Source organism: Hermetia illucens, chromosome 6, assembly GCF_905115235.1.
Source record: "Hermetia illucens chromosome 6, iHerIll2.2.curated.20191125, whole genome shotgun sequence".
In the NCBI taxonomy this organism is placed as follows: Eukaryota; Metazoa; Arthropoda; class Insecta; order Diptera; family Stratiomyidae; genus Hermetia; species Hermetia illucens.
In genome coordinates this window covers 17110774-17182862 of record NC_051854.1, presented here as the reverse complement: position 1 = coordinate 17182862, position 72089 = coordinate 17110774, and positions in this window count along the sequence as shown.

Genomic DNA, 72089 nt, shown 5'->3' with positions numbered 1-72089 from the left:
GTGAACGGAATATTAAGGGGCTTACGAATTTGGTAGGTGGCCGAGTATTAGGCAAGCAGAACAACTGCTATTGAAGTTGAACCAGTATTAGATGCATTTTAGTGTTCAGCTACCACTAAATTGAACGATATTTTCATGACTTGACTCCCCTTGGACCTTTTTTGCATTGGGGCACCCGCGCTTCTACTTCTTTCTGCATTCCTTCTCATTTCTTCTTGAACAACTCTTTCTGTACTTTTACAATTGCGGAGGAGATTGTAAGCCAGTTTTCTTCGACCTCAGTACCTCCGCAACTATATAAACTGGGCTCACGGTCCAGTACATCGCTTGGTTCACATCCCTGCTCCTCTGCGAACCATGGACAGTGAAATATCGCATAATCTGAATCTTACAGTATGCCATGGAATCTAGGGTAATTCGGTGAATCGTCGAATCAAAAGTGATGCGTATACTGCCTGTACCTTTCCCGCGAGGAACTAGGTAATAGGTAGTTGGTCTTCCTATGTTTCCACCCAAGCCACAATCTAATGTTGGAAATGAGCCTGAACTTCCATCGACCCTTCGTAGTCTCATCCTATCTGCGTTGCTAGATGTGTGTTATGTGTGCTCCGCCATACGTCTTGCATTGCGGAGCACATTCATTTCTTTCGCCATCTGATGTAGTTTTAAAAGCGCTGCAAACTTTCGAAGCCATCAGTCCATAGACTGAATTCACTTGCTTCCGTCTCCGTAAGTTTGCCAGCATCTGCGCTCTCGAAGGTGACGTATAAAGTAAGATAGATCTCACCATTCCGGCTAAAAGCAGCCTCCAACAGTGTCCCAATCCGCTCCGTTCGGCTACATTTTGTAAGTCCAACCGCTATGCATTTTAATATGCATATCCTAACTGCTCCCGCAACCTCAATTTAGCTTAAATTATCACTCCCAGGTACATGATAACTGACTTACAGACCACCATATGCCCACCGACTTTCATCCTCACAATTTTTTCTTTTTCGGTGGATCGTTATTAAGACCACTTGCGTTTTTTCATCCGCCAGAACCAACCCAGCTCTTCCAGCAGCAGCTTTCTCTATTTCCGTTAGCTACAACCGGCGCATTTGTAAATCCAGCCGTCGTGACCTCATCTTTAAAGGGAAAAGCAAGCACCCCATTATACACGACATTTCACAGTAGGAGTCCTGTAGTACGCCTGCTGTAACGATGTACTGTTTGAGGTCGTCATCCATACGTCGTGAGACTTAATTTTCGATCAGACTCGCCAAATATCCGGAAACACCTATGTCTGCAACAGCCATTTAATTCAATTCCAGTTGACGGAGTTGAATCTATTTTTGGCATCCAATACCTGTACCGCACAGTAGCTACCAGAGGCCAGCGTGCCCTTTGCTAGATTCACCGCCAACTACATTCACCGATGAATGCGGGGGAAAACATGCAGGCGCTTCAGCAAACCATTGCTGCTTTAGACGATGGGCAGCAGTCTGCTGTAGATCATTGCGTCGAATAGGCAGATCGGGCAATATGATGATGGATTTCCAGGTGGCTGGTCTAGTTTTCACTCCCAGACAAACTTGTCTTCTTCTGGGCGTAGTAGCATCGCATGCCGCTGACACCCAGCGGGTGATTTGAGTAACTTTCTCTAGCCGTTTTATATGTATATATATATGTCACGATTGGGCGCCGCGAAAAACGTGTCCTCCTCATGAGCTTTCGCCATTCACCCGCGCAAACCACCCCGCCATTCTGCGAGACCTTTTCGTACTTGATTCGGCCTTGATTTCCATGCAGACCACCAAGAGTCACTGTGAACACAGTCCTCACTATAGACCTCAGGCCCCCTATATGAAGTCCCGTCTTTCACGAGTACCACCTCTAACTTCGTGAATGCTTCAAGTAAAACATGTACTCCCGCGTTCTTCGTCCAGCTGCCCCATTCAAAAGTCCACGCATTAAAATCACCTGATATGATTCTCAGGAAACTTTCTCTTGCATGCAAAACCAAAGTGTTCAGCATTTACCTTCATTCTAATGAAGCCTTCCTCCGGTTGCTCCATTGTTTCCTGGCAGGTTTGCTCTCCGCATGCCCATAGCGCTACTTGGCACATTTGATCCTGATTTATATCAACTTCATCTGCCACTTGTGTTGTTCGCTCTCCTGCATTTTGCATACCTTACTACTGTCTGCAATGTGCCTATGGTCCGCGATCTCATTCACTTTGCGCGATTTGCAATTTGGGTCTGCTCCACGGTCCTTGCTGATGTGGCCCTCCGCTCCGCTCGCCTTCGCATGTAACCGAAACCAAGGCATTTAAAACACCGTTTGAGCGACACCTGCTCCCTGAGACGCATCCATATTAGCTAGCCTATTCTTACTCTCCCTGCTACCAACAGTTTCAGTGCTGCCTCCATTGGTAGACTGATTATGGTGGTTTGCGCGCACCATAGGCTTTTCGTTGTCTCTTTACCGTTGGCTGGTGATGTCCAATAACCCGCCAATTCCACCTTTCGATCACATTGCGTTTGGGTAACAGGTCTCTGCGTCGAACAAGTATAGTATCAAACCAGCATACTCCGATGATACGTCACAGACAGGTGTTGACGAAAGCTTTTGAGCCCGTCGAGTGACACTATCCCTGTGCTACATATGTATAGCAAAAAAGATAGAACACAGACACAGAACAGTTTGAACTTGGTCTTGGTGTTGTGAGAAATACATTTCCAGATTTTAGGCAGCGTATCTATTGCTGTTAATGCGTCGAACAGCATCCAGTTCGGTGCCTCCGCCGGCAGAAGCTATGTCTCCTGATCGAGGCCTTCAATACTCCGCCCATTAATACAGATACGGAGAGTGCGATCACCCGTTAGACTGAGAACCTTGGTTTTGTTACTGTTTATCTTGGGCGCAATTCTACTTGCCTCTCTTTCCAAACCTAGAGTCATTTGGCCAGGGTCCATGACCTGATGAGAAAGTAAACAGATATTATCAGCGTGCCAAGGTATTTGAGAAAAGATGTCTTCGTCCATTGAACTCCTCCACATCCTCCAAATAAGGGAACATGAAGAGCATCACCGAAAACAAAAAGAAATAATGTAAGTAACAAAAGGCAATTCTAGTGTACTCCGCTTTGGACCTCAAATTTTGAAATTTTACTTCGATAACATTCCTGTGTAGAGCACGAAAGATACACTCCCTGTTAATTATATGGAAAACTTTGTCGAAATCGATGAAAAGCAGGTGAAGCGAAGATCTAATCCCCGCGCACTTTTCCAAAATCGTACGTATTGATGTGGTCAATGTAGAAAGATACAGATCCGAAATCACCCTGCCCCCCGTCAATGCAGCTTTCAGCATGTTCTTTAATGCGTTTCAGGATAATTTTAGGGCGTGCGTAGATACTCCTTCAATTATCATGCTTAAAATGTCTTTCTTTGGAGTCTTAACGACCATCTCGTCCTTTCATCTCTGGGAAAGGCCTCGGATTCTCAGGATTTGCATAAGAGTGAAAGTAGCAGATATGCAGTAAATGCAGGTGAGGTGATAAGTAACTGCGAGGAGACTGTTAAGCCCAGCAGTTTTATTCCATTTGTGTGCATTTATGGCCGAGATGATTTCCCTTCTGGTTGGAGGAACAGTCCGTATCCCCATGTTGCCTTGACTAGCCATGTGGTCCACAAGAAGCGGAACTTCACCGGTTATGATGCGGTTAAGAACCGTGGTGAAGTGTTCCTTCAATTTCTTCAGCGGCTTGTCATTCGGGATGAGGGGTCGACCCTTAACGACTTTCGCAGAACCATCGAAGGAACACATGCAAACTCTTTCGTGATTGGCTATACTTTTCTGAAATCATTGCGCTGCGCAGCATTTTTCGCTTCCCTGACCAACGCAATAAGAAATCCCCTTTGTCACGCTACGTTGAACTTCTCTGAACTTCGCACGGTATCAAAGTTCGAGCTCGCAGCACCTACCATTACCCGCAGCGGTCAATGGGGCCCTCGATGCCTTGCAATCATCAATCCGCTTCCATGATTCCGCAGTCGCTCAAATCATATACTGCTCCTTCGAGGCGTGGCTGGCCACCTATGTGACATCGGCCGCCCAATGCTCGTTGGTATTCTCAGGCGGATTACGTCCGTCCGATTAGCAAGGTAGCTCTTTCAATCTCGAGCGACAGGTGGATAGGTTGAAGCTCCTCAATCCTCCGAGAAGTGGCGGACGCATTGCAACAGACAGATAGCGACTATCAAATGGTAATCCCTTTCGAGGCCGATGTCAGCGCCTTTTTTGTTACATACATGCAGACGACATCTTCTGCATCTACCGCTGATTGCAAAGTGGTCGATCTAATTACTCTTACGATGTCCGTCAGTTGAAACCCAACTAACCTTATGGCAGGCTCTGTGCTCGAACAATGTGTTACCAATGACAAGGCGGTGGAAGCTGCAGAAATCCGCAGACCTGTCATCATTATCGTTACGGTCGCCAAGACCGTGCTTCTTTCGCACATGTCCGATTACCTACCCTAATCACAATGTTACCTTTAGGAAGACTCCCTTGAACTGCGGGTAATTGCTCGTAGAAAACATCCTTCTCCGCTGTATCGGAAGTTTCAGTTGGTGCATAGCATTGAACAATTCTGAAGTTGCTTAACCTAAACCGGAGCGCCCCTTGCTGTAGCTATCAGAAATACTCCGACCCCGGATTCGCATCTGCTACCACTTGGTTTGACAGAGTACAAAGGCACATTACTGTTAGTATGAAGAGGAATACTCTTCAGAGTCCCTCGATCTTGCTTCGCTTAAGCCCAGAATGTCCAGCTTATATCGTTAGAATTCTCGCTAGAGTTGGAAAAAGCGAGCATTCTTACAGCTTGTTCATAAGCAGTAGTCAGAGCAAATTCCAAGTAACGGAGGTTCCAACTGAGAGACCAGCTGAATTGATGAAATTAAAGTGCTTCTCTCTTGTGGAATTCTCATCGTAACCTAATAAGAGTACAAGACCCGCTTGACCCTACATACACTGCGTCTGTGGGGGACATAAAGAACCATAGTTTAAGTACATAGAGACAACTAGAACGCTTCTCGTCTTACCATTAACGTCATAGTGTAAGACGACTGCAACTAGATTTGATCGGCTTTGAGGATCTCTCATCGGAGAAGATCCTTGCCCCCTTTATTTATCTAATATCACATATTTCGTTAAACCTTCGCTTTCTTCTGTAGTGTCTTCCACTTTGCTGTTCGGACGTACTCGAGGAGAGCAATCACGCCCGAATCGGTATCATACTATCACCCTCCCCCACCCCCTTGACCAACTCATCTTGATTATTGCTGAAGGATAGGGCTCTATAGATAAGTCCTGATGAACTTTTTTCTATGATAGTTTTCATGCGTGCATAATCGGTCTCTTGTTAAAAGAAGGGTTAGCTCGGCGACAGATCAACATTAAATGCATTAAGCCGATGATGTCTCCTCCATGCATTGCCTACACCTTTCGCCATTTTCTTTGCGCAGATGACTCTGTACATTCTTAACTTTCTAAAATGGAATTTAACTGCAGCCATTGATTTTCCACTTGACTGGCTACTGATCAACATTAAAATACATTCTAAATTTCTAGGGCTTCCTCGTCAACTCTTCGTTATCGTTTCACCTTCAACATCCATCCATGCACATTGTCGTGTCTCACCTCGAAATTCCTCCTCAAGACGCAAGATCTGATTTCAAACGTTCAAAGAATGTCATCCAATCATCTGCCTGTCCATTAAAACTACCTCCACGTACATCATCGTCAAGAAGGTCGAGAAAAAATTTCAAAAAACCGAAAAAAAAGATCTCATGAAACCAAAGTGGACACAATATTGCGATGGGCAAGGTTGCCGGCTAACCTGACGCACAAACTTCCATCAGATGTCCAATTTGATGTGGTTCTTACCATGGGATAATGCTATGCCAAACAGGATTTCTAGATGTTAATCTTGTGTGCGCGATTACGAGCAGATAGTTAGGCTACTTCAGTTTCAGTCATTAAGTGACAAATAATATGATCAATTTTCAGAATCTTAACGCACGATCGGACATTTACCGGGCACACGTAAAATAAATTTCGTGTTGGTTTCTTTAACAAGCAACTCTTGGCTTAAATCTGGTGTTGAACACATTCGGATGTCATTGTACCTTAGGAATAAATAGATGCGAGATTAGTTGGGATTCATTTAAATTTGAATTTTTAGGAAATTTATTTGGTTTCCCTCTCGCTTGCAGTTTCCACCCGGAGATATATCACTGCAAATTAATTTAATCACGACAAGGCTGGCGTTTGAAAGCTATTCAGGTTTTATCCCAATCTAAATCAAATTTGATACTTTCAAAAAGAGAAAAAGATGAATTTGATCAACACACATCATACGTGATGGCTTGAATGGCGTGTCGTTCTCGTGGTTATAAAGAGAATGCTCAACAGTGTTTCGTGACAACTTATCCAACTAAGACCCAGTACTGTCACTTTCAAAACAACTTCATTAAGAGGTATTGCTTCCAAAAACAAATGTAACGAAAACAGAGCATTGAAAGGTTGGAAGAATTCGTTTGGTTTCATTTACCTAAGGACAAGTCAGGGCTGAAATTTTATTGGTAGCCATGATGAAAGTGACTTGATGACGGCCCATTTCGAAATAGATGCAGTATCACCTCAAGCTACGAAAAGCTGCAAACTAGTTTCGTGATATCAGCGAACAGGAAAAGGTTGCTATTCGCGTCATCTAAGTATCTAAAGGAAGATGACATTTCACGTTGTTTGCAAAAGAGATAAGAAGATAGCAAGGGGGAGATATCACCAGTGGTAGTAGTAAGGAACATATGTATATAGAACTCCAGTCTGGACTTCATTAAAATGTCATCTAAGGGTTCGTTTCTATTGTCGCAGTAATGCTTCGGTCTTAGGAGAACTAAAAATTTTTTTGGAGTCCCTTTATACACACTTTACTTGAAATGCCCTGCTTGCCAATACGACCTAAAGATATGTTTCATTACAAAATCTGAATTACATGTCAAAAAGGCCTCCTTCCATTCCCGCAATAGGGAGCGGTCTCTCTGAGTATCAGCTTTTGCAACTTCCGCTGCTCGAAGAATTCTTCTTCTCTAAGACTAAGTGTTGTCCTGATTACCACTTTCAGTGCAGGACAGGACAGGACAGGAACTTTATCAGGTGCTGCAGGAAGTTCATATCTTCTAGGAAGAGAGTGTTCACAATATTCTGCAGCAATTTAGGACAAGTAATCAATGAGTCAAATCCAGGTAATAATCACAGGCGAACGCAATGCAATGTTTCCTACAGTGTACTGAAGTCCTAAGTGACAGTTATGGTATTGAATGAAGTGGTCTGACACGCTTAAGGCCCTGATCCAATTGGATTTGGAATTCTTGCCCCCAAAATATGTTGACTACCCCAGTTCACAAGCACGACATTCAAGCGGGAGTATGTTTTCAGTAGTGCTGGTCTTCCTACGTTGGTTTCACTGCTTCGCTACTCTTTTGCACATACTTTGAAGTCACCGGCTATTACTTTCGGATAGTAGGGGCATGTATCGAAGGTAAGTTTCTGCAGCAATGACGTGAATTTTTCTAATGTTAGGCTTGTTGCTGCATGGTAACTGTAGGTATACCTCTTATGTTGACACGTGTGAATCCACGCTCTGAATACTTTCTGGCATTTTCTATAGCTCGAATTGCGCAGCTCCATATCGCTGCCTTATTGTTTTTGTCTGCTGTCCACACTCTACTATGCAACTAAATCTCCATCCGCCCCTCTGTCTGTCTATCACTGGCATTTTCTTAGATACTGCGACTCCTATTGATTCGGAATATGGTTAAATAGTGGGACAACCAAACATGCAGTGAGTGAAATCGTTCCATGATTAGTTTAAGGAAAGATCCCCATAAATGCAAAAGGGGGCCGTAATTTTTTTTTATCTTTATTTTAGTAAACATTTCCTCGTAAGTCGGGACCCTCGATAATTAACTGGATACACGGTATGACACAATTGTCGCACTGTGGTGGGTGCCAACATCATAAATGAAAAGCAGACCCAGGGGTGACTATTTATACGTCAACACCACTGTACACAATTGTGTAGTTACGGATGACATGCTAGTATATTTTTCGCCGAGAAGCACTAGTACTTTATTGAACGCTACTCGCTGGTGAATGCTGAGTTCCTACAAGGGGAGGTTTACACCCTGCCTGAGGCATAGCACCTCGATTACATATATATGTCATGCCTGTTGATTTCTGGCGATCTTCTTCAGGTCCCCTCACGAATATCCGTGAAGTTCGCGCAATTCTTCTGCTGTTCTATGCATTACATGGCATAATCCCCGATGAAACTGTTACCCATTCTTAATATAGGGTACATCCACTGACACTTCCTGTTTTTATTTAGGTATATCTATGGGAATTTGACCCGTACTCCGAAGACGTTTATTATTTGCTATTATCTCAGACCGGATAGCTGAGTGGTTAGAGCACAAGGCTTTCGTACGGAAGGTCGCGGTTCATATCTCACTGGTGACAGTGGAATTTGTATCGTGATTTGACATCAGATACCAGTCGACTCAGCTATGAATACCTGAGTACCTGAGTGAGATCAAGCGGGCGAGCGCAGTACTGACCACATTGCTACCTACGGGCTATCCTTCAGTGTACCGTTACGGTCTTGAATGAAGTCCTCTAACACACTCCAAGGCCCTGATCCAATTGGATTGTTGCGCCAACGGTTATTATTATTTCCGAGTTATCACAATGTCGCCAGGTGCCGGATTTTACCTAATACTAGCAGTAAGTGCCAAGCATTTAGGCTCGGTCGATCCTACCTACTTACAAACTAAAGGGGCACGTATGCAGAATGGTGTACTTCTGCATGGTTTGAACCAGACCGTGCGACAGTCCCTGGACATCAAGGGAAGCCGTGAGGGATTTACGTACAATACCTACAGCTGACAATATTATGGGAACTAAAACCACCCGCTCGAGATGCCGAATTTCTTTGATTTCCGGAACAGTCGCTCATAATTCTTCATCTCCACATGTTTCCGTTCGATGTTGCTATTATGGGGATAGCAACATCAATTATACAGGCGGAGCGGCCCCTCTTGTCAACTAACAGTACGTGAGGCTTGTTATGTGCAGTATGGCGATCAGGCAGAACTTGCCGGTCCCAAAACATGCTCTAAGCAGAACTATCAAGTACTGCTTGCGGCTCATATCGGTAAACTGGACATGTTCCCGTGATGAACTCATGCTTGTATGCAAGGTTTTGATGGATACCCTTATGATGTATTGCATCGGTGCCATAACAGTATAGCCAGAAATGAGATGGTCCAACGTCTCTAACGCCGAACCACACATTCTGCACTGGCCGTTCTCCACCCGTTCTTTCAAGACGAGCTTTTTATAAGCTCGGGTGGCCACCACGCCATCCTGAATGGCACGCATGAACCCCTCCGTCTCAGCAAAGAGCTCCTCAGCACATAGCCAACTGTTCGACAAATGGCTGCCAAAGGCTATTCACGTGTTTACCGTGCATTGCCTTCGACTTCCTTTCATCGATCCGCAATTGGTCCGACTTCACCCCACTGAGAGGATCCTTCAAATTGAATGGAGTTAGCCCACAGTCTGCCTTACAAACAACCGCATGCAAGGAACTCGCCTGCTCTTTGCTGTAAAAATAAGCTCACAGTGACTCGACTTGACGATGATATTGTGCCGCCACGTCAACCACGATGTTACCTCCGATGTCACGAAGCAGGTCCATCCGCTCCACGGCAGACTTTGGATGATGCATTCGGAATTTTGACATAGTTGTCCATATCCGCCGCTACACGTTTTCCATACCGGTCTTTGTCCACAGCAATATTCCAAATGCGTAAGTCAGTGAAGGGGTAGCGAATACATTCAACGTGCTTATTTTATTCTTCCCCGAGAGATACGATTTCAGCACCAGCTTTACACGTCGCAGGAATTCGGACAGCAGAGCATCCTTCAGATCACCAACTCGAGCATGGGTTCCTTACAGAATTCCTAGGTACTTGTAGAAGTCTGTATCGGTCATAGCTTCGATGTGGAGGTCACCAATGCTATGTCCGGCATGCGGCTCGTGATGACCTTTTGCGGATGGCTTGGATTCGATACTTATCTAATCCAAACTCCATCCGAATATCACAGCTGAACAACTCTGTTATTCGCAACAGACTTCTAAGATGGTCTTCAGTAGCAGCATGCAGCTTGATGTCATCTAAGTACATCAAGTGTGTCAGTTCGCACTTAACACGTAGGCCATACTTTATTGGAAAACCATGCCCTCTAACATCATTCAGTAGCCATGAAAGGGGGTTCAGTGCCATACAAAACCAAATTGGACTCAACGAATCCCCCTGGAAGATGCCCCTCCGTATACGAATGGGCTCTAAGATATTAGCACCCCCAGATGTACGCACTGATAAATTTGTATGCCAGCCTTCAGTGACTGTTGCCAAAAACTTTATTAGTTTCGGATCAATGCGATACAGATGTAGGATATCGATTAATCAGGTATGCGGAACGCTATCAAAAGCCTTGACATATCCGATATAGCAGCTAAAGAGGTTTATTTGGCCTCTAGTTGCTTGTCCTACAACCACCGAGTCGATAATGAGTTGCTCTTTGCAACCCCTTGACCCATTTCGCCAGCCCTTCTGCTCCTCGGACAGAATGTTCTTGGTCTCAATTTGCGCATTGACCCTTCCACTAATAATGGACGTTATCAACTTGTAGAGGGTTGGTAAGCAAGTAATCAGTTTTCTGTCTGTGGGGTCCTGCACCATGTCCTTTTTAAAGATAAGGTAGGAAATCCCCGCAGTGAGGAAAGGTGTAAATTACTCCGGCCGACTCATAACCTCATTTATACTGCGTGCCAACCGTCTGTGTACGCTGGTAAATTTCTTATACCAGAAATTATGCACCCAATCCAGACCCGGGCCCTTCAGTTCTTCGAGCTGTTAATGGCTCGTCGAACTTCCTCTTCGGTAACATCCCCAAAATTCATGCCAGGCGTTTTGGCATGGTGGGTGCCTTCGGCATACTCAGCATGCTGGGCGGGAAACCTCCAAAGTCCACTTCAACACCCTTTCGCTTATGTCACCGAAAACTGTACAGTCTGTACGCTCTGTTGAAATTCGTTGAGGGATCTGAAAAAGCTCCGCTGGTTCCTCGCGTATGGTACATTGTGGACACGTCTACAACGACTTTCGCCATACCGTCGTAAACGACTGCATATCACAGAAAGTTTATGCTTTAGTGTGTCCAGAATTTCAACTACGGGTGTCTCATTGGGTATGGCATAGTTTCTGTAAACCCTCTGCACTTTATTCCTCACCCGTCTGCTGGCATTGCCAGTGCTGATCTGAATCAGCCTAGCAATATCCTACCTTAGTGAGACCCGCCGACGTTCCAAACGAATTTTCCGTGGTGGAAACCACTTAAACCAATAACACGAAAGCGAATCTTCTGACCGTGCAATCTGACAACCGCAACTGCCCCATAAGTGATTGTAGTTGCAGCAGCGACATATTACCACACAGTCGAAATGCAATCTCATCATTGATTTGAGATAGAATTCCCAGAGTGGCTGGAGATGCGTAAATCCTGGAAATAACTTGTCTATGCTAAGGATCCATTTCCGATAATTCTATATACGCTCTTCGGAACTCGTCCCGAACTTCAGCGGAAATCTCACCTGGACAGTGAAGAAGAGTGCTTTGGCGAGTACTGAAACTATTGCCTGCAGTGCGACGTGGTGTTGCTGATGCCCCCGCCTCTGCTCCCATCGACTCTTGATCACCAGTTTCCCCGATGACCCCAATTCGAACACGCTCCCTGATGATGGCCGGGATTGTGTCGCTGCGAGTTATAAAGCGGTACTGGTCGGCGACTCGATGAATCTCTGGTGCAACGAGGGGCGGTAAGATGTTGCAGCCGCCCTCGCCGTTATTTCGTATGATTTCGGATGATGAAGAAGTTCCTTTCTTCAGTCCACTTCATCGGCTGCCTACGCGAACCTGCTGAAATGGTCAGATTGTGGCGAAACAGCTGCAGTAGCCGGAGCAGTGCGCCTGGTCCTCGTGGCGCCTAGACGTCGAACCGCCCCTCGACTAGCTATTTCGACGCCGTGCTGTTCATTACAGAAGCCCGAACCAGTCACCAAGTCAGACGACTCCCGCCGGTTATCCGTACCGGACCTCAAATTTCTTCTTCTTCTCATTTTTGGTGGTGCATTTTATCCCTAGCTGTCAGGTATAGGGATAGCTTCCTCAGTGAGTAATCTGCATGACTGCAAAGTTCCTGCACTTACCTACTCCCTGAGACGCGGCGATGGCGTACAGTCATTCGGACTGAAGCTATCCTCGGATTCGAATCATTTGGTGAAAAATACTTAGTGGGAATATCTCGGAATCTTCACCAAAAGCAGTGAGATCTGGTTGTTTTAAATAGGCCCCCCATTTTCCCTTGGAAAGGTTGCTAAAGAAAACCGATTCAAACTACCGTCCAACCCACAATAATCAACTAGCATTGATTCTTTATCAGTGGTGTAACAACCGGTGTCCGGTCTAAGCCTACCTTAGTGAGGAGCTCCAAACATCCCGGTTTTGCCCCACGAATTTTATATCCCTAGCAGCCAGTCTGATTACCAAATCCTAAAATGATCCGGTACAGTAGTTCTTGTACCATTTGATTTACTGAAAATAATTAACATTAATCTGTTTTTAATCTCCTCCTAAACAATTCGTATCTACTGCTGTCAGCGACAAGCTCACCGAAAATTTCTCCACAGTTTGGACCACTTTAAAAGTCCGCCAGCTCTGCTAAGAAAAACTAGAAAGAGGTACCTTTCAGTCTTATGGTAGGTGTGTTATTTGATTACACTTTCACAACTGAAATCTTCAAAATGTCGTATCTTCTATTGATTAAATTCAATTCAACAACATTGAGAATTTTGCCAAGTCAATTAAAATAACAAATGTTTACAGTCCAGATACATATTGCTTTTCGGCAGGCGGGGAAAGAACAATTAATTTATAATGCTGAATTTATGTATGGTTTTATGTTCATTTTGTACCACTAAATACCCAAAAAAAAACTAATTGATAATTGTATTTTTCAACACCATAAATTTGAAGTTTATTGCAACTTTTTCGCTCCGTCGAGCTTTATAGGCATTTAGATAAAATGATAAATGAATTAGAAGACGTCCATGGTCGTGCATTAGATGTTCATATAATTTTGGTCAATTATCATATTATTGAATTCGCTGCATTTAACCAAGTTGCTTAACTAGAAAGAATACTAGATCCTTTTTATTAATATTTTTCAATTATACTAAATTACTATAATCTAGTCGCAAAGTCCACTATCTCGTCCTAGAAAAACTTCTACGTTCACTTGACTTGTTGCATAATTTTAATTGAATTTCATAAACATTCAAAAACTACAACCTCATTCCTGGCTAGACAGTCTAGTTTTTAGTTCTCCGAAATTCCAAATTAGCCAGCTTACAACCGTGTATATAACTTGCGACTATTGTATCTTTATGTATCCTCTGTATCTATACATAGATGCCTTCCATTGTTGGATTGTAGGCTGTCAAATTTTTATTAATGATTGGAAACCAAATTAATGGAAAAAGAATTATCTCTGCAGCTTTTATAATTAAAGTGCTAGCTCTGCCATACCAGCCAAAGAGGTTTCTTATTATATTGGGGGGCATTATGAAGTTGCATCATGCTGAAAACATCAAGTGATTTCATAGATATACTCGTATGGATTCAGGAGTAAGGGTATGTTTTGAGCGAAAGTTAACCTTAGAATGCGGGCACAGATTGTTAGTTTATTGGCTTTAGATACCCAATGTGATGTAGGGTATTCATGGAATTATTCCTAAAATGTAGATATACTTAAAGTGCGTTGTGACAATGCGGGTTTTGTCGGGAATATGTAGTGCTACTATATGCTAAATGTGGTACCTGCAATTTACACTTACAGTTCTATAATAAATGATTGAAAAGTGAATGTGAACGAACATAGTAGGCTTCAGTGAGCCGAAAATGTAAACGTTGAAGGAATCATGCAGCCTTATCCTCTCCATACCTCTGCATTCACTACCATCTTTAATGTATCGTCTCATGCGCGACTACCGCAGAATACTTTTTAAGGAGTATTTCACAATTGAAGTTCCAACCAGAGCGAACTGGAAATCTGGTAAACCAACGAGAGAGTGCGGCAATACTGTTTAAACAGGTGGAGTCTAAATTTGCTCAAAAATACTCATTAAATTAATCATAAACCTCTCGTCATCCAAGCAAGTTTGTCTGTTGTTGAATGCTGGCAACTGGCAGCACTTCAAACGTACCTAGGATTCTCCATCTTTCTATCTGATAAGTTGCCTCTATCCTGGAGGAAACTACAAATCATCTATTTTTGCAAAAATTTGAGTGCTAGCTCAGGACAGAGAAAGAAAGTCTCTTCCCAATTGGTATGGTCCACCATCAAGTATATGGTTGACTTAATACAAGTCCATGTGCTTCTAAATGTCTATTCTGCGAAAAATGATTCAGAAGTAATTCCCCAATTGCCTGATAGACTCTGCTTGAGCTCAAATCTGGAAGATTTGACTGATCCTGAGCATGAATCAATAATAGGACCAGCAAACCTTCCAATGCGTTACGAGTTTTCATTTTATGACAATTCAAAAAAATAACCCAAGGAGAGAAAAGACACTGGGCATAGATCCGCATGGAGGTCCTTCTGAGATTAACCCCTTTCCATCTGCACATACAGATGCAGGCAAGGAGGGCAATATTCAGTATGGTCAGGAGTATCAGTGAGGCGGGGAGCTGCCTAAACCGAAGGAAGATAGATATTCTTTCTAGACGGTATCCCGAATTACTGATACCAAGGGTGACATGTTATCCCTTGGTATCAGTAATTCGGGATACCGCGAGGTTTCACTTCGATAAGAAGTTTGAAACACTTTGGAGTAACAAGGTAAGCTGGAGGAGCATGGCTGGGACATACGGCTTATACCAGCAACTGATTACTTGGTGCACTGACGAATCCCTCACAACAGAAAGACCGGTGTCATTGGTCCAAGGAAAATGTACTTTGAGCCAATGGGCAGGTACACTAGCATATTCCAGGCGGAAATATATGCCATAGACAAATTGCCTGCTTTAATCTCCAAAGAAACTACAGGGGGCAGAACATAGTTATTCTCACCGATAGCCTAGCAGCGATCAAGGCGCTTAGGTCCAACCAGGTGAACTCTAAACTGGTATGGGAATGTCTTGAGAGACTGAATGGACTCGGCTCGTCCATCAAGGTCTGGATACTTTGGATTCCAGGCCATGCTGGGTTGGAAGGCAACGAGACAGCGGACGAACTAGCCAAGAAGGGAGCACGACGGCTTTAGACGAGCCAGAACTTTTCTGTGAAATCGGAAACGGTTTCATGGCTATGACTCTAAAAAATGAAGAGGAACGGTTGGGGGAACTATATTGGGCGGGCCTATCAGGAATGGAGTAGTCCAGGGTGCTTATTGGGGGATACGAACCCAAGCGCACAAAGGACTATTTAAACCTAAACAAGAAGAACTTCCGAATCATAGTAGGAATTCTCACTGGTAACTGGCGGCTAAACTATCACCTAGGAAAGCTAGGGATATGTACGAACACTACCTCCAGGTTCTGTGTGTGATGAAACTTCTATACATGTCCTGGGACAGTGTTCGGCAATTGAGCAAAGTAGGTCGAGGTATCTGGGAGAACATTTAATATCAGATGCAAAGTTGAAAGATCTGGAAGTAGGGAACATAATAAAGTTCCTGAATTTTATAGGCTGGTTTGAGATACTATGATCAATAGGTACACTATACCCAGTAAAAGGGGCACAATAGTTCTTTAAGAACGCGGTGCGACTTTCCCTTAACAAAATAATAATAATTGATCCGCATATATAGAAATCACATAACAAGATGTCAATAAATATAATTTGTAAGCTTTAGCTCGCAAGGCAGCGTGGAGAACATCACCGATTAGGAGAAGGAATAGTATTGACGACAGTAATCAGCACGTGACATTTTTCTGATAATAGCTATCAGCTTACCCACAATGTCCCTGCTGTGCAAAGCATTCCACATACACTTTTTATTGATGCTGTCGAAAGCCTTCTCAATGAGGATGTAAATCCGGTGTAACGGAGATCTGAACTCAACACACTGATCTCTTTTCCTTTCTTGCCCTTCCTTCTAAACATCTCAAATTCCCAGAATTTACAGATAATTGGAAGTAGCTACTTGGCAGCAACTACAGAGGATGCGAGTAACAGTCCTATAAAGGCTCCTTCCACCTGAGTGGCCTTGCAGGGCTTGACTCAGAGGAGACGTGACCAGAAAATAATCCAAATATACGAAACAGAAGTTGAGGTTTCGCAGCACAGAGTGGATAAATCTTTAAAAAGTTTGCGCCGCGTTGCACATCCTAAAAGTCACCCTAGTAAACTCGAAGAGTCCGAAACGTGAGCATATTGCCGTTTTCGGAATGTCTTCGGGAACCACAGGGATTTGATGGTATGCCTTGACGAGAAAATACGACAGTTTGTAATAGAGTGCACAAAGTCGTAGATGAGTGGTATGGAATAACAGTCTAGAATGGTTTGAGCATTCAGTCGTCTGTAGTCGCCACAAGGTCTACATTCAGTATTGGATATAGGGAAGAAGAAGAACTCTCTGAAGGTCGGCAAATGCTCTGCTTAAGAAATTCTTCGAACTCTTTCCGCGCATCTGCAACATCTTCGAAAACAATGGAAAGAGTGCTGGATGAGTACGATGAGATTTTTCCTGCTGACCTAAGTGAAGTTGTGGGATCAATGATGAACCTATTGTGGATATCCACTAGCAAACGCCTAAGATGGGTATATTGATGTCCGCGATTATGAAGCGCGAAGAAACCGTTCGTCGAAGCCCTAAACTAAAGCCTTCTTGCCCTATAGCCATACCTGCGGATCCACGAAGAATTTGTTGCCGCGAGTTTCATTGATTGTGGTATTAAATTGGTATGCCGGGATATGGGAAAAACCGAGGCTTCAGCGCTTGTATCGACTAGGTAGTTGCGCCAGCTCAAGGTGTCGTAGATTGTGAGGCGACGTGGTGCTGCATTTCGAGTAGGCAGAACTCCAAGCAAGTCTGATTTATTTGGTGAAAAATTGCAGGGGCTGGTACACTTTATAGTTTTTTTCAGCGAACCTACTTAGCATGCCCCGGTACTTGCCAAAGATACCAACGACCTACTAACCGATCACCAATTTCGTGAGGCGGGTCTAGACCTTGATCTGGTCCTACTCCCCGAGCGCAAAGTATCGATGCTTCCGCTAACGTATAGACGGTGGCTGGTAATGCTACCACCATCTGCTGCAGCTGAGCCACCTACCTACCTACATTGTCGCGAGACACTTCACCAACCATGGGTCGTACATGGACCTCATGGATTTTGCCCACGATGACGGCTAACGTATCCAGAGACCCCGAATCCGTACAAGTCAGGATGCCCTGTGTGCTCTCTGGAAGCCTTTGCAGCCACATGGATCCAACTCCTTCATCACACCCAGCGTTGGCTCTGTCAATAAGCGGTTAAATTTAGCCGCCTCACTTACTAGCAGGGGTTTTACCAGCTGCTCTTTCAACCGCCTGTAAGAACAGTTCTCGAGGATGTCGAAGACAAGCCAAACTGCTTATTTGACGCGTAATTAAAACGGACGCCGGTCAAAGTGAATTGGGTTTCGAGTTGGAGAAACCATGCTGCCGGGTTCCTACGCCAAAGCGACAGCACTCCCAAATCTTTCAGAGACCCCAGAAGGATCGACTGCAGGAGGTTTGATCAAGTTGTCAAGAACAAACTCTCCGGTCCGCAAATTGGTAAGATTGGCAAGACAGGCGAACTGAATTCAAAGGTCGGGGTTCTCAAAAAGGCATTCGAAACCGCCTTTAAAGTATTGTGCCTTGCAAATACAGCAAGAAGACACTGCCACCGTAGTGGAATGAAAACCTGTCCAGTCTCAGGAAGTGGACCAGGCAAAAATATTGGCAGCCATACAAGGACTGCTTGAAGAAATACAAGCCGATCATCAAAAATGCCAAGAGGGTGTCCTGGTTGGACTATTGCGGAAATTTTGCAACCACCAGTGAATCTGCAAGGCTCAGTAAGATTCTCTCCAAGGAACTTGGGAACCCATGGAAACTTTGGAGCTGCTATTTTAGATGCGCACGAATGGTTTTCATACCGAAAGCGATGATCTTGGAGGTAGCTATTTCACCAGAGTTGTGAGCAGAGGCACGCCCCAGGGGAAGGCATCTCCCCGATGCCTTGCTTGATAGTGATGATCGAAATTTTGAGGATACTGGACAAGAGCGGGGTGAAGGTGATCGCATATGCCAACGACTTGGTGATATTGGTATCAGGAATATTTCCCTCCATTATGGGTGACATCATGCGACATCATGTGACATCAGCGTTGGGAAAAGTGTGCCTGTGGGCCGCAAGATGCGCACTCGGTATAAATCCGACCACCAACGGAACTGATTCTATCCACCGCCAAGAAAAGTGTAAGATAGTTTCTGATCCCGGAGTTGAATGAACGAAGATGGATTCTTTCCTTCAATGTAAAGTATCTAGATGTAATCCTGGATCCAAAGCTAAATTGAACATTGAACAGTCCTTGCGGGTTAAGAAGGCCTCTATAGCCTTCTATGCCTGCAAGGGAACCTTTGTAAACAAATTGGATCTCCGGCCGAGGATAGTTCTCTGGATATACAGAGCGTACGAAGCAGAATAGAATTCAAAGAACCGCGTGTCCAGCTGTTACTGAGGCTCGGCAGTCCTGCCTGGCAGATGCTCTCAATGTATTGCTAAACCTCCTTTCCTTAGACCTCCACATTAAATATTGTAACTTGCAGTGCTGTCAGACTACATGAGTTCGGATGCTCGAAAACAAAGCCCTATGACCATAGTAACATCCTCGCCGGCAGGTCTGGGCATTCCCCATGCCATACGCAAACCGAACTCCATGAGAAACTTTGCTGCGGACTTTCCAACCATAGCAGAATAGGAGACCGGCGGCGCGTTGCAAGGCTGTGACACAGAATTCTTCACCGACGGATCAAAGATGGTCTACGGAGTCGGTGGAGGAGTTTTCTCGAATACACATAGTGTATCTCAGGTTTCGCTAGTGTATTCCAAATGGAAGCCTGTAGATGGCTAGAGTATGATCCGAGACCCAAACGTACCATAACCACTCTGACCGACAGGCAGCCCTTGCACTGAGTGTCGACATCTTCCAGGCTTGTGGGGCAATGTAAAAACACGCTGAACAGCCGGGGGAATGTTCAAGGTCGTCCCTCTTCTGGGGCTTCTGACGGGCTGCCCAGGTGGGGCTCTGCTCCTGCCAGTCCTTCGGCAGGTACAGTCGGTGTCCTGCTGGTGACTATCAAGGGCGGGATCTACTCGCACTATTTAGCAGCGGCGGACCTCAGTTGGCGAAAGCTCACTACCTGTGCCATGTCAAGGAGGATTTTGCCCGCCTATAATAAAACCCAATCACGAGAGCTCCTGTACCAGACGCGTGCAAATGCATGCAAGATTACGGTGGTTTGCACGGGGCACTGGACCATAGAGGACCATCCCGCTAGGTTCGGCATACCCTACAATTCGCATTGCCGAAGCTGCAGCGAAAAGGGGAAACCGTCAGGCACTTCCTTTGCGTTTGCCCAGCTCTAGCTAGAACTAGACTACGGACACTAGGTAAAATATTCTTTGAGGTCCTCAGAGAGATCCCTAGCTGCAGGGTAGGGAGAGCTGCTTTCCTTCGTGAATGCTACGGGTTGGCTCTGAAGATCTAAGTGGACTTGATTCTGCCTCCTTGCTCTTATAACAGCAAGCATGGTCTTAGGAGTTTGTGGCATCAAAACAACGGACCATGGCGTTAATTGGGCTCCTCGGAGCGGCCACTAATGCCTACCTAACTACCCCATCGGCTATTCTGCAAAAGTTACCTTTTCCGGTCTTTTTAAGAACAATGTAAAGAATTTAAAAGTAAAATATTTAGCGTCTCAGGGTTAAAGAAATTACATCCACTATACTTCCCAAATCTACTTGTGTACGTACAAACTATAATAATGCGCGATGTTCACTCATGATTGATGGGAGGTCCATTATAAATCCTACGAATTACGTAGTTCGAGTTAAGAATTCTTGAAAGAGTCTCGAATTTCATTATAGACTTGAAGTACGTGAACGATCTTCCGGAACTCTTACTTTTGTTCAACGAGATGTATACAATGCGCAATTAGATACCAAACGAGCAACCTTGAGATGTCATCATCACTCATCCAACCACAGAGCAGAGGTAGGTACTTGTGTATGTACTTGTTTCGGTTTAAATTTTGGTTGTCACGTCAGATTCAAGAAAATGTGGGATTTTGGAGTATCTTATGTGAGTTGAGTGCACACCTTTCATCTTTCAAGGCACTGGCAGAATCATCGTCCTAATAGTAGCGGTGATTGTTCTGTTGCCAGAGTTTGAATCTTGGCCTACATCCTTTTGGTAATTCAGAACTGCTTTTTCCTAATTTGCACCTATTGAAAGGGATTTATAGCTGTTTTCTCGGTATCAGCTCTCCACTATTGAAACAGATTTCTCCACTCTAGGGAGCAGTCTATGGTTAGGACATACGTACTACTCCCACAATATTCAACAGATTATCTGCAAAAAACCTCATAGTAACACGCTAATTGAATCTTCTTGAAATGTGATTAGAGAATAAATCTAAAATCTAATCATCAATCAGATATCAAAGATGCAGGAACATGCTAGGCGTAATCTTTCCAAAAATGGTTACATAAGTTTTTCTCAGAAGTAAATGCTACAATGACTGGTTTGCAATCTTGACTGTCAGGAATAATGTCTCGAAAATACAAGATTCATTATCATCTATAAAATATTCACACCTAAATTCTCAACAATTAGGGGTTATAATCAATTCAACCACTCACCTACGTCATAAACGCTGTCTTCAATAGACATCTAATGAGAAAATCGAAATTGACTAGAACTGATTCCCCATTCAGACCAACAAAAAGGCACTTACGAAGCCGAAAGAGGAATTCCCGTCTCAGTTGGGTGGAAGTGGAAGGTTATTTTTCGAATAAAACTCAACGGAAAGACACTATCCGAGACACAGTATGACACTGGTCGCCCTTGAACCATAGTCGAATGTCAAAAAATTAACGTCTCGCTCGATTCACCTCCTCGAGCTCATTACCAAACAACGCTCAGGTGAGTGAGTGGATGGCTTATTGCCTGGTTGGTTGGTTAACTGCCGGCACCGAGCTCAGCGTCATTATCATTATTCTTATTACCGCCATTCAATCATTAGAATTCTTGCAGGGGCCCACCTGTATGAGGCGAATTCATACACTTGCAGGGAGTCTAGCATGTTAGATAGTCTTGGCCGTAGTGTCCCTAATTACAGATTCCGACAACTTGACATGCCATGACTGAAACTGAAAATAAACGTGGAATATGTAATTTTGATTTCCAGGTAATTGTAGCATGTTGATGTTCTCTTGAATAAGATGAATCTTACTGTCGGATTGGCGACCTAACGTTAGAAAGTTGGTTAATGATATCGCCTGGTACACTCACGGAAATGGTTCTATTATGACATATTTTGGCTCCAATGGGGAAAGTTTTTGGGGAGTTTTTCTACTTTCTACGTTGAGAATCATCTTTGGGAAGGAAGTTAAATTTAGATTTGATGTTGATAGGATCCCTGTACACATTATGATAACCTTAGTTGTAGCATCGCCCAATTGCTGTTTCTGCAGCTTTCTGTGTACTGCAGTTATTGTTGCGTTTACCGCGCTCCAATTTGCTTCCGACCTCAGCATCTTCTCAACGAGAGAACTACGTTGAGGGCGTTGTTTACCCTCCGTTTTTCTATCTCAGACAATGGCACATAGCACGCTACAAGTCCTCGGGTGTAGCCGCACAATTGAGACAGTCTGGAGGCTCGTTCAATCCAAAGTAGGGTAAGTACTTCCTATATCCACCGTGTGTGTAAGGAACTATGTTTGCTGGTAATTCAATTCTCCACGTATTCGTTCAACCTATCTCTCAATACACGAGACCAGTATATGGGTCCAGCGGTCTTTTCCGGAATTATCCCACCATTGCTGTCGTCTCCAGTACACCTACTTCCTAGTGCTCTTTCCGAAGTCTGCAATTACATCGGCCAGGATTCGCCCTCTTGCTTTGATGGAGACAATGTGCCTCATTGGTTAGTAGATACAGTCATCTTCGCGATGACACACATTGCCTCGCCTGATGCTTATATGCGCTGGACACTTTCAAGGAAATTATAAGTATGCCGAACTCACCCTTCTCTAGTTCACACTGTAGTCCAGTCCTCCCGCAGCAGGGTGAAATTCACCACAATTACGGTAAACAGCCGACGGCTAAATTTTATTTTTTAATTCTCCGATATAGACATAGCCTGGTCTATACTGGGCGTTAGTAACCCTTAAATACTAATATCCGCTTTGACGAGCGCGCTCCTAACACCTCAGCAGACTTGCCCCGCCTAAATTTCACGCAAACTTAAGCTGTCTTATTCGCCAACCCTGAATTTTATTGCCATCTATACTACAGCCAATTTTTAAAAGCTCCTCTCATTATTGTGTGATTTGTCAATTACTGCGTCATTCAAGTTTGCTGGAGGCAGTCAATACCCTTTCCTTGCGGAAGGAAGGATCTTAGAATAATTTGCAGCTGAAGAATGGGGCACATGATCTATAGAGATGGGCGATCTCTTCATATGCAATATACATTGCACAAGTGTCGGAAACTGTCGCAGAGGTTATTTCGTTACTCTCCGCATAGGGTCTGCAGACATTGTACTTAGTGATCCATAACTCCACAAATAACAGTTTAGCCAGCAATGGCCTCTGAGTATTCCTACTATAATCCGAAGGCTCTTCTTGGTAAGGTTTAAATAATCTTTTGAGCGTTTGGGTTCCTATCCTCCTATGAGCACCCTGGACTGTTCCATTCCTGGTAGATTCATCCAAAATAGTTCTCTCCACTATTTTTCAACGTCCTAACCATGAACCCATTTCCGATTCCACAGAAGGGTTCTAGTCCGTATAGAAACATCCCTACTCCTTTCCTGCCCAGCAACCTCATTGCTTTCTAATCCAACATGTCCTGGAGCCCATGGTATCCAGACCTTATTGTACGAAGCGAGCATATTCAAGCATTGCCGTTATCAGTTTGGAGTTCACCTCTTTGAACCTGAGTGCCTTGATGGCCGTTTGGCTCTGACGCTCTCCCAGTTTTCCCCGTTACCCCTACGTCTTTTTCAAAGTATATATCAATCAATCTAGTCATTTTGAAGATCGCTTTCCCTGACTGCATCTTTATTTATTACTACTTAATTGATTACTTGAGCTAGACCTTTACTCTATTCACAACAATTCATCGAACCCGCGAATCCATTGCTCCTTAGATACATTTTTTATTTTGTCCATTGTGCAGTCCATCAGAAAGTGTATCGCGGTGAACACGAGCTCTACACTCCATCCCTTGCGCATCTGCCTGACTTACAGAAGGTGGAGAGGCAATTTTCAGCACCGGCGGCTCATTGGCCAAAGAAAAAATCTGGTGGTGGTTCTGGTCACCCCCAAGCATCTTCTCAGGATACAAGCAGCTGTTGAGTTGAACTTGTTTTCAAAATATTATGGCGGATTCATAGTAGACTCCTCTATAATGGGCCTTACCACAGATCAATAGGAATTGATGGCCTTACAGGGTGCGAGACCCCAAGAAAAACCAGTTGAAAAATTAATCAATCCCCCTACCTTTGCGTTTCTAGGAATAATGGAGTTCAAGTGGGCTCTGACGGAACTCATCCTCGTTATCTCCCTGGTGATGATTGACATGGGTATGATTATTAATTTTAATGAGCAGGGGTGTTATCCTGCTGCTTTTCAAGGATATAAATTGGGATTTGGTTATGTTGATTGGTAGGCCCAATTTTCGAGATTCATCAACAAACCTGCGTTTGCAAACATTTGGAAGTCGACAATCAATCGTTTCCAGTGCCCAAAATGAGGAAATTGTCCGCATATTGGAAGATTATTATGCAGGTATATTGTATAGATATTAAACAACATTGGACTTAAAGCGCATCCTTGGGGAATGTCATTTCCAACTTGAACGCTGTCCACCCCTAGTTGTAGGCGTCGATTGGACATTATCCTTGACAACTATAAAAAACTCTCAGCAGGAAATCGGAAATGTAACATTATGTCGCTGAGGGTAGTCAGATTAACTTTCTCACAGGTGTTCTTCACATCCACCACTACAGCCAACACCTGCTGACCTTTACCTTTTGCTATCGAAATGTGTAAAAGGATATCATTGATGCAAGCAGACGTAGATATGCCTGCCAAATAGACATAGCAGTTAACTGGCAGAACTTTGCTTTCATCTGTGGCGTAGCAGGGTTAACAACATTCGAAATTTATTTCGAGTGGATCTACACAACAAATCCATCATTGACCCCACAGCCTCCCTTAGGTCAACAAGTGGAATCTCAACCTGCACAACTTACGTATTCACGCAGTTTTTCAAAAATAGCGCAACATCACTACCGACCGTAATCTATCAGAGCCGTTCATCATAACGTTTAGCACCACGTCAACACTACTCGGTCCTCTGTCCTTTCTAGATGCCGTCTTGAGCTCCATAGAAGCTAGTTGTGGGGAAAGAGTTTGAAAAAACCTCTTGAGCAGGGTACCAGCATACAGCTGTTGATCTTCGCCACTTCACATGGTCCTTAAACCCAATGACGAGTGGGGACCTTGTGGGGATTACACACTTCTGATTGCCCAGACGATTTCAGACCGATATCCAGTTCCACTTATTCACGACTTTGCGCAATCTATCGCAAACTGTCATTTTTATTGACTTTGGACTTCCAGACATATCACCAAATCCCTTTAGCTTCCGAAAACATTCCAAAAAGGGCAATATGTACATCTTCCTATGCAATGCGGCGCAAACCTTTTAGAGATTCGTCGGTGCTGCGAGACCTTTACTTTTGCTTCGTTTATTTAGATGATGTTCTGGTCGCCTCTTCTTCTGAGTCCGACTATTTTTAGCACCTCCAGATTTTCTTGAGGCCAATCAACGTCGAGAAGTGAAAATTTTTACAACCGCAAGTCGCTTTATAACCCCTGAAGGCATGTAACCAGACCCAGTCACAGTGTATGTGATTCCAAGCTTCGTGTCGTTCTTCCCAAGGCCGCCTACCATCAATCGATCATTAACGGTTAACTGTTTAGGCCAGAGACCAAGACTCGGTGGTCTCCAGAGGCTGTCCGGGCATTTGAGACCACCAAACAACAACTGGTGGAGGCCACTTTGCTGGGATTACCGCATACTTCGCAAAAAAAATACTTTTGGTATTCTCTTGACGGTAGGCCGTTCACAGTGTTCACAGACCCTAAACGACTTACCTTTGCTTTAAAACAGAAACCCCTCACTGACTTCGGCATCTGAGCTATATCAGCCAGTATTCTTGCAACATTCAACACGTGTCTTGAAAAGATAACATTTTATCACGTATTGCTGAGGACAAAATCCTCGCTACCGTCGATTTTCCGGCATTCGCGGAGCTGCAATAACACGACGCAGTTCTTCAAAGCCTCAGGACCAACTACGAATACACATTTAGGGAGTTTACTATCTCCGGCTCAATGTCCAGTAAACCTTAGACGAGGGGCCAAGGGCACATATTCCAGTCGACTTCCGCAAGAAAGTATTTCACGCCGGTCACGATCTAGCGCCCCCAGGCATCCGGAGAGTGAATCAGTTAGTCTCCGTAAAATAATTCTGGGTGTTCTCATGAACAAGGACATTAATTATTGGGCAGAGAGTGCATAGCACTCCAGAAGTGCAGGATCCCAAAATATGTGAGGAAAAAGTAGGCGTACTCCCCTGGTTCCCAAGCATTTCCACACAATCTACCTCGAATTAATTGGAAATTTTCGAGACTCCCAGGGTTTCAGTAATAGTCTCATAGTCATTGATAGTTTCACCCGGTGGCCTGAGGCGATAGCTCTGGAAGACATATCTGTACAATCTTGTGCCGAGGTCCTCCGTCTAGAGTAGATTGTGTACTTTCGTGTGCCATTAGTTATAATCACCGACCAGGGAATGCAGTTCAGGTCCTTCCTTTTTGTCGGAGTTGGGTAAACAACTTGGCTTCAAACGCCACTGAAGAAAAAGGTAAATTTTGACAGTCAACGAGGATTCAAGAAAAAAAGAGACCAAAAGTCGTACATTTTTCAAACTTTTGAATTAATTTTAAGTAACAATGATTGGTAGCTAATTAAATATCTTAAATAGTAACAAATTAGAAGAGTTATCACCACGAAAATTCCTTTTTCATCAACTTTAAAAATAATTAACCTTTGGGTTGAAATGGCAGAAACCTTTTAGGTAAAATTGCCTACCATCAGAATTAAAAATCTTCTTCATAGGAAACCAAAATATCTTTCTGATTAAATTTATAAAAAAAATGTCGATTAGATGCAAACTACTAGCGTAACCTTGACCTTTTCACACTGAACAATAATGTTGATCAGTTTTGTTTTATATTAATTCCTCCATGATCACTCAGCACTTCCTACAATTGGAGCAACTACTCGAAACAAAGGATTTGATATTATCGAAATTATACGTCAGATAAAGATACTAGTTCTTTGTAATGAGCCAAACTTTGTTTCTGAATTCTTAGCTAAAAAAAAACACTTACTATATAACTTGTCAATACCGGTTCCAGCGACATTGTCTTTTTTTCAAACTAGGATTGCTTACAAATTGTCCATATCAAAAATCTGAAGACAAAAAATAGAGCGCCACTCGGTCTGCTTACATACATACATCACTTTACTAACTGCTAATCCAAACTTTTCGTTTTATAGATTGAATAAAAACTTTATTCACATGTCGATTAATATCAGCATTTATTTACATATTATTTTCATGATCATTTAACACCCGCTCAGCGCACACAAAAAACGCCAAACAATTCCATCTGAAAAGAAACTAAATACTCCCCCAACTTGACAAAAAACTGTTCAGCTTCCAGTTGTGACAAAATTCATATTAAGCAACAACAAAAAAAGCAAATGATGCTCATAAAATGTGGAAAATATACAAAAAACTAAGTAAACTGAACGAAACAGGTGGTATCTCTGAACTCATTCCTGTATGGGCAAAAAATTTCAAATAAGAAATGTTAATCGGTTAAAGACACAGATACTGGAAAACAGTTGGCATTGTTCAGTTTTTCGGGAGGTTTTCCGTTTTTCATAATCTTTTGTAACTGGTCCCCGATGACTGGCGTCTTGCTTGAAGCTGGGCATTCTTTCTAGTATTGTGTTATGCTCACTTCTTCCTCATTCCACCAGAAGTTTTTCCTGCAAAATGGGGCACACTTCACAAAAAGGGCTCTCCCAAATGGCCACCCAAAACTTCCAGCGGAACGTGAGCACGCATCCAGCCCGAATGTGGACGGCACACGCTAATACCTAACCGAGAAAAAAAACCTGAAGAACATTAAAAACCAAACAATTTTTTATTTATTTCCGCTGACTTCGGATTTTTGACCAGAGTCCGCTCGTCGCCAGACGCCACACCAACTATCTTTCGCCGGCTTTCCATGTATCTTTTTTCGGTTTTTGGATTTTTTGTCACCTCCACTTGGCTACAAAATATCAAAGACTTATTTTGTTTACAATTTTTTCTTTGCGGTCGCCTCGTACAATTGTTGATTGCCGGTTACTGTGTGGTGTTAATAAAAGCAGAAGAAAAAAATATCCCACTCAACCTTGTTATAGGAATCGACCACACCACCTCATACTCGGCCAACCTAAATGGGTTTCGGCAATGTATAAATGAATGATGGGAAAAACTGCAACAAAAAACCACATTCCGAATTGAAGACGAGCAAGAAGTACATGGAACATACTTTTTTCCCTGCCAACGAAAACAAAACTTTTTTCTGAGCTGATAAAAGACGCCGAAAATCAAATGGAAACCGTCGCAGTTGAGAGTTGGGTGGACAAAAAACAGGAATGTGAACTAGGCCATTAGGTTGGAAGCGTGCCTCGACAGTGGGTTTGGACCTTACCGAAATTTTTTTATGAAAATTTTTTATTAAGTTCTGAATGTAAACACTTTTTTCTGGATCTTCCGAAGGGTTCCCTCTCATGACCCCGTTTCATTGAGTTTGGGTGAAAAGTGAAAGTGTTGATCTCCGGGATCAATGCGCTTAGTTTTGTCAATGGGGATGATTAACTACTTTTTGTAAGCTACAGAATCCACTAATCGTGTTTGATTTTCGATTTTCGGAGTAGGAGATGAAAAACAGATAAATGGCATATAAAGAGTATGTTGTCATGGTTGACAGCTAATTTTCAAAATTTGAAGGAGAATCTTTTTTTCCTAAAAGTTTTATTTTACCTCCACAGATACTATATTTGAGGAACCAGCCATTTCCTTCTGTAGTACGGAAAAAAATCTATAGTCGATAAAAAAAGTATGTATCTTGTTGTGTTAGTTACTACACAGATAAAGACTTTTGACATGGACGAGACGAGATCGCAAGGACTAATCCATGATATCTTAGATAGCACTTAGATATATCGAAAGGTAGCCTTTCACTGCTTCTGTAAATCATTTCCGATCGTTTGGAATGTCAGGACCCTGCTGTTGCCAGTCTAAAAATGACAATGTTAATATAAATAACAAGAACAAAACTAGTTAAAAACAAAGAGAGTCTAACAGGCGTTTGGACGGAACTTATTATTATTATTCCTCGAAACACTTAAGATCCATGGACTGACTCAAATATGCCGATGGGCTGGATATCGCCCATGCGGCCTTCGGGTCGTTTCCCATTGACTTGGATGTTCAGACCTTACCTTACCATCCATACCATCTAAGACGTTTCTCTCGAAATTTTTCCATGATGAGCACAACGCCATATCGATCATTGATATACTCATTTCGAATGTGATCAAGACGTGCTACGCTACTGATCCAATACATTACCGCAAGGTGCCGTTCATTCTCTTTTATAGTCAGCCAACCCTCAAAACAATGAAGGGCGACAGGGCGGATAACACTGCGGTAAATTTTGGATTTGAGACGTTCGTTGATACGTTGATCATAAACAATGTCTATTATGGATCTCCACTTGAAGTTACACTAATGCTGGAAGCAATTTCATAACGCAGTTCACCATTAGCTGATAGTATTGATTATTTAAATCGCTTGGTTCTGGATGGGTCAATGCTACTGATAATGGTAGCGCCTCTTTCATGGCGATTGGTGGTTAAATTTTTCATTTTATTTAGATTCAGTTCGTGTAATACGAGGCGATCATTCCATTTTTGAACAAATTCGTTGCATAAATCTGAAGTACTGGACGCTGGATGACCCGTATAACACTATCCATAACAAGAACACGGACCTTGGTAGAGTAGTTTAATTCAGCGCACCAGTTCCTCTGACACTGAGTGCTGAGCAGAGCATATCAGATGAATTTTTATGGAGCACGATTTTTGACAAACCCGGCTTAATTCACGATTATTTCAATGTAGCTGGCTTACCTGGCTTGGCAACCTCGAGGATTGTATAGGTCGCTTTGTGGATTACGTTTTTAACTTGGTTTCACGATTCATCGATATTTGCAATTGATGGTAATCGTGTAAGTGAGACCGATTCTTCTTTTTTCTAACGAAATTGCCATCATTTATTCCGCGGGTGGCTACTGCGTTCCTCACGCTATTTTATCGGTGGCTTGATTTTGTGCACAACTCGTCACACTCGTCTCGTGATTACTTTTCAACCAAAGCCAACAGGTCATTTCCTGAGATACCAGCACTCTTTCTCTACTGTGCTACGCTAAATGCCCTTGGGGCCACCCGCTCGTCGGTTATCTCCTTCGAGTGGATTCCACTGCATTTTCACCCCTCCTTAACTGCCACTTCCAATCATAATGCGTACGAGTGCCAGGCCTGTGCGCCGACAAAGCTCTTCATTTGTAATAGTATCAGGCCGGTGCACTCGATTGATATGACGCTTGGAACTTTTGAGTAACATTGGGGCGTCACTTTCAATATGCATCTCCCACATAGGAACACAAAAAGAACACTAACACAGAACAGTCTCAACTGTTGGTGTTGAGACAACTGATTTTCCAGATTTTAGACAAAGTAGCAAAAGCGGATCCAGTTCTGTGCCACTACCGGTAGAAACCACGTTCCCTAGATATACAAATTGATAGAAACTTTCGACGCTCTGTCCATTAATGCAGATAGGGAGAATGCGATGATCAGTCAGACTGGGAAGCTTGGTTTTATTGGTCTTCATCTTTAGTTCAGCTCTACTAGCCTCTCTTTCCAAATTCAGGAGCATTTAGACAAGGTCCATGACCCGCTGAGGTGTGTGAGGAAAAATATCATACTCCATTGAACTGGTTTCGCAGTCAGTTCCATCGTGTTGTTATTGGTTGGTAGGTAGGTGTCAACGGGCACTCCGACGAGCCCAAATAGCCTTTTGGTGTCGTTTTGATCCTACAAACTCATAAGGCCAATACTGCTCTAGGAAGAGCATCGGGAGCAGAGTCGAATCAGTTCAGATCCTCAAAGCGAGCTCATAGCATTCGCGAAAGGCAGCCACTCTCCCATCCTGGAACTGAAGATCTTTTTGAGATCCTCGAAGAATTGCTCACCTAGTGTCCGCAGTCTTAAGCTGCAAAAAAAGTTCCTGACGGTTTCTACCTTTGGTAATGCAAATTGTAGAGTATACCGAGTCTGGCGACATGGTCCCTTATAAGCCAGTGACCCATGCATACCGTCATAATCCTGTACATATTTGCACACATCAGCTTTTGGGCCGGACGACACTCATAACGGAGAGAAACATCTTTCACACCAATATCATTAAGTCGTCCTCATACACCATCACCTTCACCCCATTCCTATCCAATATGCGGAGAAACTCATCTGTCACTATAAACTGGAACATCCTAGAACGATCCTCTGCTCACAGTTCTGGTCAAGTGGCAGTCTCCCAGATCGGTTTAGATATCCTGGTTCTTGGCATAGATATTTTCCACTGCGTAAGACACCCCTCTGATTTTATTCTGGTTACATCATCCGCTTTTGTGCTAACCTTGTTATTCCCTCTATATCCATATTGCCTGTCGTATAGTGAGCGCCTTGCTAATTACTTCGTGAAGGGTAGTTTCTGTGGTTTTCGGTTGAGGAAGGCGCGCTGAAGCTCAGTGAAGGGCGTCATTTCCATAATCGTCCTTAAGTTGATATCCAGGACGCGTTTTACGGTCGTTTAATCTTCATTTGATCCCCTTACATGCTATATTTTGTGGAGCTCGAGACTTTTAAGACGAAGCCCCTACCTTTGATTCCAATTCGGCTGCCAGACCAATATTACCATTTTGCGCATCGGAGAGTTGGTTCTTAATAACTTGACCAAACATCCTCCAGTCGACCCCTTTGGAGCGAGATGTAGACTGAAATGAATCCAACTGCGTTCTGAGGAGGATCTTCAGTCAGGCACTCTCTTGTTCCCCACCCTGAAAGTTCCATTGTTGATTAATAGGGTGATATCAAGGACCTGCTTCCAACTGTCTTAATTCTTCGAGCTGGGCAAGTGGAAGTTCCTATGTTTCACACTGAAAGGTTTGTGTTAATAATAAAGTCAAAGAGAGACTCACCTCCTTTGTTAAATTTTGAACTGCTATAAAACTTGTGCGCTGCAGTGGTGTCGCACCCTATCAACAGGTTGGCTTTCTTTGCTACAATGGTGGATGTTAAACATTGTAGTTCTTCTGGTGAACCTGATCAGTCATGAGCCTTGTAAATCGATCCTTTCGCCACTAACCCCCGTTTCAGTTTGAATAGGGTTAGGTCACTTGAACTCAAGTCGGGAGACAGGAAAGGGCTCAGGCTCCTTGTGTTGTGGAATAAATTGTAATATTTACTCCGCACCCTTTTTCTAATCCAGCCTCCTGCATTAATTCTACTAATGCGAGGTTAGGTGAATTGTACTCTGAGTATTGCACACTTATTTACCATCAGCATTATCTGCTTGCGTAGGTGGGTCTTCGATCTTCATCTGCTCCAGCAGCTCATTATCAGCATCGACTAAATCTAGATCGTCGGCCGGTTTGCAGAGCGGAACACTTTCAGATGTGGTAGATTAACTGATCACCTAATCCTTGAACGCCACCCAATCGTGTGATTTTGAAGACGAATTTTTGGTATCCAGAGTAAAATACCTTGCCGCCCGGAAGATGCTCAATGTCCATATCCGAAGGCCTGGCCTCAACACTGGTCCACATCTCCGGCACCTGCTTTCCGCCAGCGTTAGTAAGTGTCTCCTAGCTACGTTACGGAAGGGTTTCACAATTCATCCCCCGCCGACCGGTAATACTCCCTTCATCCAGTTCGATGACAGTGGTTTCTCAGTTGGAAACCGCAGATCCGACTTTATTGTCTCCTATTCAACCGCAGGTCTCCAGGAGTTCATTTCTGGTGACTGGAGATGAACGGCCTCTGAATCGTCCCAATACGGTTCTATAAGCACCACCCCGTACTTCTGAGTAGAGTTCCTTAAAGCATTCCCTCTTGTTTAGCTGGATGACGACCTTGAAGGTTTTGCGGGCTGCCTTATAGGCGCACTCTTTTTGCTCCAGATCAACTCTACCTACCGCTCTCTGACCCGTTGGCTTGGTGGCAGACTGATCGAAGGCTGGCCAGTTCACCATTCCACCATCAGTAGTTTGGTCTTCTACTGGGGAATGGGCACCTTCTAGGCATGAACGCGTCACATGCCTTGGCGATACATTGGGCCACAGCTCTTTCCGTAGAGGCGCCTGCTTTATCAGGTTGATCTAACCACACCCCCTGGCATTTGATTCTCTACTATCCCACTCTAGGGCCCAGGTGTTAAAATCGCCGGCAATCGCTTTTGGACTTCTTCTCCTTGCGTCGAGAACAAGATTGTCAAGCATTTCCTCGAATTCACACTTGGTGGGGCGTAGCAACTGTATACATATACACCACTTATTTTCGCCCACACTGACTTGCAGTAGATTGTATGGCCTGTCGACCGCAAGCCCATATCGCCGCTCCACAAGTCGAATCTGTGACGCATATGCCACCGTGGCGGTTTCTATACGGTTCACTTATGATGGCGATTTAAATCCTGAGCGACCCTGCAATGATTGGGGTTTATTCAAATATTTTTTCAATTTCTCATTGCAGTGAGCGCCTTCCTAAATTCCGGACATTTACCACTTCCGGCAATATGCCGGTTTTCCGGCACTTGGGGTCCTTTTGCACTCCCTGGCAATATGGTGTTTCTCCCCAGACCTTCTGCAACGATCGGATCGATCAATGCTGCTGGTGCATACCTTCGCGAAGGCATTTAAAGCACCTCTTTAGTGAAGTTTGTTCTCTTAAATGGCCACCTATCCAATCTGAACTTTTCCAGCTGCCAATAACTTCTGCGCTGCCTCCGCTGGTACTCGTATTGTGGCCGTTTGAGTACCACCATAGGCTTTTTGTAAGCCCACAGCAGACTTCTCGGTAAGTTCTTCCAACTTGAATTGCTCCTTCAGAACAGTACAAATTTCTCTTTTGGATGTCACGAGTCAGCGAGCTATTTTTGCCCCAAGCTGAGTGAAGAGCAATTCTTCCGGATCGGGACTCTGCTCTCTATAAGCCCCGACGGGGTTACTCCTTTTATACGCTTCTTGACTTTTGGCGTTTATTGACCTTGCCTGTACCTTATTCTTCACCGTCTTTGGCATTGGTGAAGATCTGAAAGTTGACGAGTTTCTTTTGAATGGATCCCTTCCTTGTTTCTGGAGTACTTCCTGCTGTCGCGCATCTTGACCATATGCGGTGAGTGTTATCATGGTTTTTGTCGTCCAACGATATGCCTTCAGTTCATCTTTGTTTGGTTTTGTTACTGGTGTTCTCGGCAAGGTCGTACTTCGCTTGAACACCTCCTTCTCCAGATCCAAATCGACGACCGAGAGCCCGCTTGATCACTCCCAAAAGCCGCCGGTACTGGGGTTCCGAGTCCATGTACCGTAAGTTTCCTCTTTCTCTCGTCTTCCATGTTGATTTTATGTTCCATAGCCATTTTGGTCCACGCACCAGACATGAGCAGACACTAGCCCATGCACAGTCAAAAAAGAGAAGTGCATGAATACATATTTACACATCAATAAGTATGCCCCAATCCACCAGCTGTTGTAGCGCCTGATGGGAAATCTGTCCAGTCCTCACAGGCCGTCTGCCTGTCTGTCCGTCTGTCACACGCACTTTTCTCAGAAACGGCTATACCGATTGACACGAAATTTTGTGAGAAAGTCCTTGCCTTGGTTCTACGGGTAATCTGGGGAAAATGTTCACCCTGACTAGTGATCACTTGGAACTAAAGGTGCCAAAGGTATTCAGAGCTCGCATACTAGAGATCAAACTCCCCATTGACAATCAAGCCCACGGCGTTCGGTGTTTCACCTTTGCTTATGGTCTTACTAGGACCTTTTCTAGTGCAAGGAAGCTGGCTACTCGGCTTTTGCTTTGGTTCATACCCCATCAAATCCACTTGCCCCTAAAACCTTACCAGCAGACAAACAGGTCCTCGTGAATTGTTTATTGTGCTCCTCGCAGGAGGCCAATATTGACCGTGGTTCCGCTGCATGACTTCCCAACTTCTTCCTTTATCAGTATTGCAGAATTCTGCGAAAGCGAAAAGTTAGCTTCCACGGCTTTTGGCGCCTAAGAAGTAAATACGTTTCGACCTACTGTTTTTTCAACTCTGGTCCTCTCCAAGATGCAAAGGATATCCGGCATCATCAGGAAATATTATGTAAATGAAAATTCCCCGCGGAGTTGAGTAAGTTCCAAAAATAGCTACTCCATTTGGAAAACAAACTCAGATAATGACTACAATGGAACTTTCCACAGGCTCTACTGAATTCAAACTGATCAAATATACAGATTTACATCCCTCTATTGTTCCGGTCGTTCTCACAACAACTGGAGCAAACAGGCTTCCCAGAGAAAAAAATTTGCTCGTGCTGATCAGATTCATTGAGCAATATGTAAATATATCATAAATACCCAAAACAGTGCTATTTATCCATGCGAGCAGTAAAAATCAGCTTAAGCCTCTCTGGTTTTTAAGCTCATAATCACAATAATCTATCATATATGATTGCACGAGTACATCAAATCCATTGTTTTCAAAGAGCCCCAGCATCTACCTGTACCAAAGGCATTCCTCCAGCTTTATCCATCAACTGTGAAAAACCAGAATAAATTGCTGAATCTTAAATCTTTAAAAACACAATTACGAAAAAGAGTTTTGAATGCTTATCGATGGTTTTTTCCTCTAGTTATTTCTTATAAATTTCATTCTTACAAGTGTATCTTTCAATTTTGATAATTTTCGGTTATGGTTTGCGTAGTCATGGTTGGTTGAAGGAGGAATTGTTAGGAAGTCAGAGATTCGAAACCTTATTGAGATGGGGCTACCTAAGAAAGGTGGCACTGACGAAAGAAAGGGTTCTAGTCTCTAATCATTTATACTTTCTTGTAGATACGCGTATCCTGGAGAGGATTCAAAGATGCAGGGGAAACATCTTCACCTCCTAACAGTGGAATTCGCTGCTATGCGCCACCAGTTTTTGGGGCCCAAGATAAGACCCCTGCGGCAGGTTTACCTAAACTAGCAACTCAACCCCTTGAGTAAATATTATACAAGTGGGCTCCTACCTTGTATGTTCTGGCACCCCTGCCTCAAGCGTACTACGTTTTGTACAACTAAAAGCACTTAGCTCATACTTAGAGCCGGGAATGACTTGCAAAAATGAAATAATTCAAAACGCAAAAGACTGTTAATTAACAGAATCCAAACCGGTCGGTTGTGGCCAGTCAGTTTTGTCCGATTTGAATAGATAAAAGCTGCTTTCGTTGATGTAATCACGGATCAATTTTGAATAGGCGATCTTCGATCTGGTTTTGATCTTATTTTTCTACTTCAGATCAATGTGGAGGAAGGCTTCGAATTTGCCCTAAAAATAGCGCCCAACCAACAGATTCCGGTAAATACCAGCTTCTCGGTACACAAAAGTAAGTTAGAATTGTTGATATTATTCTTAATCTTTTCTGGTTCTTTCATAATCAGATCCGAACTGTGAAACGATCAGGAAAAATCACCGATTTTTTCAAAGAGGAAGTGGGATTTTTGCAAAAAAATGACTATTGATGGTGCTTCCTGAAGGAGGAGGGTTTTTGTTTGAATTGCAAAAGACGAACCAACAAAAATATAGTATAAGATTCTGGTTGGTCTTTAGATCTATTTCGAGAGCACTTCATTTTTAGACGAACTACCGTGATAGGTCGTCACCGTTCTATCTAAGAAACAGACCACAAAACAACCGAAAAAATGTGCAAATACTGCTGAATTGGCCGGTTCAATTTCACAGGCATCAATTTCCTTCATTACCGCAGATAATTATTCGCTCACTCAAAATCTACCACCAATCCAGTTCATGTTCATCTTAATTGAATTTTTTTCCTATACGGAAGTTGGTTTACGCTTACGTTACACTTGTGCCACAATTACCAAAAAATCCCACAATCTCTTAATTACAAGAGGTGTTAAATAGCACGTTATAACACGAAGTATGCTCACGAAAGCACTATACGATTGTAATTAATTCCTCGAACAGATTTTCAAACGAATTTCTAGAGCAATTTTCCCCACCGAAAAAAAAGATAGAGTTGGCGCTAAGAAAAAAAAAATTCGAGCCGAAATTAGTTTCTAGCCATGATGGACCAGAAAAAAAAGAATGTTGGTAATTTACGGCCGTAATTTAAAACAATTTCAATCCGAGCAATTATCAAATTATCTGCTCGTGTAAAATAATTTTCGTTCGATAGAAAGTTAAACGAGATACGCGAAGGTAATGATGATGATGATGGTACGTGCCAATGAAAAGACGAAAGTCTACAAAGAGGCATGTCGGGGCGAAATGGAAGAATGATCGGGGCATCTCGAATATCCACATGATTTCTCCAAAACTTTATTGCCCTCCTATCAACGGATCGAAAAGTGGCCGGGAATTACATTTGGAATAGTATTTACCAAGTTCTATTACATTGAAATCTGCTTGGCCCAATTGATGATTGGTATCTGTAATGAGCGTAGTTTCAGTCATTTACGAATGTTGTTGCGTCGGACAAGAGGGCATTTAATCGGTGGGCTGCCTGGAGTGCCTCACTCATGTTGTGATTATTTGGAACAATTATTGTAGCAACATTATTTCGACAGAGAAATATCATATGCCATTGCATGTACACACTCAATCGCATTATTCACGCTAGCTCGCAGTGGATTTATGCTTGATTTGAGGAGGCGGCAATTTTTCAATTAACTGGCAGCAAATTCCTGGGCTTTGAGCTATTACTTTATATTCTTCCAAACTCAACTCACCTACCAGAAATTTCCACAATTAAATGTAGATAAGGACGTTGGATAAAAAAACAAAGATCCTAACCTCGCACTTGGTAGTATACATGCCAGGACTAAAGTATGAATTGGCATCCATGATGAAACATAAAACCTAGGAAAAACTTGCTGAACCAACATCAGCTACTCTGCTACCGAAATGTGCCTTCAGCTCCTCATGTAGATCGCTAAAGGTTGTTTCTTAAGTAAAAACTGCACACAGAAATAAAGGCTGGTCTCCTGCGACCAAAAACGGTAAAAATTGTGCCAACTGGATCGCCAGGCTGGAAACTGGAATGGGGTTGACGAGCCTACCTTAAATAACAACTTATGTTATAGAATAGTAGTCCCGCCAACGAAATAGAACAAACGATTTCATTAACTGTCTCATAAATTATGCGCTCTCTGTAGGTAGATAGATATCAGTGGATACTCCGATGAGCATGTAGCGCAGCAGGGTTAGCAACCGGAGCTGCTATAGGAGCCGACGGGAATCCTAAGCTGTGGGGTGATCCCTCGTCTGCCGGGAGAGAATTTGCGTCAAGCCACATTTCCTCAGGCACTGGTGCCTCTATTTGACTAGGTTCGAGTTTTTTCGTTGGTTCAGTTGGTGTTGAGTTGATCTTCTCAGATATTTCATCTTCAGATTTTTTCTCCCCAGGGAAAATGATTTTAAGTGCTTCTTGGAAATCTTTCGGCAGAAGTCCTTTGCGTAGTATAATAGCGTCACTTATTGACTTTGGAAAAGCGTCGACTTCAGACTCGTCAATACCGGGCGGGAGAATATCTTTATCATGATCAGCCGGGGGCGGGCCGGACGGTGGAGGCATCGGTGCACCCATCAGTGTAACAAATTGCATAGGGTCTGCCATTAGATCGTCGTAGTCAACCATCATACCCATGTCATAATGTTCATAATTCATGGTCATTTGCTCTTTGTTGCTATCATCGTTTAGCTCGCCATCCTTCTTTTCACCATCGCTACCTCGCGCTTGTTCCTGGCATTCGACCGGGAAACGGCAACTTCTTTCCAACTGTTGGCTGCGATGATGTCGAAGTCTTTTTAGTTCGTCGAGATCTGCTTCTTCTTGATGATCTGCTACGTCTAGGCGATCTGCCTCTTCTTAGTTTCCTATCTGGCGAAATCCTTCCACGGCGATCATTCCTATTTCGTCTGCCATGACTTCTGCTGCATCTTTCCCATTCCTTACTGGTTCGTCTACCTCTAGATCTGTTGCGCCTATCTCGACTTCTTCGACTCTTGTCTAAGCTGCGACTCCTTCGTCCCTTCTCTACACTTCGACTCCCACGATCACGATTTCTACTGCGTTTCTCCAATCGATCCTAACTCTTGCTTCGTTTCTGCACAGTATCACGACCACCTGCTTTCGATTCAGCTGCTAACATTTATACTAGGTGATGCGCTATTATTTGTTTTGTTTTGAATACCACTTTCAGCGAAGCGTTGACTATAATTAATATCATCTTCATCTTCGACGCTTCTTTTTTCTCTCTCGGTGTGATGCGTTTTCGATTTCAGAATTTTCGCTAAAAGTAAAAGCCACATGATAACGTGTCCGGTATGTTGAGGCGGCCGGGTGAGCACAAATTGCACGTTCAATGCATTTTCCCACGCGAAAAAGTTGGGATTGCTGCGCCTGCTGAGAGACTACCTCCACCGCCCTGAAACTACACCACCTACCCGACACGCATTCGCATCTGCCTGCGGTCCCAGGAAACTGGACCCGAATATTGCTAACCCTGCTGCAATACAAGCACATAGGAAGTGCCTGAGGGTTTCCTCATCCTCTTCATAATTTCAATAAAGGAAAATTGTAGAGTATGCCGAATTTGGTCCGTTCCACCTTATTGGTCAATGCCCCGTGCAGACCGCCGATCTAAGAACTATCGCAAGTTTTGTTGTAGGAAGTCTACATCACCCTTCACATAGCCCAGCTGGTAAACCCTTACTATCTGAAGTCAGCGGCTGTCAAGTAAGAGGTGAGGGACTATCAGGAGCAGAGCCTTACCTGGCCAGTGTGTCACCCGGTCATTCATCATCGTCCTTAATAAGGTACTCCAGACACCCCGGCTTTGCGTCGAGGTCCACCAATTTAACAGCTGTCTAACGACCTGACCTACGCCATCGTTCCATCTCAGGCAGACTCTGCCTCGTCTTTTTTTTCCACCATATATATAGACTTTTTCGGGCTGGATCATCCTCATCCATATGGATTAGGTGACTCGCCCACCGCACTCTGTTAAACGGAATTTTATCCACAACCTGACGGTCGTGGTATCGCTCATAGGTTTCGTCGTTATACAGGCCACCAAAACGTCCATCCTCATGTGGGAGGCCAAAAATTATTCGGAGTATTCTTCTCTCGAACGCGGCCAAGAGTTCGCAGTTTTTGTTTACTATGAACCCAGGTCTCCGAGGAATACATAAGGACTGGAAGGATCATACTCTTTTATAGTAAGAGCTTTGACCCTATGGTGAGACATTTCGAGCGAAATAGGCTCTGTTGGCTGCCAACAACCGTGCGCGGATTTCACCGTCATAGCTGTTATTAATGTTGTGATTTTCGACCCTAGATAGGAAAAATGTTCAATGGTCTCAAAGTTGTAGTCTCCAATCTTCATTGTTTTCGTTTGACCAAAACCAAAGTTGTAGTCTCCAATCTTCATTGTTTTCGTTTGACCAGTGCGATTCGATGTTGTTCGTTCTCACCATGTACTTGCCTTCGTTAATGTGCAACCCGAAATCTCGCGCCGCCTTCTCGATCTGGATGAAGGTGTACATCTCGAGTTGTTCTTCCCATGATGTCAATATCGTCAGCGTAGGCCAGTAGCTGGATGGACTTGAAGAGGATGGTGCATGGTCATCTGCATCACGGATCACTTTCTCCAGGTCCAGGTTAAAGAAGACGCAGGATAGGTCATCCCCTTGCCTTAGATCGTTGTTGATTATCTCGAGAGGGATCCTAGTGCTTTTCTCTGGCCTCGCACATTGGACGGGATCAACCTAGTCAGTTTTATTAATTTCGTCAGGGTGCCGAATTCTCTCATGCCCGTATTCAGTTTTACCCTGGCTATGCTGTCATAGATGACTTTCAAGTCGATGAAAAGATGGTGTAACTGATGGCCATAGTCCAGCAGTTTTTCCATCGTCTGCCGCAGATCGAAAATCTGATCTGTTAGTGATTTGCCTCTTTGGTATGGGCTCATGATGTTGTGGGCGTATGGCGCTATCCGACCTAGCAAGATAGCGGAAAATATCTTATATATGGTACTCAGCAACGTGATACCTCTATAATTGCTACACTGTGTGATATCTCCCTTTTTATGTATGAAACAGATTATGCCTATTTGCCAGTCGTTAGGAATTGAATCGCTGTCGCATAATTTGAGCACATGAACCACTTGGTGTAATTGGTCACCTCCATATTTAAACAATTCGGCTGTAATTCCATCGGCTCCTGGCGAGCTATGACTTTTAACCCGATGAATTGCACGGACTGTTTTTTCTATACTTGCTGGAGGCGGTATTTGTCCGCCGTCTCCAGTTGGTGAGACTTCCAACTCGCCGATGTTCTCTTTGTTGAGCAGTTCATCAAAATACTCAATCCATCACTCAAATACGCCCATTCTGTCGGAAATCAGATTTGCCTGTTTGTCTCGGCAGGATGAGCATCGAGGTGTATAAGACTTCATCCTGCTGACTTGTTGGTGAAACTTCCGCGCCTGGTGCGTTTGCTCATTGCACTTTTCTAGTTTACAGACTTGTCAATTCTCCCAGGCTTCATTTTTTCGTCTGTGAAGTCGCTTCTCCGTTCGACGGAGTTCGTGATAAGTCTCTGCGCGTGCCCGCGTTCACTGAAAATGCAACATTACTCGGTATGCGGCATTCTTCCGTTCTACTAGCTTACATTTATCGTCAAACCACCCGTTCCGACTTTTCTTGCGGCTGGGGCCAAGTATCTTTGTGGTCATATCAATGATAACGTTCTTAAGGTGGTTGTGAAGATCATTTGTTGATGCTTCATCTCCAGGATCTCTGTTGACTGCGGTTATCGCGGCATCCATTTCGCCCTTGTAGGTCTTAAAGGGGACTGTGTTGTGAATGGCTTGAGTATTCACTCTCATCTGATTGTCAGAGGGGATTGTAGGTGGTGTTGTATTTCGGGTTCGAAGCACTATGCCAACGAGATAGTGATCGAAGTCTATATTGGCTCCCTATATCTTCTTTCATTCATCAAGGCTCAGAGATGGCGGCGTTCGATCTGCACATTGTCAATTTGGTTGAAAGTGGTCCCGTCTGCAGAGGCCTCCGTATGTTTGTGGACCGCTTTTCGCGCAAACCAGGTACTTCCAATAACCATTTCGTGCGATAATGCTAACTGAATAATAGTTGGTATCCCTATGTAAACTATGGGAGCCGATGTATCGCCTGAATACGGCCTGCGTCCCTACTTGATTGTTGAAATCTCAAAGTATGATTTTGATATCATACTTGGGACAGGCTTCGAGTGTCCACTCAACTGCTTCGTAAAAAGTATCCTTCTCCAACTCTGCAGTCTTCTCTGTAGAGGCGTGAACGTTAAAGACGCTTATATTTCTAAATTTGCCTCGCAAACGCAAAGGGGATAGGCTTTCACTTATATTTTCAAAGCCGGTAACAACAAGTTTGATTTTTTGGCTGACTAAGAAACCTACTCCCAGCACATAGTTGACTAGATGGCCGCTATAATATATGGTGTAGTGGCTTCCGCTTCCTGTGGCGTGATTCTTATCATTAAACCCTAAATCTTTGCACAATATGCATTCTGGGTCTTTCTCGCACTTCCCTGCCAGGCGCTTGCGTGTCCAAGATCTGTCTAATGCCCGTACTTCAGACATCCAAAACATATAAAAGGAGATATTTTCTCCCCAATCCTACAGACGACCCATCCGATCATCACATCGCCAGCTTCCAGCAACTTGTTTGCCTAAACAGCTGGCAAACTGATGGTTGCCGTTGCGTACCGTCGTGTTCTTTCCACAAGTTTTTTTGCGTCGACATTCCCATCTAGAATTTGAATCTTCTGTACCAATTTCCTTCAAGGCTCTCTTTTGGGTCAATAGCCTCACCACAGCCTCCTTATTTAAGGATCTACATACCAAGTTATAGTAGTCGATCCTGTGTCAGTCCTGTGTCTTTCGAAACTCCAAGGAAAGTTATCCCTTTTGCGTTCTTTTGATCCTTGTGACATTATCACCTAGGCCATTCAACGTCGGATCTTCCTTGACCTTTCGCAGAATCTCATGGTAAAAAGGTCACCTCTGCTCTCGATAACGATTGATTCGATTCAGGTTCGTTACCTCGTCCCTATCACATGTTGAGGTATTTGCTCTTATGGTTCCATAATCAACGAAAGTAGTGTCTATACCCTCTCCGTCCTCTAATGTTGTTGATAATTCGTTCCTTATAGTCATAATTTTGTTCGGGTATTTGCCTCAAATGCAGGCACAAGCACAAGCGTTTACTATCACAGTCGTGGCAGTCGTGAACATTTCGCTTCCCACCACCCTTGTGCTCCGTAGAAAGTCCTATTCTTCCAGCCGCCCTTTCCTCTCTTTGAACTACCAAACAGCAGACTACCGCCGGAAGTTTCGTAGACATACAAAAATAGTTGCTTCAAATGGAGGAATATTTTGAAAAACTGTCCTTAGTTAGCTGGACTAACTCAAGTGTTTCGCCTAGTTTAGAGGGCAGTTCAGCCGTCTCAGGATTACAAGAAAGTGGCATGTTGGATTCCGAAAAATTCCCAAACCATATATGTGTCCAAATAAAGCTAATACAGTGGTAAGCCCTCATTAAGTTCATCTTAGAGTTATAAAATATTGCTGGGAGGTTTGGTGGGGATCCTGTCATTATTAGAAAAGTTATAATAGGACAAAGCTGTTCCTTTGTGTAGATTTACTGAAATCCATGGCATAAAAGGCCAACATTGCACTAAATTGAATAGTGTGCCATTTCATTTAAATCTTTTTACCAAGAAACCAATTAATGGCAAGTTATCAATTTTCTTTATTCGTCACCACAGCAAACGTAGTCATTGAATTAATTTAGAGTTACATATATTTGCTTTGAGTCATATTTGCGGATGGTCCCAACACAAAGCCATCATATTTTCCTCACAGTTCAAGGTGGAATTTCTGACTGCCTCAATTAAATCTCTTTTCTTCAAGAAAATCTGACTAATCTTTCGAATCCGAACATATTTTCACACTAGATCTTCCTCGAGAAAGATAGAAGAATTCGCGCATTAGTTGAAATCTGATTAACTACCATCTTTACATGAAGGAAGTTCTTAAAATAATTAGGCACCTAACTTCTCTCATCTTCAAAGGAATTTCGATATTATTCTGTTTGTTCTAAGTCTGCTCCTGGAAAGCCTCGCACCAAGGTCGGATTTTCTTCTCATTGGCATTGAATCTATACACGTGTAACACTCAACTGCAACGTAACAGATGATGCTCAATATTATCGTGAGTCAAGCAAATAACAACCACTTGAATCTAATAGAAAACGAAACAAGTGAACATGACCTTGGTCTCTTCCACGTCAAAGACAACCATGATGAGCCCAGACGCTGACGCATTATCCAAATCGTTCAAGTGAAGATACTCTTCCCCGTAAAGTTGAAGTCTAATTAAACACCTTCAACTTCGGCGGTATCTCTTGTACGCTTCAAGCCCAAGTGCACTAGCGATCTTGAACTTAGCCGCTGAACGAAAAGCCTCGAACTTCATTAAAGGCGGAAGACGCTGGAGAGCGACTGCATGCTAGAAGCGATTAAGGTGCTTCTATTGGTAGACCGAGCTATTATTAAAATCCCATAAAAGATTGTGTGATGCCTCGAGTGTTTCGGCAAGCGTGGTATCTCATCAAGAACATGAAACGTCGATGATGTCCTTCACGAAATTAATTGATGGCTCATACTGAGTATGTACAGGCACGCACATCAAATTGACTTCTAACGAATTGAAACGAACAATGGAACCGACACTTGATTATATGAACAACTCCGTGAAATAACGATAAATTACGTTTTCGTTGCCGAAATCTTCAGACGTCGCCGTGAACGTCTCAATAGTTTCATGGTTTGATACTGGAAAATTGGGAATAGTATGCACATTCCATGAAATTTGATTCTGCCCATTGGGCGAATTTGGCGTCCCCTGACTTTCGACTACCAATTTTTCCAATAGAAGTCAACTCCTAACTTTTATCCAACACTGAATTATGACTAGTTCCGACATTGTTGACTTTTTTCCAGAGTTCCTTCGAGGGTCTATAAAAAAACCCCTCGCGTCCGAAAGCAAATATGCAAAGTGTTCTTCATCAATTGTTTCGTGCTCATCTCCGGTAGGTATTTGAAAACCACCCAAATGATCCCCCTTGTGACCAATTCAACTTGGAAATGCTATTTGCTTAGGATTTATATAATACTGCTCAAGATATTAATTTTACCAGCTTCACTTATTTGAAACCAATGGTTTTTTTCCAAGATTAGACGCTGATTATGTAAGAAGTGATTTGTGTACGACTTGCCTAATGAAGTTTTAATTTTCTGCGAACTTTCCTGTGCGGGCAACGTAGATGTAATGTAATATAATCCGCAAATAGGGACTGGTGAGAAACATATTCCACTGTGTTAATTATAGAGGAATCAATCATTGTAAACGTCCTAAATATTTACGAAACGTACATTCGAAAGATACGCATGAAATCGATGGGAAGAAACAAAAGATTTAAGCGAGCAACCCGAGATTTGTCTGTCAATTTTTCAACTTTACGAATCACCTTTAAGTTCCAAATTTTACGAATTTTCCAAGTTGATTTGACAATTGCACGCAGCTTCACGACAGCTATTTGGGAAGACGGCCTAATAGCCAATATTGAGAGAAAACAAGGATGCATTGCACTTTATGAAGGCTCAGTACCGATTGCTTCTGAGACTGAATAAATCAGCTTCCGGTCATTGATTTTCGCCATTGCGGCTTCTTTATTAACTCAGTCACCAGGAAATGTTAAGGTTCATGTGGTTTGGAGGAAGTATTAAAATGGAGGAGGCCACTCCGAACACGATTAAAAGTAAGAGTGCCAAAAGGATGAACGTTAAGGTAGCTTTGGTCAGTACGTTTGAATGGGATACATTATAACAATGAGCGCAGAACTCATTTGGATCAAACCCTTCGAATTCGAGGTCTCCTCCGGCGTGAAAGGCGAATCACAAGGATTAAAATTAAAGCAAAACACGTTGAGTAAAAATCACAATGAAAGCTTGTTAGATTTGTCCTGCGGTTAACTTCTTCTTTTAAACCTTCAGAAGCAAAGTCGTTGTCTTGATCGGTTGCGCCATTTTGCACGGTCATAGGCCTTATCTGGATGGATTCGGTTAGCTTTGAAATCATTGTTTCGGTCGGCTTTTTGGTCATTTCCCATCCAGTTCTGCTCAACGCGAATTACTTGTCCATACCATCAAAGACGCGTCGTAATTTTTCGACGATAAGTGCAACCCATGTATGCGAAATTGGGGAGTATGTTAAGGTTCCCCAGAATAATAAACCAATATGGAAGGAGAGAGAAACTGCAAATTTACAGAGCAGGGGATCCTAGTACCTACGGCTTTTGGGAGTGGGCAAACTGGTGGTGGGCCGCTTGACTACCGTGGCATCTAAATCTACAAGCAACTTAGGTAAGCGGTAAAAGACCTTAGCGAAAGGAGTTCAGTAAACGTCCCGAAATATGCGGAAACAAGAATAGAGGTCACTCTGGAGAAAGAGGTTGTGTAACAGAAGGGTGATTTTTCATTTTATTTGGAGTGAAAATTTTTAAAGTGTTGCAATTTATCAATGACAAGCACAACATGCACCAAACAATCAAGCATATGGTAAGAGGTATCAAGGTTATACATAACAAATCGCGGAAAGATGCGAAAAAATCAAAGAGGAGTCCTAAAACTACTCCTTCTACGATAACGCTATACTCATGGATGGGCAGAGGAACAAGGGGGTTTGGGAAAAGAAAAACGAGAACCACGGAAACCAGCAGGTTCCCAAAAAACAAAACGACGTACCGCTCACCTTGAAGAAGGGATGTTAAACTTGGGTAGGTGGGAAAATAGTGCCTAAAGCACTAGCGCTGTCAAAAGGCGCGGAGATCCAACCATAAAGTAAAAGTGACGGTTGGACCAAGGTTGAGCCAAACAAGGCTAAAAAGAAGGAAAAGTGCATGAGGAACCGTTTTAAAGTGATCATCCTTTCAAGCACTGATAGTATGTCCTACCCAGATGTTCTAAAAAGGTGAAAATAGAGAGAGGAACCAAAAGCGGGATGTCATGCTGGATATGGAAAGGTCCCAAGAGAGCAAAGCTGAAGGCTTCCTCAGCCAAGTCGAAAATTTACTTGGGGAAAAGTGCTGCGCGCTCAAAAGCATCGCTACACAGTGCAAGGACTTAGTCGAGATCACTTCTAAAGCAGAAATCGACACTGCCTCTCAAGAGTAATTTAAGCTGCACAACTTGCAGGAGGCATCCATTGTAAACCTTAGAAGTATGCATGGAGACACACATACGGCGACCATCCGGTCCGCTTGATGTGGGGAATGTCCACATTGAATGGGCAGTCTGCCACTTTAAAGAGCTGTCGTCTTTTGGACATCTGGCGAAGGCATGCACAAGTGTGGCTGACCGGTCGGATCGATACACAAAATGTGTAGTAAAGGATTAAATTGTCCGGAAATAATACAGGAGATTGATCCAGATCAATCTATGATAATAATCTTTGTAGGGTCGCTTGAGAGCCGCTCTCGCGAACCCTATAGAATCTTAACAATAAGGTATGGGTCCTACAAGAGGACGGTTTTGTAGGCATGCTGAGAGGATATAGAAGGTACCCCAGAAGTGGGTTCGTATGGGCAAAATAGACTGCTTACATAATAACGTAAATTTGACATAAATCTTTGAAAAACCGTTTAAAAAACTTCAAAAGTCAACCCTATAAAAACCTTTGTAATGAAGTATAAACCAGGAATTAGACTGGCAAAGATGCAACATGGGGATTCGGCGGTCAAACCATATTGAATCGGAAGAGGCGACATTATGTTACCCATGATACGCGGCGCATATGTGTACAGTTGCTATGTTTTTCTATAATTTATTTTAACGAAGCAGCCTGCTTTTCGTCGCCCATAATTGCTAATGATAAGCGAAAGCCCAAGGAAGCGTAGTTCATTGGAGGTTTCGGACATAGTGCTGGCTAACGAAAGGGAGAGGTTACTACAGAATAAAATGCGGCTCAATGTTGAGGCAATGCATAACAGAAAGCCTCACTTCTAACTGGTAGAAAGTAAACTGCTTTACACTCGTTCGGATTGTAAGCAAAGTGACCAGAGTAGCAATTATCCAAGGGGCGGTATGTAGAATTTTCCAAAAAAAGAAGAACTAAGGTAACAAATCTCAAATTAATCGTTTTGTGACTAATCTAGACTCTTGGACGGATTCTGCCCAGGGACAAACATAAGTTTGTGAACTGTGATAGAATAATTCAAGAGCGATACAAGAAATGGGGTATACTTATTTCACCACCAATCAGGGGTTATTGCCTCAGCATAGAAGAGATCGTGGCTACCATAGTTAGTAGTAATACTTGTAGTAATCCGAGAGGAGCAACTGAAAATTTTCAGTGACAGGTGCTTTGGGGCCCGAAAGAAAACCTAGTAAGCTATTCGAAGATAAAGGCCAGACACAATAGCTAAGTTGTGCGGAGCAAGCATTTCAGAGCAGATCACCCCAGCACTCCACCCCAGCATAATGGTACTTGTGTTGATTGTGAAAGCTTCCAAACCTTCAACTTTCAAACGAGCCCTTCGCTTATTGGCACAAATTTTCGACCACTTTAGTGACCATACTGAAACGCGCAATAACTGCCCTAGGCATCTTATTTTCGAAATCATAAAACTGGTTACCAACTTGCCTGAGAATATTTAGATGCAAGTAGTGCAGTAAAATTGGGTGATTGGAAGCAAATTGAAAAGTTGCTAGCGACGACTTATATTCCCAGCGCTACACAAAGTAAGAACTGTCAGCGATCAGGTCGAAGTGGAGCTCGAGTTTAGCAGTTGGTGTTGGCTTCACAGGCATTTCGTAAGCTTTATGCTTTATCATGAGTACCAATCCACCTTTCCAGCCTGGAACCTATACTACCCTTTTCAAGGCGTCTGTGACCCTGCCTCAGATAGAGCGATGATGTAGGTCAGGTCGCCGAACAGCAAACAGCAAAATAGGGATGCCTGTCGGTTGATGGTGTAATTATAAAGCATCTTGAGAAGTCAGGTTGTAGACAGGTTGTAAAGGGGCAACAAACGAAAACAATACTGATCGTTACAAAGTGCTTTAAGAGAAATTGAGTTTCCATTAACACTGGGAATCATGTCGCCCTTTTTAAATTAGCTTGCAGTATTTCAATTATAAAGCATCCAACGGGAGTATCACCTAAGCGAGTATGATCTCGGTGTACTTTTAGGTTGCTCAGTCCTGAAGATAGGAGGTAATTCCTCTCAGTCTCAGAATTCCCTCGAAATCCCGGAATAGAAACAAACGAAATAGGTAAAGCTAAAGTGATGATAAAGATGTCCTCATCACTTTAACCCCGGGCCCGAGCTTATCTACGGATGCCAACTCCTGCCAATGTGCTTCAACTCACTCTACGATTTTTCAGAAAGTTTACACTCCACTGTTCTAACTCATTCACATTGACTTTCTGGTCGTGATGCAGTAGGCGCTCCAAGGCCTTGGGCGATCAGAAATTTGGATATGTTTTGCTTCCACCAGCTCAGCTCCATTTTGGCTTATCACAGCGGGGCTCAGATTGTGGTCACAAAATAATCCATGTTTTTGGACCAGACCCGATAATACATGCAGGGGTGTATCTCCTTTGGCTATTCCAGAGAAGCAAGCAAACTCGGAAGATGATGCTACGATAGCGGGCGAGTGGGTTACCTCAAAAACTTATGGCACAAAACAGTTAAGGAGGAGTGTAAGCTTCTCGTGAACTTCTAAAGGGGGGCTGAAATATGTTTTAGCAAACTGTTCACGTACTGTAGCTGTAGTTGTCGCACTATGTCCCGTCCAGGTATAACGCTATGGAGTTGTCGTCCTTTCTGAATGGGTAATCTATCCATTGGCAGAGAGAATATTAGCGCAGCTCAACTTTATATTGGTGTGGAAATAGTTGAATTTGCAGATTTTAGACACGACTCCTTATTAGAGCCTCATTTACCCTGGTATCTCTCCCATCCATCTCACTGTTTTTCGCCTTAAGAATGCTTTCAGACTAATGTGCCCCTGTACTCCATGTGTCCTTGCTCTGCAGCATGACCTCAATTATGACGTGCGTCGCTTATGACGAGGTGATGAAAGTTGCACATGTGTACAAACCTGGCACCATTATTGTTACGGTTACGAACATCAAGCATTCCCATCACATGCTCAAGCATAATTTAGGAAGCATATCTTGAATTGTATGTAATTGTTCATAAAAGACATCACTACACCGGGTCTCTCCGTCCATAGCAATGTACAATTATGATACCCCTTAACCTAGACCAAAATCTTGCATTTGAAATCCTATCAGAACCCAGCTCCCAGGTGAAAAGACCGCACCCTGCTATAGTTATAAACACCAATCCGACAAACCGACAATGGATTCGCGTCTGCATGGAGAGAAGTAGAGAGAGTCTCACTTCGTTCAAGCCGAGAATATCAAAGGGAGTATTCTGGGATCCTTCGACACCGTCATCCTTTCTAGGAACAAATTATTTTCTGATTTTTATAACCCAAAGCTGTAGCGGTGGGGTAAGCCCTATCCGAAGCATTGTTCATGTTTCGGTAGTAAAGCAGTTTCCAAATTAGGCTGCCCTTCAAATTTGTATCCTTTGTTGTCGACTGAAGGCGTCTACCAGATTTTGCATATCAATTCAATCATGGCTTTACGGTCATTAAAATGAACAGAGAGCCTATGCTGACATGACGTGTTAGTGTTCATGCCTTATTGGCTGATCTATTTTCGCGATCCAAGTCTTCGGCGCCTTTCCGGCGGTCGCGTTGAAGAAGGTGGGAGAAAAATTCCTCCGGGTCATCTCTTATCCAGTGTTTTCGCGAGTGTTGTCTACGGGAGGGCTACTTCCCCTCTGTTTAAGAGACTGTCAGGGTTTTTGTGTGCCTGAAATTGCCAAAAAAGGATAAAATTAATCAGTCGTATTGGGCTAATGCTAATGAGGATTCTTCCGAATTGACATATCCACCGACGATGCCTTAATGCATATGATAACCTTGATGTCCGTTCTGTTAGCAAATACGTCTTTGGAATATTTGTAGATTTCAAAGCCGCATTTGATTACCTAAGTTGTCATCTGTGTTGTCAAAATGTTGGAGTGTGGTTCCCAGAAGTTAGTTCTGTGGAACAGCTACTTCCATGTTTGGAACGTATTCGTCCAAAGTGGGATCAACGTGGGATCTAAACTGGAGAGCTACTAGAGAAGTGGGAGACTCTTTTTCACGTGTTCTTAGTACGGGTTTGACTTTACAATGAACTTCTCTACGCCTGTCAGCGAGAAGCGTTGCTAACGTGTCTTCCTATATGTCGCACGGTTTCGACCAATGCCATACAGGTATTGTTGGATGTTCTTCCTCTAATCTAGAGATAATCCAGTATGAGACGACTTACAAGATCAAGAGGGGCGACCCTTTGCTGCAAACCTACTTGATTGTGATCACGTAGAAAGATTAAAACCTTGCGGTCAAAACGGTAATAGATAAGAGTGTAATCTCTAAGTGGCAGCTTAGATGGAATGAAAGTGGGAAAGATCGGGTCACATATGAGTACATTAAAATTGTGGCTGCCAGAGAAAGTTATATCATGGACTTCGGCCTGAAGGGGCATGGTGGCCTGAATGAGCTTCTCTTCCCGCGGAACCTGGCGTCCAATCAGGGCTGTGTTCTATATGGGGCAGATTCAGAAGACTGGTTTCACGTCTTTTCTGTCTATCCAGGGTACTATAGCATCCGCAATCTAGACGACATGGACATTCAGGTAGTCTACGATTTTAGCTAGTTCCATGTTAACAGTGACGCGCTTCGATGCATACGGGCGTACTGTCTTCCGTCTACGGAGGTAATACCACGACACTGCTTCCTCCGTAGTATGATAACGGCCGTGGGGGACAGGCATCACTTCCGTGTGTTTTAGGTTAACGCTGTCCTGTGAGTTCTTATTTTGTCGTATTCTACGTAGAGCGGTAGTTGGTTCGAGGCGTCAAGTCGTTGTGTGATATCATAGTAATCGGAATGACCCTCTGACCCTCTTAATAATAGGATTGGTGTTAGAAAGACCTTGCATCCAATGATATTAATACTGAGTCTGCGCTCATTATAAACCAGCACCGCGGTCCCAGTTACGACGGGGCTCTGACTATGGTTATTATGATTATTATTGAGGATAGTACCTATATTTGCTCAAAATGCTTTTTTGAATTTTCTGCAATGTAAGAATAGTTCAAATGTTCATAAAAGTAGATAGGATGGAAATGGGTAGCTGCGAAAAGTCAAGTGTTCCTCAGTATTCAACAAATCCTTCCAAAACTCAGAAAGTATTTCCATCTAAAACGCCATACGTTGTGCAAACTAAAATTTATTTAGTCCCACTTGGAAATACTACTGAACAGAAATTCCCATTTTACAATTTACTCTTCATAGTTCCATCACTCATTTCCTGAAATGTTTCTGAGTCTTCTTTGCGCTGATGCTATTAAAAACCTCAATTACTGCAGTCAACCCTTTCCAGATACCAAGAAAAGTAAATTGTAAATTCCTCTGAAACCCAATGTCGTAAGGTATCAGAACACAATCTTTTACTCTTAACTCTTTTCCAAATCTGAATGTCCTTTGAACTTTCTTAGAAAAATAATCCTTAACCCTTTCTGAACCTACTAATTATCACTATTGGTTAGAGGGTTTTATGACACAATAAGTGCATTCAAGGTGCTAATAAAAAGCAGAAAAGGCAGGGACAGGGATGGTTTGCGGTAATGGTTGCGGAAATTTTCAAGTAAAAATTTGTGTTCCTTCCACAATAAAAAAGGGTGGCAGTTATTGCGTAACTACCTCAACCCTTGTCTTGCTATTTTATGACCACAGTGATCATATTCGCAAACAAATACCAAACACAAACTCCTTGATTCTTACCTGGATAAGATCGGTTCAACCGTCATAAAAGCTGTTTCTCTAGGCTACAGGTACACATGAACTGCAATCTACAATGGTATCTGATTGTTTATCTGTTTACGCCGTGTATTTATCCGTTCCTCTAGAAGATACTTTGGTCGTTAGAAAAGTACTCCTCTTCTCAACTACCTTCCTGGTTTTCGGCCGCGCCCTCTGTTTTTCTTAAGTCCTCAAAGATAATTGTTGAGTGAATGGGACACGTTTTTGCACATCATTCAGTTCGTACGCCAATCTTTTTTTATGTCACAGGCAAATCGCAGAAATCAGTTAGCAGACTAACAGGCAAGACATTCAGCGTTTTGTAGATTACTTTTTATAGTAAAGATTATTACGAGAGAAGTTTTTTGTCGCTTCTGGTTCGTTTATTAAAGAGATTATTAAGTAAAGTGGGCGCTCTTATGTTTTTGTGGAGTTGGTTTCAGACTTTTCAATGGGAGGTTGACGAACGAAGCATTCAAAACATAGACAGTGGAAATTTAGGAGGTTTCCTACGCCATGAATCGAAATATGTTGTTTATGCACTTTTTTCTGAGATCGTACGGTCTTTAGCTCTCGCCATGTCAGTTAAGAAATATCGATGGACATTAATCCAGAAATATCCCTTGACATTATACAAATATGAAACAGCCCCGCCGGGTCCTAGATCATCTCCAAGAAGAGCGAACAAAGAAACCTGATGCTCTGGTTAGTGAAATCCCACCTTAAGCTCAGTCACAATGGAAACGATGATCTGCAAAAACTCAAGAAAACGGAAGTGAAATCTTGGAGACCCTCTAATTACAACAAGACCTGCGCCCATATAGCCATGAACGCGAACGGTTAGGTATTTCGGGCGTTTTGTCAGGTACCTTTCAGTTGGAGTGCTGTTGGAGCAGTCACTCATTTGTTATTATAAACCATCAAGAAATTACGAAACTCCGTGGAGTGCACCGTCAGCCCGTCTACCATGCAATCCACAATGGTAATAATCATCGATTGGGAAACAAATTTGTCGAGCTTCTGGATTAGTTAAATACGCTTCATTGGAGACGCAACAACAACAACAACAAAAATTGGAAAATAGATTTTCGGTTTGGAAAAAAAAATGGAGTTCCATTCGCCCAAATGAATTATGCGATGAGATTGCAATTTGCAAGCAACATAAGCAAATTTCAACCATGACCAGGAGAAGCTGCGGAAGATGATTTTCGGTTTATGTCATTGAAAAACCAATTTCCATGTGATTCCCACTCGATTGTGAGCAAATTAGCGTACAAATTGAAGTTTCGGTTGTAACCAATGTTTAGATTGGCGCGTCGAAAAATCTGCAATTTACAAATTTCGCATGCCATGGGAATTTAGATACTTTAAATAAAACATGTGATATTGGCCAATTTATAGGTAACGTCTACCGACAAAATTTTGAAATATCTAAAAAGGTAAATGGGAAAAAAGCCAATATTAAAATTAACGCATGATCCTTCCCTCTTTCGGTGGTTGCCTTCTTAAGGTACGACCTCATTACTTGAGAACCGGTTACAGGTTGCACACTGACTGCGGGATTCCAGCCCACAACGAGAGCGCACTGACATCTACTAAAATATACTTCCCATCCACATGTAAAAGTCCTTATCACTGTTAATGAGAGCGGCTTGCCTGAATCTGAGCAGTTTAAGTGTCTCCGATCATTGCTCTCAAGTAGTAGTGAACTACGCCATGAAATTGCTTCATGCATCAGCCCAATCTGCATAAACTGGCACTCTACAACTGTCGTCCTTTATGATCCACACTTCAACGAATCCTCTAACTCAAAAAATACCGCAGTGCCGCTGGGTTATTTTTATTTTTTTTTTTAGGGTAGGGTAGGTGAATGCATTTACGCACACAGTGTTGGACTTCCAGTTCCGTACATCGTCGGACTACCAACTAAACACCTCCCAATCGTCAGAGAGTTAGCCTAGAATCGTTTCTCACATTACTCTCCTTCCTTTCGGAGCCTTCAAATCAAAAAATTCGTTTCACCAACGGGAGGGGAGACGAGGAAGGGAGCTGTCAGTTCAAAGAACCCCCTGCCATCCGGCTCTTGTACCGGGCGAGCTCTATCTTCTTAGCAACGAGAAGGACCCGAACGTAATGGGCAACATGGCTCCACCTGACAGCGCTCCTCAGCATCTATTCAACAATGTTGTCTGGAGGGAGATCCCCTGTGTTTAAATAGAGCTGCTGGCGAACCCCACCACACCTTTCACAAGAAAAAAATGTAATGGGCATCGTCCATAACTCCTTTGCAAAACACACAATCCGCAGATCGCGTCTTTCCAATCTTCTGCAGGCAAGACTGAAAACCTCCATGCCCACTTAAAAATTGGGTAAGGAAATAGTCAATCGCACCATGCTTCCAATTCAGCCACGAACCTAAATTGCCGATGAGCCGCGCAGTATATCTCTAATTTCATTTTGCCAAGAGAGTTGCCAATCGTCTAGGATGCGTTCCCGTTCTTTACTAGCAACAACCTCCCTTGGCTCACCTCCCTTGCGCTTGTATATGGCTTGAGGCTCCTTAGGAAGAAGGGCTATGGGAACCACTCCCGCGATCATCATCACGGCCGGTTCAGAGACAGTGCGGTACGCAGACGCCACCTGCAAAGCTCCCCGTCTCTTTACTTACGCAAGACGTTTACGGTATACTTCCTTGTCAAGAGCGTCAGCCCATACCGTAGAGCAGGACAGACTACGTTGAACTCATCAGGAAATGTCGCCTGCTATAGACGTGGGACCCTCAATATTTGCCATTAGCAAGTCTTGTTCGTTGCTGCTTTCATTTACTCAAAAAAGCTCATCTTTGAGTCAAGAGTTAGCCCGAGATATTTTCCCGCTGGATTTGACTCAATTATCGACTCGCCGAACGACATGGGAATTCACTTTTTAGTCAGGATGACTACTTCGGTTTTTTCCAGTGCAAAGTTGAAACCATGACTAGTCATCCATCCGCTTACATGTCGCACCAATATGCCGAGCCTGCTTTGCGCCTGTTCGACATTGCGTCAAGCAACAAGCCCTACGACATCATCTGTATAGCCGACCAGGTGCGACTCTTCTGGCATGTCGAGTTTAGGTAGGCTATCATAGGTAGCGTTCCAGAGGTCCGGCCCTAGGATGCATCCCTATGCTACCCCCGACGTGACCTTCGACTTCCTCTGACTCTCTAGTGTTTCATAGAGCAGGGAGCGGTTCCTCAGATAGTTCCTCAATATCCGTAAGAGATAGTTCGGGACGTGGAAAGTATTGTCTAGTGTGCCTAGAATGTCTTTCCATCTTACGGAATTAAAGGCGTTTCTGACGTCAAGCGTTACGAGGAGCACCACCGGTCGAGTTCGGCAGCTATGTGCCTCCGCTCGTCGAACGGCGTCCACGACTTGCATGACAGCATCAACTATGGATCTCCCTGCTCTAAAACCGAACTGCCGGGGAGATAAATCTCCGGCAGCGCATATCGCTTCAGCGAGTCTACCACTGATGAGCTTTTCGAGCACTTTTCAAGCTGTGTTAAGCATACATAGTGGGCGGTATGAAGACGGCAACTCGGCGTTGCCTTTCCCTTTGTGAATCAGTACAAACCTTGCTATCTTTCAACAAGCATCTGCTCGACCTTAAGTGAACAGGTTTTCCGCAGAGCCCCGATTTTTCATGTTACCCATTCACCTCGTCGACCAGATCCTGCCAGCAGCTTTGCTCTTGTTTATTGCGCTGCGGAGTCTCCTTTTGGCTGATTTGTACTCCGTCACTATGGTGGTGGTCGGTTAGACGTTGTGTTAAGCGGCGGACCGCGTGACACTCCTTCCGGAGCTCTGCGATTTACACTGTCCACTAATACAACGAAGGTTTGCCACGTCTCGATGCCTTCCTGGTCATCCCATCGTGAAGATATTGGGAGTAAAGCAGCTTCGGGCATATGGTTGTGTAATCCGCAGTGATAAGAATTCATTAGTTAGAATTGACCTGAACATCGAAGTCGACCCCGCCACCAAGCAGGACAACGGCTGAAATAGAAGAAAATCCGAATGCAGATGTGACCTCCGATAAAACTCTGTTCGAACACGTGATAATAACGTAAGATTTGTAGGTTCCTGCAATTTGAAATACTCACCCTGACAATATACCCTGATAGCGGCATCCTAAGGGGCCATTACCGGGTGCTATACTTGTATTTACATCTTATATCCACCATTACTCTCAAGCTAGCTTCCCTGTGGAAAAACAAAGTAATCATGGATCCGTACCCGGCACGCCGAAAATACTTGCAGGTGATAAAGTATTCGTCACTAAATGTTGTAAGCACAGAGTTTACGGGTTCTCAAATGTATTTTAACTATGTACTTACGGTAGTGGCTTCTCATCCGCAGAGACATGCCTGCCAAACGGACTAGATGATGGAAAATAGCTGAGAAAATTGTAAACCCCCCGAAAAAAATAGGTTGACTTCCCAGGAACATAAGGCACATAACATCTTTGCTTTATAACACGGATTTTAAACCACTGTTCACCAGCTTGACTATGTAAACAATAATTATTTATCGGATCGGATTTATCGGTTACGATCTTCGTCTATCATAATGAAAGAGGAAAAAGCACGCCTCTCTTCTCTCCCTCTTACAGTACTAAATCAATCAATGCTTACTTCACTTGAAAGCCTGTTTCTGATACACACGTGAATGCGTGCAGTCAAGGGTCTTCTAAAGGGAATATTGGGTTCTGTCGCTGCTCGAAGGGTTGGAAAGCTATGACTTCCATACCCAACAACGACTTTTGAACAGGGTACCGTATTAAAAACGAATTTGCTAGTGATCATAGGCGATCACGGGTTTAATGAAGGACATTAAAAATAGGCTTCTCGAGTCTGGGTAATTATCTTAACATACAGATACAGACTACACTTCCAAACAGAAGTAAAGTTACCTTGCTTAAGAGCATGTCCAAATAGGAAAAGCCACTAGGCTTGACGGTCTTCCCGCAGAACTGTTCATCGCTGCCCCTGCAATCCGCACAGGACTGCCATTTCCGCATATGCGACAATCCTCTGATTCTTCCCGGGGAATGGAAAAGGGATAGTCGTCGCAAGTGCGATTATCGGAAGCATATTTCCGTGGTTCCTGTCTTCGCAACTATAATACTAATACTTGGGATCATCAAAGAACACTTGGAGATGTTAATTAACAGAGAACAAGCTGTTTTCTGGTCTGGATCCATCCATAGTGACCTCATGGACTACTTCACGATCATTGTCCTGATGGTGCAACGGCCGAATTACTTAAGAATCAGCCTCTCAATTACAAATTTTTCGTCCTTGTGTGACCCGCTGCTGTTGGCTTATCACTTCATCATCATCATCATCAACGGCGCAACAGCCGGTATCCGCTCTAGGCCTGTCTTAACAAGGAACTCTAGGTACCACGGTTTTGCGCTGAGGTCCACCAATTCGATATCCCTAAAACTTGTCTGGCGTCCGGACCTACACCATCGCTCCATCTCAGGCAGGGTATGTCTCGTTTTATTTTTCTACTATAAATATTGCCCTTATAGACCTTCCGCGCTGGATCATCCTCATTCATACGGATTAAGTGACCCGCCCACAGCTACCTGTTGAGCCGGATTTTATCCAAGTCCAGACGGTCGTATGACAGCTCATAGATTTCGTCGTTATGTCGTTATGTGATAACCAAAAATTCTCCGGAGGATTCTTCTCTCGAAAGCAGCCAAGATTTCACAGTTTTTTTTTGCTAAAAAACCAGGTTTCCGAGGAATAAATAAGGACTGGCAAGATCATTGTCTGGTGAGACGTTTCGAGCAGAACAGTTTTTGTAAGCTGAAATTGGCTCTGTTGGCAGCCAACAACCGTGCGCGAATTTCATTGTGTCATAGCTGTTATCGGTTGTGATTTTCGACCCTTGATAGGAGAAATTTTCAACGGTCTCAAAGTTCTCTTCATTGTTTCCGTTTGACCAATGCGATTCGATATTTTTCCTTCTTTGATTTTTGGCATTCACGATGCCACCATGTACTTCGTCTTGCCTTCATTAATCTGGAGCCTGAGATCTCGCGCCGCTTGCTTGATCTGAATGAAGATAGCGGAGAATATCTTATAGATGGTACTCAGTAACGTGACACCTCTATAATTGCTGCACTCCGTGATATCCCCATTTTTATCTATGAGACAGATAATGCCTCGTTGCTGGTTGTAAGGCATTGATTCGCTGTCCCACACCTTGAACATCAGTTGATGAACCACTTCGTATAGTTGGTCGCCTCCATATTTAACCAATTCGGCTATAATTCCATCGGTTCCTGGCGACTTATGATTTTTAGCCCGATGGTTTGCACGGACTGGTTTGCTTCTATGCTTGGTGGTGGCAGTATTTGTCCATCGTCTTCAGTTGGCGAGACCTCCAGCTAGCCGATGTTCTGGTTGTTGAGCAGTTCATCAAAATACTCAACCCATCGCTCCAATATGTCCATTCTGTCGGAAATCAGATTTCCCTTTTTGTCTCGGGAGGATGAATATCGAGGTGAATAAGGCTTCATCCTGCTGTCTTGTTAGTAAAACTTCCGCGCCTGGTGCCGTTGCTCTCTGTACTTTTCGAGTTCACAGACTTGTTGGTTCTGTCAGGCTTCGTTTTTCCGTCTGTGAAGTCGCTTCTCCGCTCGACGGAGTTCGTGATAAGACTCTACGCTCGCCCAAGTATGCAGCATTCTGCTGTTCCGTTGCTAGCTGACATTCATCGTCGAAACCGCCGTTCCGACTTTTCTTGCGGCTGAGGCCAAGTATATTTGTGGCCGTATCAATGATAATGCTCGTCAGGTGATTGTGAAAATCGTTTGTTGATGCTTCATCTCCAGAACATCTATTAGCTGCGGTTATTGCGGCATCCATTTCGCTCTTATAGGTGTTATGGAGGGCTGTTTTGTGGATAGCTTCAGTATTCACTATTATCCGGTTGTCAGAGGCGTTTTAGGTGGTATTGTAATCGACGCTCGGAGCAATATGCCGGGACAATTATCCGAGTTTATATTGGCAGCCCTATATGTTTTGACATTCATCAAGGCTGACAGACGTGGTCCCGTCTGAAGAGGCCCACGTATGTTTGTGGACCCCTTTCCGCACAAACCATTTCGTGCGATACTGCCAACTGGATAATCCGTAGTCCGTTATCATTGGTGTCCTTATGTAAGCTATGTTAGCCGACGTATCGCCTGAATTCCGGCTCCGTCTCTACTTGACTGTTGATATCTCCAAGTATGATTTTGATATCATACTTGGAACAGGCTTCGAGGGTCCGCTCAACTGCCCGGTAGAAAGTAACCTTCTCCGATTCTGCAGTCTCCTCTGAAGGGGCGTGAACGTTTATGAGGCTTATATTTCTAAATTTACCTCGCAGACGCAGAGTGCATAGCCGTTCGCTTATATTTCCAAAGCGGATAACAACAGGTTTCATTTTTTGGCTGACTAAGAAACTTACTTCAAGTATATGGCTTACTGGATGGCCGCTATAATATATGGTGTAGTGGTCTTCTCCAGTCCCTATCCAATGCATCTCTTGCAACGCTGTTACATCAGCCCAATATTGGGACAAGGTTCGCCGTTTTAAATTCCATCCTGTCCGAGGCTCCTTCTGTGGCTTCGTAACAATGGTTTTTCGTGTACGGTGGTCAGCCCTACCCATTTCCCAACCTGGAGGACCAGTTGGTACAATTTTCCCCGTTTTTAGCCGCGGTAGGCTCGCCTTCATCCTTCTCCGTTTGCAGTTTTTCATTAAGAAAGAACTCCCAGCGATCACTACGTGGAGGTGGAGATAGGGTTTGGTAGTAGAGCTGTTGGTGTTCGTTGAGCAGCCCTTTCCCAGGTTTTATGCTCCATCGTGGGTACCAATCCACGTTTCCTATATTGCCCTTTGACCGCACCTTACCCGCGTTTTTTGAAGTGGCTAGAAAAGTGAACTAGCCTTCCCCTCTTGCTCAGCTCAGCCATGTGTATCCAGATATAATCTTCTTGGAGAGGTTCGATCCCTCGAACGTGACGATAGTTGATAGAAGAAACTCCTCGGGATTTTCCGAATTTCTTCGGTTTAATCTTTGTACTTTCACCACTTTGATTGAGCACGTTGCACCTTCAAGGATTTCGTTCTCCGTGAAGGAAGGGGGTATCCTCTTTACGATTCTACTATTTGTCAAGAAATCGTTGGCTTTCTTGGTGGTAAATGACATGAAAACGTAAAAATTCGATTTTCTTGGAGTCGTTGATGACGGCTTCATAAAAATAGACACCACCTACATACATACACCAGCACTGGAAAAGAGTTTTTCAAAATACGTTCGCCGTAAGTAAAGTCTACCGCGTCCCTTTTGTTTTAGTGAACCAGTAAAGCAGGGAGTAAAGCTGTGGACTTCGACATTTTGAAGGCACGTATAGAAGACGGGAGTACCGACCCGTCTCTTTGTGTCCATTTCTCCTTCTGGGGAGGATTCAAAGGAGACCTTGGGACCAGAAATGGCTGACTTACCCTTTTATTTGTTGTTGTTTGGCTATTCATGTAGGACCAGTGACACTAACTGAAAAAACTAAGGTAGCAACAAGAATGAAGACAATACGCAATAATATCGCGTAAAGAAAGCGTATACCCTCTAAAGTCTTTAATCTTTTGCCCCTTTTTAAAAACAGAATATCTGTTGGTTCAGGCAGAAATCCTCGTTAGATCATCATCCTTAAACAAATTATCTTACGTAGTATTGTTGAAGCGACAACCAATATAACCAATCTGAAAGTAGCAAGTAACGTCGACAAATGCAGAGGGCAATGGCCTGCATATCTGCGATGTGAAAGGCGTAGACTTTGAGCAACAAACATCACAAGAGATTTAAACGAAAATACCAGGCTGACATTTGAAATATTTCGTATGTAGATATTGTCTTATACAATCATCAGATACTCCAATTATCTTCAACTTCATTTAAAAGAAATTGCAACGACAACGACATTACTACTTGTCCTCGACAAATCGATTTGCTAAACTCGTAGATTTCAGAACAAAAACAATTGTCAAGCCGATTCGATTGATCCTAAAACAAAAACCTTTGTGCGTTTTGAATCAACAAATTCCTCAAATACGCCTCCGCAAACACAATGACGGCTCAGTCTGAAAACCTTACTAAATAGGCTCATAGTCTAATTAGCTAGTCAAGATTTCAGAGAGCAAGTATCTAAGTATCTCATACTTTTTAGGTCCCATTAACCTTCCGTACTTGAAATTAGAGTGTCCACCTTCGCTGATTTCTTTCGTGTTCAAGTTCGCCCACAATTAAACCCAATTCGTATAATAATTTCAGATTGTGCGCTTGAAAGACTCGCCATTGCAATTCTATAATATCTTTTACCAGCCGACCTAAGACAATCTTATTTTCGGTTTTTTCCTTGATGGCAGCAGAAATAATGATCATTGCACCACTATGTCATTTTAATTGCTTGAAATTTGGTGCAGTTTTTTGGGTAAAAAATGACTTGGATAATTGCCAGATTTTGGCAATAGGCTGCAATTACATTTTCGAAATTGAAGTGTCCAAGTGGCTAGTAGGGCGGCAATTATCTGAAAAACTGAGCGCACAAGGAGAATCGATTGAGTAAGATCAATTGAAATCTTAAGGGGTCGTGTGCAGCTGTGCAAGTTTAGGGAATGGATGACCGCTGGAGACATGGTCTTGAAAGTTGTATCTGAAGTTGAATGCACTACTTTCACGGGTGTGTTGAATGAAAGTGTTATTTGCAACCAGAATTAACTTTCAGTTTTAAATTTATGCTAATTTGGGCTACATATTATGAAGTGCATACTGCAGCAGAAAACGGTAATTGAAAAAGATTTCACTGCCAGGAAACATTATCTTCAAAGTATCGTCATTATGTCTTTATATCATAATAATTTATTTATCTTTGAATTTCGAAGTATTTTCACTTAAATAGTAGAAACCTCACCATACGACTCTCTTTAAATAACTTTCCTCTCCAGTACCCAGTCACCGAAAATTCTTAAAAAGACATCATTGGTAGATAATAATTTCAATTATATCTTTACAACATACAGCGCACCACACCTGTCGGATTTAGGACCCCTCACTGCTTGCCATGCAATTTACGGGCCAATTCTCCACAATGTAATCGATGATTTCCAAAAATTGATCAGATTCAACGACGGCAGGTACTCCTTTGAAAGGTTTCAAGTTGAGTAAAAAAAATCCCATGAAATCTTATGGCGAATAGTTCGGTATCTGCTTCAGCAAATTTGTGCAAAAATGATTTGGCAAGAAGATATTGGGAGGTGCTGACAATGGATGACTGGGCATTATTTCGACTTTTCCGTCTTCTGATCACTCGGATGAAGGTCAAATCTCAAATGAATGATTTCTAAAGTGGGTTTAGAAGTGCTCGATGAAGCCGATTTCGATTTTACTCTGTACCTGCTTCCTGCTGAGTTATCCGATAGTATCTGGAAGCTGGTAAATTTCAAATGCATTCTAGTTGATTACGAATAGTTTCTTAGATGGATTGTTTGATCGTACTGAAAATGAAAGCCAAGTTGAAAATTTTAATTGGTTTGTTTGGTAGATATGCGCAGTAGTTACCTTTCTGGTTAAGTCCATTATATTCAAACACATAAGAGTTTGTGTGGCAGCATTCAGTGATGAGTTACATAATCATGATCAGTTATTACTCATTCGCACTTCCTAGGAACAAAATATCTAAGATGAGTCACCTACAGAGTAAAACCGTCAGAACCCAGTAGCATATTCCAAATTACAGTCCCTATTCAATGTTGCATTATCGGCCTTTGGCTTGTTCCTACCCGACGCTGTTCAACTCTTAGGAAGCCCATTGCGCGTGGGATTCGCAGCTACTACAAACCACGCTAGGAACTCTCCAAGCCTGACCCCACGTAATCACTATTTAGATTTGCCCGTAGACCATCATACTTCTAACTTTTCCGGATTTCCTTCTCCATATCTCTTTCAACAATTTGTATTTTTATAAATGCGGAGCCAACTACCAGACGGTTTTCTTTCGACTTAAATTTTATCCCCAATCATACCCTGCAGGATCTCGGACAATAAAATATCAGATACTCTATATCTTTTGGCATGCAACGCCATCAAGGACAATTTCGGAAATCAGCATCTCCAAGCACTCTCTAGAGGAACCATCATATTCTGTAAGGAACTGGGTAATATGCTAGCTGGTCTTATGGGTCTTATGGGAATTAACTTGGGTGTCCACTGAAACTCCGGGGGCTCGTTCCATCTGAATTGCCAGCGATCATGTGACTCCAACCTTGCCGGATTCCTATGTTCCACCCACCCATCATAGTCCTACATACTCACGCGAAAGCAATGGCTGAAATTATGTCCACCACCTCATCTGATGTGCTTCTAAAAGCGCTCACGATCCTCAGACCCATCAGATGGTAAATTGAACTCACTTGCTTGCGTCTTTATGAGTTTACAAGCGCTTCCGTCCACATAGACGACGCATCTACCGGAATAAACCGCACCACTCCAACTATCAGTTGGGCAGCTTCTACTGTGTTTTATTCCACCAACATTTAATTTCATTTTTGCAAGTAGTGTAATATGGCTGACCGCCTTTTATCACGCATACTCTAGGTGCCTCCTAAAGCTTAATTTAGCGTCAATCATGCTCCGCAGGTATTTGATAAGCAGTTTAGAAAAGGGCGTAAATCCATCACTTTCGATATGGCAATGTTCTTTCTCCGGATAGTTATAAAAACCACTTCCGTTTTTCCTTCAGTCAGCGGCCTTTTCCAGCCAGGACTACACAGTTCTCACTGTCTCTTTCGCATGAACCTCCATATTCTCTGGGAAGTAACACTAACTTCTGTTCCTTTCACGGAGTAGCAAGGAGGTACACCTCAAAGATGTTAGCGAATAAACGTGGTGCAGTATCCACTGGAACCTTCAAAGGTTTGTTAGGAACGTTATCCAAACCAAGTTTATACCTTACTATCTCTTATCCTCCTACCTATTTTGCTTCTCAGTAATTAGAAGCATCGCACACTCGCTGAAATATACCATCGTTTGCTTCTGCTGACAGTGAAAAGGACGCAACTGCAATGAATTCTATGGAAAAACTTTATACTCGCAGCCTTTTCATTAGCATCCTTTACCCTCCATCACAAGCTATACTCCATATTGGCTTCCCGACGCAGCTGTTTGAAGTAGTGTCCTTTGCTTTTTCGAATGGAATCTTATAGACTGAGGTCTCTAAACCTCATCTTGGTCGTCGCTACCGCACTTTCCTCTGAGCCTTTTTTGAAGTCTCCTCTCTTGTGTTGCATAGATTACCTTCTAGAGAAAATTTATCTTCTGGACATAGTAGGACCACTTCTTGCCACCACTTTCTCTATGGATGACCGGTACAGGAATATATCTTTTTCAATAGCCGCGGAAAAAGTGTTCCACACAAATCTGGAATTTCACAGGAGCTTTTTTTTTGGAATTCGATGCCTCCATGATCTTCATAAAAATTGCCCGGTGCTGAGTATAATCCTTAATAACATTTCAAACGTGTACCCCAAATTTCTTCCTCGGAAACTGTATGCTTCGAGTAGAACATATCCTCTTATATCCGGTATTCGGCTGCCTCACTAACGCCATAGTTTTTGGTCTGCGTCCTTGTGCCTACGACACGCATATTCAGCCTGCTCTATAGCACTGCTTGACCTATTTAGTCTCCGACCCAAGTGCACCACCGTGATTCCAGTATGGTTCGCTAATTATGGCCACATTGATGTTTTTATCATGAATAGGTCGAAGACTCTCCTGTACCGCGGATACCTGCTGCTCCCTACAATGTGCCACCCTCCATTCCCATGTAAACCATTCAATTCGGGTCGGTTCCGCAATCATTACTGGTATGGTCCTGTACTATTCACAAGAAAAAAAGGTGTGATCGATGCCGTCCACATCTCTATAAAACAAACAATCAGGAGATCGTACCTAACCAGTCTTGTACAAATAAGGCGAAGAACCTCCAAGCCCACTTGGGAGTTGGGTAAGGAAATTGTCAGTTCCACCATCTTTTTGATTCAGCCACCCACATAAGTTGCCAGTGAGCCGCAGAGTCCATCTTCTTTTTCCAAAAAAGTTGCCACTCATTTAGTATAGTGTTCTTCACGAGCAACCTCATCTTTTAGCTCTTCTCCTTTGCGCAAGATGTTACGATATATACCTCCTTTCCAAGAGCGTCAGTCCGTACCTGTGCGCCTAGAGCAGAACAAATTGTATTGAACTCATCAGAAGACGTCGCCTATTCGACGTAAGACCCCGAATTCTGGCCGTTAGCTGACTCAAAGCCGAAACTCCAGCTGGGACTTCTCCGCTGCTGCTTTGATTCACTCGAAAAAGGTCATCGCTGAGTTAAGCTTCAGTTCAAGGTACTTAACAATTGGTTTTGACTCGATTATTGACGACTCGCCGATCGATATGGCACGCAGGGTCGGCATTCTCTTTTTAGCCAGGATGACTATTTTATTTTTTTTCCAACGCAAGGTTGAAAGCATGAACAGTCATCCATCGTCCAACCCGTCGCATCAATATGCCAAGCCTGCTTTGCGCCTGTTCGACCATAACGCGTCCAGTATTGCGCGCCGCAGCATAATGACCAGGCAAAAGTCTTCTGTCGCTTCTGTCGAGTTTTAGCCTAGGAGTTTTACTCTAGCTCTTTCCAGTTCTGCTCTGAAAGCTTAACACCACCCCGAGCCCGCAGTGTGTGCAACGCTCACATTAAAAGCCCCATGATCTCTGCATAGAATGCAACCCTTCGTTGTAGATATTCGCTTTATGGCATATCTGGCTGCATCCGCCGTATGTTGCCCTTCTGTCAGGTCCCCGGCAGGTTACAGACATGTGCTCATAATTTAAGCATCTGTAGCATTTGGTGGGGGCAGCCCGAATTCGTATCGTACAATTCTGATTTTCCTGCTGTTAGTTTCCTCGCGTATTGCTCGACAACTTCCATCACAGCTAGTTTTTGACTTCGAAAGTACGTGGTGATGATACCAATCTGAGCGCTAGTTACCACCGGACATTCGCGCTTGATGACCTCTTCTACTTCGTGCTTTTGATGTGTCAGGATCTAGAATTTCCAGAGAGCACGTGGGTTTTAGGCTAAAAACCAAAGTTTTCTCTCCCAGTAGCCCCTTGACTGCTTCACATACCTTGTTGTCTTCGGGTCTATTTCGACATGGAGTCTTTGGTTTTCCGCATGGAAAACACTTCTGCTTCGCTATCTTCGGGCTTGATTTTATAATGGATTTCGCTAGGGACTATCGCGATGAAATTGCCTTCCGTCGGTTTACCAAGCCGAGTTGGCGATCTAGTCCTCCTTCGTTTCTCCTCCTTTTCTTTTGGTTTTCCCCCATTCGTGCCCGCTTTAATTTTAGGCAAGTTTTCTAACAACGTGGGGTGTTGTTGTTGCCTCTTGTCCCTCTCGTCTTCTCCTTTTGAGCCTCTGAGAGTACCTGTTTGAAGTCTCCTTCAGATGCTCCTTCCTCCTTTCGTTTTTTCCACAGTTCCCTCTACAACAGGTAATTTGCGATCCCTTTGGCGCTTATGGTGCTCTCAACGGGGCTGCGATTGCTTTTGCTTTTCACGCATCTTCTGTTGCTCTCTGTGTCCGCCTGTAGTACGAAATATGATCCAGAAGTTTCTCCGACACCGTCAGCCCGTTTTTTATGCCTTTGCTAACGTATTTCTGGAAGAAAGTTGCAGACCCCATGCGCTTCATAAGTGCTGCGCATTTCTTGATAAGTCTTCTTTCTTAGGCTTCCACACGTCGGGTGCGACTTCCCTTAATAGAATAATAATAATAAGCTTTCACAAGAATAGTCTGGCTGCGCTCTCACTCGGCTTATATTCGCTGTCATCTGGACAGTTTCAGCAGTTTCCACTGTGCCTCTTTCCGCAACAACTGCAGTGCATGGTACTGTCTAGGTTGCCGTCTCTGTCTCGGGTGCTATATCACTTTGCGAGTTTCCTTTCTTATTTGGCTGTGCCCACTTCAATGTCGGGTGTTTCAGCCCTCGCTACCTCCTTCGCTGGGCGCTACAACGAGCGACGCCTACTGTGACCTCAAATATGAAGTTTTCATTCTCTATTGAAGTTTTTACCAGTACATCATGTGAAAGGAACCAGCCGCAACAGTCAGGAACGGGTGTACTCTCTGGGACAAAGCCCCTACCTCAGCTCCCTGAGTTAAGGGGTTAGAACTACTTGCTCGAGCACCTTGGGGACGCCACCCTCCGTAGCGTAAGCGACCCATTAAAGATCGGTAACGACCCCTGAGCCCAGGTATCGAGGCCATTTAGAAATAGCATGGAACTGGATCATTATTGTGGTAACAATAATGATCTACAAATATTTAGAATGATAAAAAGTGTAACGTTGATACCATGAATATCTTACCAAACCTTTCATAATAAAATTGGTGTTTTGGCGGTCAGTTTGACAATCAGCATTGCTTTTTGTTTGTGGGCTTTTCTGCTTTGGAGAAAAGGATCTTCTGGAGAAGTACACTTTCAATTATCTGACGGGTTATAACGGATGCTACCTCAAAAGCTGTCCAATGATCCTTTGGCACTAGTAAGAATCTAGTAGAAAATAAGCACCAATCGTCATAAAAAAAATTGCATTTAAATGCAATCAAAGTAAGGACTTCCCCTCGTTTTCCAAAGAATTTTATGAAAGGCAAAATACAACACGAAAATCAGGAGAATACATAAACTGAGAAAACACAATATGCACTTATGGAGCCTAGCCAGGGAACAAAGTTGAGAAATTTATGTCGTTTCTTCTTTTCGGCAATCTAAGAAGTTTGGAGCCAAAATAAAGTTTGGAACCGAAAAAGGCTGCTTTTCACATTTTAAAACCCCTCGATGGGCGCAAAAGGCAACCCGAGCTGATCATCTGGTCATCCCCTAACTACAGAGCCATTATGATAGTTGCTTCATGCTAGACTGGGGTTCTGGACTTGTTAGCATGATTGTGCCTATAACAAGTGCGGGATAGTTTCTCCACCAGCAGGAAGACCCGTTACCCTTGTTAAGTATTATTCTGTTAAGGGAAAGCCCCACCGCGTCTTTAAAGAACTATTGTGCCCTTGGTAAGTAGGTCGAAGAGTTGTCAACGACAACATAATACTTGTCTCCCCCAGAGATACCAGAAACTTACTAGTAACATCAGACTAAGTAGTCATCCTCTGCTGGCTTTCTCCCCCTTCCTATTTGAAGGATTTTCCTCGTTTCTGGGGGTCAGTTTCACCACAACCCTTTATTCCATGTTTCGGCTTTTCCATTTGATAATTCAACTAGGTTGGTGGTGACTGCTGTCTTTTTCAACTTCCATCGCTTCTCTTAGTTGAAAGCAGTTGAACTCAGTACGTAACAATCGTTTGGACTAGAGTCAGTTTTTTACCTTCAGCCGCTTCTATCTTTTCTACAACCGGCTTCAAAGCTGGCTTTGATATTCCAACTGTATACTCGCTGTTAGAAGCCCGAGTTCACCTGAACTCGGCAGTGCAGATTAACAATATTCCTATTGCGTGAGTATTATCAGTTCTGGCCCAGTACACTCGCACTAGCTGTTTGTTTGTAAATACAGTGCACACGCATTCGCCTTTATTAGGCATCCGTGCAATTTTATTTACATCAAAATACCGACCGAAATCCACGTTGCTAACGAGGAGCTAAATCTGAAGATGATATTCAAATCTGGAACTCCTAACTGTGCGTATTTCAAATCCCAACAATAGGAACCTCGATAAGCCAGTATCCATTGGAAGATCGAACGATCATTACCATAAGAATAGATCGAAGCGAAGAATGCGAACAAAACAGATCGGATAAGCCCAATTCAACTTTCATCAACAACATGGTGAACAATAATCCTTTGATCGGGGAGATCGTGCGAACCAGCAACAATGCCAACAATGAGCGTGCGCAATCCAGAGAAAAAAGGCACTAAAAAGGGTTTGATTAAGGGGTTCCGATCGCCAAACTGATCGACGAAACCGCAAACCCTTTTTGTACTCAGCAAGCGACATGGGTCCCGCTGCATTTCTGTGTTTCGCCAGATTGAAACCGATAATTTAATTTGCTGTTAATAAATGTGCAAAGTGCATAAACACTGTTTGCGCTGTGTTGCTCCAACAGGTGGTGAACATTTTGATGAAATCCGATGCAAAGGGAAACCGAATCTGATCGCAGCCAGATCAAAACATCTGCACACTTTGTTGTTTGGTTGGTCGTAAGATGTGCGTTTCACTTTGAGCAGGATCCCACGAAGCGCGATCGCACAAGGAGGCCGGGATCATGGCACTCATCCCGTTCACCCTCGCTACCAATTTCTTTAGAATTCTCCTCGTCGTTCTGCTGGAAAAAGGAAGAAGAAATATAAATGTATCGGTCGGATTACTGAATAATAACAGCGTGATGTAATGCATATCATATGGGATCGTGGGATGCAGCACACATGCTGATCGTGGCCCTAAGTAGTGCTCAGAGCGGCTCAGGATGGATGAGTGATGTGCGTCCCTTTTCTTTTTTTAATTGCACGCTCCAGTGTACTTCTGATGCATTAATTCTCGCATATTCGTGTGACTGATGGATCTGATTCTTCAGATTTATCCATGATTATAAAAGATGACTCGGTGTGCACACTGATTGGCGGAGATACTGATTTCGGAGAATTGTAATAGATTTGAAAGCCTCAACCGAAATGGAATGAACTTTCTCTCTTTTCATCCAAAATGTTTTCTGTATTCCACGTTAACAACTTTTCCAGTAACATCCCGGTATAAACATTCTAAAAAAAATCTTCAGATACATAGGAGAGTTTGATTTCAGTGACATCCGTTTTTCATTGCCAAGCACTTCATACAGAGCTCGATAAAGACGTATATCTCCATTTTTTTTTCAGGTTTTGGCTCCTATAAAAAATTTAGATGATTCTTGGGAATTTTTTATCCCGATTAAGTGAAAATTGGGGGTGGATCATATGGTTCGGTAATTTTATTTTTATGTACACGTCTCGCTGCACACCGATTAGATGTGATCGGGATCATAGAAAAACCGCTTTTATAAACGCTTTGTACCATACACACATCTCTTGGAACACTTTGACTATGAGTATCTTTTTAGGTGTTGAATTACTTTATGGGCTGCAATCATTTTTAGCGAAACATGTTGTTCATGCCGTGTGAAAAATTAGAAAAAGATATCCAAGTGAAGGTGCTTGTTTTCACTAATAGCCTTTTGTTTGATCAAATGTATTTTGTTGAAATGAACTTGATGACCGAAGCGGCGGAGTTTATAAGTTATATTTGTTCTCTTGGTAGTTGAAGTTCGGTTGAAAATATTGGTGAGCATTCGGCACAATATTCAGTACTTAGCATTTTTCTTTATCGCCACAGCGTATGTAATTTCAGCGAGATAACCCTATCCATCATCAGTTATGAAAGGTAACATCTATCCAAAAAGCAACTTTGATGCTTTCTACCATAGATAGTGCCTTTATAGACTTTCCGGGTGGGATCATCCTCATCCATACGGATTAAGTGACCCGCTGACCGTAACCTATTGAGCCGGATTTTATCCAAAACCTGGCGGTTATTGTATCGCTCATAGGTTTCGTCGTTATGTAGACTACGGAATCGTCCATCCTCATGTAGGGGGCCAAAAATTCTTAGGAGGATTCTTCTCTCGAACGCGGCCAAGAGTTTGCAATTTATTTTGCTAAGAACCCAAGTCTCCGAGGAATACATGAGGACTGCCAAGATCAATGTCTTGTACAGTAAGAGCTTTGACCCTATGGTGAGGCGTTTCGAGCGAAGCACTTTTTGTAGGCTGAAATAGGCTCTGTTCACTGACAACAACCGTGCGTGGATAGGAGAAATTATCAAG